The 63,562-nt window shown below is 45.4% G+C and overlaps 6 protein-coding genes across 7 annotated transcripts; 4 read left to right on the top strand and 2 right to left on the bottom strand.

The window, feature by feature from the left end:
* Nucleotides 1–17,955: 17,955 nt before the first annotated feature.
* On the top strand, nt 17,956–23,308 carry LOC123131559 (protein disulfide isomerase-like 1-4). Of its 2 annotated transcripts, none has more exons than XM_044551203.1 (12): nt 17,956–18,622; nt 18,703–18,832; nt 19,607–19,772; nt 19,886–20,004; nt 20,103–20,183; nt 20,352–20,438; nt 20,580–20,654; nt 21,169–21,237; nt 21,321–21,401; nt 21,483–21,617; nt 22,431–22,487; nt 22,748–22,942. In XM_044551203.1, exons 1-12 carry the CDS (start codon nt 18,048–18,050, stop codon nt 22,832–22,834), a joined length of 1,662 nt encoding a protein of 553 aa, XP_044407138.1. In that variant the 5' UTR covers nt 17,956–18,047; the 3' UTR covers nt 22,835–22,942. The 2 variants fall into 2 exon arrangements, with proteins under 2 accessions (XP_044407138.1, XP_044407137.1); XM_044551202.1 differs by having other exon boundaries at nt 17,958–18,622; nt 22,906–23,308.
* A 1,391-nt stretch (nt 23,309–24,699) lies between these two features.
* LOC123131558 (FAM10 family protein At4g22670) lies at nt 24,700–29,002 on the bottom strand. The gene is made up of 10 exons (XM_044551201.1): nt 28,724–29,002; nt 28,462–28,632; nt 27,617–27,704; nt 27,448–27,528; nt 27,221–27,285; nt 26,883–27,023; nt 26,673–26,789; nt 26,239–26,571; nt 26,078–26,135; nt 24,700–25,122 (listed from the first exon to the last, which is right to left on the bottom strand). Exons 1-10 carry the CDS (start codon nt 28,877–28,879, stop codon nt 25,025–25,027), a joined length of 1,308 nt encoding a protein of 435 aa, XP_044407136.1. The 5' UTR covers nt 28,880–29,002; the 3' UTR covers nt 24,700–25,024.
* Nucleotides 29,003–37,412: 8,410 nt separating this feature from the next.
* Nucleotides 37,413–41,690, top strand: LOC123131557 (uncharacterized). Its single transcript, XM_044551200.1, has 4 exons — nt 37,413–38,429; nt 38,539–39,963; nt 40,081–40,201; nt 41,159–41,690. Exons 1-4 carry the CDS (start codon nt 37,653–37,655, stop codon nt 41,368–41,370), a joined length of 2,535 nt encoding a protein of 844 aa, XP_044407135.1. The 5' UTR covers nt 37,413–37,652; the 3' UTR covers nt 41,371–41,690.
* A 752-nt stretch (nt 41,691–42,442) lies between these two features.
* Nucleotides 42,443–44,888, top strand: LOC123131556 (ferredoxin-thioredoxin reductase catalytic chain, chloroplastic). Its single transcript, XM_044551198.1, has 6 exons — nt 42,443–42,743; nt 42,836–42,981; nt 43,388–43,437; nt 43,525–43,596; nt 44,308–44,368; nt 44,458–44,888. The coding sequence occupies exons 1-6, from the start codon at nt 42,638–42,640 to the stop codon at nt 44,500–44,502; spliced, it is 480 nt and encodes a 159-aa protein (XP_044407133.1). The 5' UTR covers nt 42,443–42,637; the 3' UTR covers nt 44,503–44,888.
* A 156-nt stretch (nt 44,889–45,044) lies between these two features.
* On the top strand, nt 45,045–47,215 carry LOC123131555 (uncharacterized). Its single transcript, XM_044551197.1, has 2 exons — nt 45,045–45,667; nt 45,749–47,215. Exons 1-2 carry the CDS (start codon nt 45,653–45,655, stop codon nt 47,054–47,056), a joined length of 1,323 nt encoding a protein of 440 aa, XP_044407132.1. The 5' UTR covers nt 45,045–45,652; the 3' UTR covers nt 47,057–47,215.
* On the bottom strand, nt 47,201–52,372 carry LOC123131554 (protein disulfide isomerase-like 1-4). Its single transcript, XM_044551196.1, has 12 exons — nt 51,692–52,372; nt 51,481–51,610; nt 50,403–50,568; nt 50,171–50,289; nt 49,992–50,072; nt 49,740–49,826; nt 49,531–49,605; nt 49,085–49,153; nt 48,921–49,001; nt 48,704–48,838; nt 47,922–47,978; nt 47,201–47,565 (listed from the first exon to the last, which is right to left on the bottom strand). Exons 1-12 carry the CDS (start codon nt 52,366–52,368, stop codon nt 47,392–47,394), a joined length of 1,851 nt encoding a protein of 616 aa, XP_044407131.1. The 5' UTR covers nt 52,369–52,372; the 3' UTR covers nt 47,201–47,391.
* Nucleotides 52,373–63,562: the final 11,190 nt, after the last annotated feature.

Below are 63,562 nucleotides of genomic sequence, written 5' to 3'. Positions count from 1 at the left end.
GTTGGGCTGCACCACTCTGGCCTCCAATATTCATAGCACACAATGTTTGCCTTCCTTCAAATCACACGCACGCCGCAAAACAAAGAAAACAAGGATTTTGACAATATTCAAAATGTTGAAAAAAACTTTAAATCAATGTACGTCAGTTATAGATGGGTGATATGTATACACGTGATCTTCTAATAAGCATTTTAATTCTGTCCAAATCAAACGCCTCACCGGCCAATGCATGAGTCAGGAAAACTTCATAATACACATATGATGGAGGCGGTCAAAATCATGTGGAATGCGGTACGACGAGAGGGCTTGCTTGTTCACCAACCTAGCTGATTTGTTGGACGAGCGGCCCCCATAGATCCGCAACCGAGCACAACCTGATGGGGGCATGTACATGGACGCGCCCACGCCGACGTTGGCAAGCTTGATGGAGCCGGATTACATGGGGTCATTTCTGGCCTTGATCTCGCGCCCAGACGTCGGCGAGATTGACGGAGCCGGATTCGACGGGGTCGTTTCTTGCCTTGATGTCGCGGCCATATACAACGCCGCTCGAGGTGGTATGAAATCACGCCGCTGCCTGACAATCCCTAACCCTAAGTTCGAGCGAGCCTGATGGGTACGTGTGGGCAGAAGCCTGGACGGGCGATGCAATCGATTGGGCGTGAGTAAGGAGTGTGGACGACTTAGGCATTATGCATTGGACGAGACGCAAGCGACCTCCATCGGGCCGGTCCGGTCGGGAGAAACCGCGAGGACTGGTTCACGAGAGAGGAAAATAAGCAGGAAAAAACCATCGATGTGGCATGCCAGCTAGACTTCACAATTGGGACCTGGCTGTCAGAACACTCATGAAATTTTAAACAGGGTAAATCGTGGCAGAACTTTTGTTAAATGGGGTAAAATGGATGAAATTTCGCTAAATGGGGTAAGTAGTGTAAAAAATGTTAAAATAGGGGGTAAAAACAGGAATTCACTCCTACAATAATGCCGGTGCTGAATTAGTTGTGTGTTTTCATATCCGTAATTCATAGTAACACTTTGCACTATCTGGAGTTTATGATGGCGGTTGTTGGATGGCCACGGTCGTCTGATGTGACTATCGCTTCTTGCCTTGGCACACGTCCTGTAAAACTCCTGGTTTGCTATAAGAGATTGATATGTCAGGTAAACAAACTTACCACAAGTCATCACTTTATTTTAATGCTCAAGGAAAGAAAAATAATCTTTTTAGCCCTCATATGAAGTTCTACGGTGTAGAAATTCTAAAATTATTACCCTTCGTTCTAAAATAGATGACCCAATTTTTGTATTAAAGTTAGTACAAAGTAGAGTCATCTATTTTGGAACGGAGGGAGTACAACATAGGCTGGTAATCTATATCTATACCTATTAATAAAGGGATTAATGTTTCTGCCCATCCTTACTAAAATTATCCTTGAATTAACCATAAATTACCCACTATGCTACCCATAAATTAAACGATTCATATTTTTCCTTGACATGTCGTCTGCACTTTAGTTTATTTAATAAAACCCCTCAAGTGTCATAAGAACTGAAGCAGTGCAATGGCTAGAGCCACAGTCCTACATAAGGCAGACCCGGGTTTGATTTTGTTTTCTCCCCACACTAGTAGAAAAAGGGTCAAACGTGAAGCACATTAGTGCCGGTTTGAATTAGAGCCGGCACTAATGTGTACATTAGTGCCGGTTCGTGGCGGCGATCAATAGTACCGGTTCATGCCACGAACCGGTACTAAAGAGGCTGTGTCAGCCTGCGGTCAGGCTATGGCCCCACCATCACCATTTAGTGCCGGTTCATACCACGAACCGGTACTAATGTGGTTATGGTACGTAAGCTGTTTTTAGTCCCACCTCGCTCCCCTAACAAGGCTTTTACCACCTTAAATATGTTACTTCTCAAACTATCACAAGCACTTGGTCTTCATTGAACTCTATGTGTAGAATTTGTGGCCGCAATATGAGTCTTCACCAGTTCCTAAACTGGTGAGGACTCATATTGACAAATCAGATTGTACACAAAAAGATCATTGATGATCAATGTATTTTTGATGTATAAGAGATCATATTGACAATTTAGACTGTAAAGAAATATAAGATCATGCAAATTGCAGGCAGGAGTAGTTTTATTTCTTCAAGGAGAAGAAAGAAAGGCGATCTCGCCTTGTGCCGCCAGGGCCGCCTTCCTTCGCCGCCGTCCTCCGGCGGCTCCCCTCTGCTGACGACCTCGGTCGTCGGTGGTGAGGGGGGCCGCCGGATCCGCGCGTGTGGATTGATTTAGGCATTAGTTTCTTAGGATTTTGGGTTGTTCATCGTCATGGCTTCAGCTGTGGCGATGGCGGCGCCGACTAATAAATCTTCAGATCCTTTCCCAACGAAGCGATCTGCTTTTGGGGTGGATTTGAAAACCAGACTGTTCAAGCGAGGATGGTGCGGCAGCGGCGGCATCCTCGTGGTGGACCTGTGTCCTCGGGCTTCGCTGTTGCGACGACGTTTGCTCCAGCGCCGACGTGGAGCTTGGGAGGTAGTCCAGGAGCGGATGCAGATTGTGGTCTGCATCGACGACATCTGGAAGATGGTGGATCTGGGTTCGTGGTTCGTGGCAGGCAGGTATGGTTTCCTCCTCCAACTTCTTAGTTGGGGGGTGCCAGATCTGGAGTTCGATGGTGTGTCCGGGGTGTTGCCTCGGTCTGATTCGTTCAACGGCAATGGTTTCGCCTTTATTGGCGAGCCACCTTGGAGGTCCGCAAAGCTACATATCAGCGATGGAGCCGCGTCGAGCTCGGGTGTGGAGGTGACTCGTCATTTTCTCTTTCGACGGCTGCTATGGTGGTGCCAGAGGAAGGTGACGGTCATTGGTGTCAAGCTTAGAGGATTCTTCAGTCTTGTTTGTAATTTTACTTCTTGGCTGGTGTTCCTGTGTGCAAAGGCTAGCGTTTTGCTGTCTTTTCAGTTTTGTCAGCTCGGTATGTACGTGACTTGTACTATGATCCTTATGATATAAATGACACGTATTACCATGCAAAAAAAGAAATATAAGATCATGATCTAAATGCTCTTATACTTTTTGCGTTCAGTATGCACCATTCAAAGCGACGCCATCAACTTTCAACCATTTATGCCTTCATTTGCTATTTTTCATGCATTTAATGATTTGTTTTGAACTAAATGACACTAAATTTTATGCAGGCAGCGCACCACCTTTAGTACCGGTTGGAGCCACCAACCGGTACTACAGTTGCTTAGTAAGCTATTTTTTAGTCCCACCTCGCCAAGAGAATAAAACTACTCACAAATAAATAGAAGAAAATAAATATAACAGAAAAGAAAAAACTATACAAAAAACTACGCAGAAATAAATAGAAGAAAATAAAGCAGAAAAGAAAAAACCTATAAAAAAATTGGGACGCTGCCCTGTGGGCCTGCTAGGACACGGGCGTGCAATTACAGGCCTTAAGGCCCAGCAGACTCACAGGGTAGCGCGCAGAATTTAGGCTCACAAGCCTGCTATATAGAGGAGTTCGAAGAGGTAGCCGCGGCTGGGTTTATAAACCAGTGCGGCTTCCTTTCGCCCGGCGAGGTGGGACTAAACTTTAGGGTGGCAGCGCGAGGCCTTTAGTACCGGTTGGTGGTCTGATCTTCCCGCCTCCTGGCCTGGCCAAAGTTGGCCTTTAGTACCGATTGGTGGCTCCAACCGGTACTAAAAGCCTCTCCTATATATACAACACTTGCGAAAATTTAGTTAGATCTCCACTTCTTTCGTCTCAACAACCTCTCGCGCGCGCCCGTCGCTCGTCGTCGCCGCCGCCGCCCGTCGTCCGTCGTCGTCCCCGCCGCCGCCCGTCATCATCGCCGTCTCGCGCCGCCGCCCCGAACGCCGCGCGCCGCCGTCCGTCGTCGTTCCGCCGCGGTACGTCTCTCGCTCTCCCCGCCCCGTATGCCGGCGCCCCCGCTCGTACGTACGGGGCGGCGCCGTACGGGGACACACACACATATACACACACATATATACGTACATGTACATGCACACATACACATACACACACACATTTTTTTTACTTTTTTCTGTTTTTTAGAAAAAAGTTAATTAGATGATCGAATGTTAGATGAATTAGCTAGATAGAAAATTGTCGAACTAGAGATTTGAACTAGTTGAATAATTAATATAACTAGTTTATTTTTAGTAAGAAAATTGTCGAACTAGTTTATTTAGGTATATGAGATTTGAACTAGTTCAATAATTAATATAACTAGTCTATTTTTAGTAAGAAAATTTAGGTATCTGAGATTTGATGATCTAAGTAAAATATTATTTGTTAATGCGTTTTTCTGTTTATTTAATTTTTTGTATATTTTGAGTTTATATAAATGTTAGATTAATGTCGAATGTTAGATGAATTAGATAAAAAAGTTAAATATATAGTAATGTCAATTGTTAGAGATGAATATAAAGATCTCGCGCGGCAGGTCCGCCAGAAAAACTCAAAAGAGAAAGAAGTTTAGTCATTTTTTTCAAACGATATTTCATTCATATGATAGAATTTTAATATGGGTTTAGTTAGATATATTAATGTCAAATGTTAGATGAATATATATTTGGCTAGATATTAATTAATGTTAGATAGTAATAGGTGTTTAATGTTTCACCTATATGAACATAGGAAATGTCATCTGACGACGAAAAGGATTTCATTATGTGGGAACACTGTGAAGACCAGCGCGGCCTGTGCGACAGAAATTTCCTTGTTGATGGTAGGCGCTTCAGCATCAAGCTGGATGAGACATTCAAAGTTGATACAGTAAGTCACTTTGGCAATTATTATTTGAATGCAAAACTTATGCTTCATTTGCTTCAACTTATAATTTTAAATTTTCACTATTCTACTAGCGCATCCCCTGCCATGCAAGAATTTTTGTCTTGAATAAGATAGGTTTTAATGCTATAGATGATATGGTGGTAAAGAGAGTTTACTTGAAGACGGAGCATGGGTATACTTTCAACGTCAAATTATATAATGGAGACACATACACCCATTTTGAATGCAAAACTTGGCAAGCACTATGCAAGGCTTATGTATTTGAGCTTGATATGATTATCACCTTTGATATTCGTTCGGAAGATGATATTGAAGGTAATATAGACATCTGGGTCGATGTGCAAACGCCTCCAATTCTACCATTATGTGAGTTTTTCTCAACCATGCATGCATATGTTTATGTTTTTGATACAGTTTATTCAAAAATAGTTGACAACTAATTTGTATTGTCAGCTTATTTCGGTTCAAGCAAACATGTCCGGCGCTTGGTAGACAGGACCTACTACTGCCCCAGGGCTCAACTAAACTGCGAGGAGATAAATTATTATGTTTCATGGGATCTTAATAACGTCAAGACAAATTTTTTTCCTGAACTTAGAAATGTTAGTACTCAAAACGTGCGACCAATGGTGATCGTATTGAACTACGGTCACATCTATAATCGAAAGATGGTAAGATTTTAACTATTTGTCCTTAATTAGTGCATCTTTTGCATACATTATTTTTGAAGCTAAACTTTCATTGCTTAGTATATTAATTACTATACGATGTTCTTCAACAGGGACTTCCGATGACAGGTGTGCCTCAGTGGATCGAGACTAAAGGTCACATGTCAATGGTTAGCTTACGGCCAAGATATCCTACATTAGACATGAGTGTATTCAGGATTTCTGAAAGCGAAGAATGCTTGATAGTGAAAGATTGAAGCAAAATTGTTAACGATCGCAGAGAAGTACTAGGAGGCAGCAAGGAGAAGCGCAACCCAAGATTAGGAGACAGATTCATCTGCATGCTCCAGTATGATGAATCAGGAGAGCTATACATGTTCTATGCTATTCTACCTGAGAGGGAGCAGCAGGAGTAGCTAGCTACTAGTTCATGCTCTTAATTAATTAATTAGTACTTGTCTCATGTCCGTGTCCTGAACTTCGATGTTGGTGATGATTATGTTGAACTCGATGATATCTTTGCTTCTGTTACAAAGTGAATGTTTCCTCTTTAAGCTAGCCAGTGTTGGTGATGATTAGATAGCTAGCGGTAATGACTATGATGATTAAATAGTGTGGTATATATAATTAGACGACTACGATGATTTTTAGCTAGCTAGAGTTTATTTATTTATTAATATGCGATGATGATGATGACGACGACGACTACAACTCATTATAACGTAAAACAATCCTAAATTAAATTAATAACACAAATTTAATTGAAAAATAAAAAATAAAACAAAAACATTTAGTACCGGTTGGTGTTACCAACCGGTACTAAAGGGCTCCCGGCCCCCGGAGCTGGCTCGTGCCACGTGATTGCCCTTTAGCACCGGTTCGTGCTGAACCGGTACTAAAGGGGGGGGGGCCTTTAGTGACCACACTTTAGTGCCGGTTATGTAACCGGCACTAAAGGGCCTTACGAACCGGTGCTATTGCCCGGTTCTGCACTAGCGCCATTTCTAACCCTCTTTCTCTTCACATTAGATGTTGTTCGGCATAGGATCCAACCGCTCGCCCAAGCGCACTTAGCAGATGGGCTGCATGTAATTTCGGCCCAGCTACTCTATATTTATCCTTCCTTTCTCTGGGCAGACTCAAATGTTTTTTTAAATCATAATTTTTAAACCTTTGCTGCAAATCTAACGTGTTATATATGAAAATCCCTCAAAAAATGTGTAGATTTCAAATATGTTATTATCTCGCATGCTAATGATTTCTAAAATTGCTTTAGGAAGCAACCTTAATTCATATTCTCTCCATACGGGGTAGTATATAAATTGGTTTCCTGACACGAGCTTTATGTTAATCAGTGGCTTAAGCTGATTTTCCTATTCTTAAGAATTATGCCCATAAAGATTTTTTTTCCTAAGGAAATTGTTTGCTTATGTTGCCACATGTGTGTATGAGGGATGGGTTTTTTTCTCCCGTTACAACACACGACATCTTTTGCTAGTATATAATCGTTGGTGTTGTGTGTGAACAAGGGTACCAATAGCACGGAGAACCAAACCGTGATTGGATAGCTAGGACCGTCATGTTTGCTCACCTGCTGCCATTGTGGGTATATTAATATCAACACAGTACTAACAATCATTCCGCTTTGTGTCCATCCGTTTTGCCGAATATTTGCTGCTCGATACCAACGTGCCAATTGCCAAGTACTCTTGATACATCCGTTCGATGTAGTGAAGCACAATTATTTTTGTACTCTGCACCGGCCGATAGAATTAAGAGAGGATGGCAGCACGTCTCGTCCGCCACGCTTCTGTCCACGATGACGAGGCAACGGTACTCGAAATCGATGTGGATAGTGTGCGCGATCTGGGCAAGCCTCCAGGCCACCTGTTCCAAGAAGTCGGTCTCGTCTGGCTATGGAGGATGCCGGGACGTAGGGGCCGCTGCAACACGTACTACCTTGTAACAAACCAAACAGAGTCCTCCAGAAAAATCTAGCGTCAAAGCCACCTTTTTGAGGGGGGGGGGGGGGGGTGGGAGGAACTTCTGATGTATTAGTACAATGAAAATCAGTAATAATAAAAGTTACATCCAAATCCTTAGACAACCTAGCGATGACTACAAGTATTGAAGCGAGCTGAATACACGCCACCGTCATCGCCGCTCCATTGCTAGAGTCGGGCATAACTTATTATAGTAGACAGTCATGCTAATTTTGAAAGATAACACATCGTAGGTATATAGTCGTGTGCACTCCAATCAATGCACGGAAGGCTAAGCTGGCAAGAAGACAAAATCGTGTGCCGATTGCAGGCATGACATCATGCTTATCTCAACAGGTGAATAAGTTGTCGATCCCTCGATTGATATATTTACTTGGAAACATGTATGTGCGTTGCAATAGAGAAAAACGGCATGCCCCTAATCCAACAAAAAAGACATGTTGCACCACCACTTTTTCCTAACCGCAAGACATGTTTTATTTTAATGCTCAAGGAAAGAAAAACAATCTCTCTAGCCCTCATCTGATAATCTACCATGTAGATATTTTAACATTATTACCCTCCGTTCCAAAACAGATGACCCAACTTTGTACTAACTTTCTAGTCATCTATTTTGGAATGGAGGGAGTACAACATAGGCTGGTCATCTATATCTATACCTACTAATAAAGGGATTAATGTTTCTGCCTATCCTTCCTAAAATTACCCTTGAAGTAGCCATAAATTACCCACTATGCCACCCATAAATTAAACGATTCGTATTTTTCCTTCACATGTTGTGTGCGCTTTAGTTCATTTAATAAAACCCCTCAAGTGTCATAAGAACTGAAGCAGTGCAATGGCTAGAGCCATAGTCTTACATAAGGCAGACCCGGGTTTGATTTTGTTTTCTCCCCGTTTTTATCCCTGTTTCTCTTCACAATAGATGTTGTTCGGCATAGGATCCAACTGTTCGCCCAAGCGCACTTAGCAGATGCGCTGCATGTGAGTGATCTTCTCTTACCCAAATCACCAGCAAAATCAGAATCAACAAAACCAACAAGTCCATCTCCAGTTTTCCCAAACTGTAAGTAAGCATTAGAAGTACCTCGCAGGTATCTGAAAATCCACTGAAGTGCTCTCCAATGCTCTTTTCCAGAATTAGCCATGTATCTACTGACAACACTGAATACATATGATAAATCCGGACGATAACAAACCATGGCATACATAAGTGAACCAACTGCACTCGAATAGGGAACTCTAGACATGTACTCAATATCCGCATCTGACTTAGGACATAAAACTGATGATAATTTGAAGTGTGCAGCTAACGAAGTACTCACCGGCTTGTCATTATGTATATTAAAACGACGAAGAACTTTATCAATATATCCCTTCTGACTGAGATACACTTTTCCAGATGGTCTATCTCTGGATATTTCCATGCCAAGTATTTTCTTTGCTGCACCCAAATCCTTCATCTCAAATTCATTACTCAATTGCTTCTTTAGTTCATTAATCTCTGACATACTCTTTGCAGCAATTAGCATATCATCAACATAAAGGAGCAAATAAATAGTTGAACCTTTGACAATTTTCAAATAAACACAACTATCATAGTTAGACCTTTTGAAACCTTGAGAGAGCATAAAGGTGTCAAATCTCTTGTACCACTGTCTCGGGGATTGCTTCAATCCATAAAGAGATTTCTTTAACTTACAGACAAACTTTTCTTTTCCAGGAATAACAAAACCTTCAGGTTGTTCCATATAAATATCCACTTCTAATTCTCCATGTAAGAATGCAGTTTTAACATCCAATTGTTCAAGCTCAAGATCATGCATGGCAACAATACTGAGTAAAGTGCGAATAGAGCTATGCTTCACAACAGGAGAAAAGACTTCATTATAGTCAATACCTGGAATCTGACTGTAACTTTTACCAACTAACCTTGCTTTATATCTTGTCTCATCATTAGGAGAAACACCTTCTTTCCTCTTGAAAACCCACTTGCAACGAATAGGTTTCTTCTCTCTAGGTAATCTTACTAAATCCCAAGTGTCATTCTTTTCAAGTGATTCCATCTCATCATGCATAGAGGTCATCCACTTATTACTATCACTAGAAATAATAGCCTCGGAATATGAAAAAGGCTCAGCGTTATCTTCAATTTCTTCTGCAATAGATAAAGCAAAAGAAACAATATTGCACTCTTCAATTAACCTGTCAGGTTTGTTAGTACCCCGCCTAACTCTGTCACGTGCAAGATTCCAACTGGGTGGAACAATAGGCTGATTTGGAGTGGGAGTGACATTATCATCATTAACGACGGGTTCATCATGTGCATCAACAATTTCATTACCAGATGTATCACCTGAATCAATAACATGCTCCACCTGAACAGTAGGCTCCTGAACAATAGGCTGTTGTTCACTCTCAACGGGAACATTAGTAGATGAAACATCATGTAACATAGAAGATTCATTAAAGATAACATTTCTGCTAATAACAACCTTCTGGGTTTCAGGATTCCATAATTTAAAACCTTTAATACCAGACTTATAACCAAGAAAGATGCACTTAACAGCCCTAGGCTCCAATTTTCCATTATCAACATGAGCATAAGCAGTGCAACCAAAAACTCTCAACTGTGAATAATCAGCAGGTGAACCAGACCATACTTCAATTGGAGTTTTCTTATTAAGAGCAATAGACGGTGAACGGTTAATGAGATAACAAGAAGTGGAAGCGGCCTCAGCCCAAAAACGCCTATGCAAACCTGCATTGGACAACATGCAACGGGCTCTGGAAATAATGGTCCTGTTCATACGCTCAGCAACACCGTTTTGTTGAGGAGTATAAGGAATGGTGTAATGTCTGACAATGCCTTCAGACTTGCAATAATTCTTAAATTGCTTAGAACAGAATTCCATACCATTATCAGTGCGAAGTATCTTTACCTTCTTTTCAGTTTGTCTTTCAATCATAATCTTCCACTCCTTAAATGCTGAGAATGCTTCATATTTATGCTTCAAGAAATAAGGCCAAATTTTTCTCGAATAATCATCAATAATAGTCAGCATGTAACTAGCACCACCTAGTGACTTCTTGCGAGATGGTCCCCATAAATCAGAATGCACATAATCAAAAATACCTTCGGTTGTATGAGTCGAAGTGTTGAACTTCACCCTCTTGTGCTTGCCGAAGATACAATGCTCACAAAATTTTAATTTACCAGGTTCATATCCATCAAGAAGACCTCTCTTATTTAACTCTGCCAAACCAAGTTCACTCATATGTCCAAGACGCATATGCCAAAGGTTAGCAGCATCACAATCAGAATTCTTACAAATAACTGAAGTAGCGTTACCTGAAACGGTAGAACCTCGAAGGTAATAAAGACCATTGGTCGAACTTAAATCACCTTTCATCACAATAAGGGAACCTTTGGTGACTTTCAAAACACTATCTCCACCTGAATACTTGTATCCCTTTGCATCAAGGGCACTCATAGAAATAAGATTTCTCTTCATCTTCGAAATATACCGAACATCTGTCAAAGTTCTGATTATGCCATCAAACATCTTGATTCGAATAGAACCTATGCCTTCAATCTTGCATGGTGAATTATCAAAACCCAAAACGGAACCAGCAGAAGTAGTGGAATCAAAAGTATTAAACCAATCTCTATGTGGACACATATGAAAAGTGCATGCAGTGTCAAGTACCCACTCATCATTGGTCTCACCACATCCAGCAATAACGACAAGAGCATCATCGGAACTATCATCACGAGCAACGTTAGCAAAATTTTCACCTTGTTTGTTACCTTTCCTCTTTTCCTTGTTCTGCAACTTGAAACACTCAGAGATGTCATGCCCGTCTCTTTTGCAATACCTGCAATACTTCTTGTCTCTGGATTGCGACCGGCCCCTGTAGCCGTTCTTACTTTTGCCTCTGTTTCCATTATTGGAGTTCTTCTCCTTTGTCCTGCCACGAACAGATAATCCCTCTGCTTGGGATGAACTTGAACCATCATGGGGCACCATTAATTTCATCTTCTCCTTAGAGTTCAAAGCTTCATAAACTTCATTAAGCGTGAGAGTATCACGACTGTATAATATGGTGTCTCGAAAATTGGTATAAGAACTTGGCAGTGAACAAAGTAACATTAGAGCATTATCTTCCTCTTCATACTTAACCTTCATTGCAGCTAGATCAGATATGATCTCTTTAAATTCTGAAATATGATTCAAAACATTACCTCCCTCGGGTAACCTGTGCAGGAATAATTTTTGCTTCAGATGCATCTTGCTGGTGAGATCTTTAGTCATGCAAATCCCTTCCAGCTTTAACCATAGAGCGGCGGCAGTTTTTTCGCTCAAAACTTCCTGCAAAATATTATTATGCAAATGGAGTTGAATTTGTGACAAAGCCTTACAATCAATTCTTTTCTCCTCAGCAGTCCAGTCCTCAATTCGGTTTTTCCCAAAACTATCTAGTGCTACATCATAGTCAGCCTGTGCCAACAACGCCCGCATCTTGACTTGCCATAGGATAAACCTTGTGTCACGATCCAACAGCGGAAGATCGTACTTCATGGATGCCATGAGTAGATAAAATCTGTGCACAAAGTAGTACAAGCTGGTAGAAAAAATTCTTAACAGAATTTAATATGCGGATCAAACTGAGCAAGGAACAGTAGCACCTGGTAGATTCGTAGTGGACGAAGCAAGGATCAGCCAACTAGTACTAGTACTCCTGTACTCCTGTAGCCTTCACGTGAGGTAGAGGGTGCTTGGATTCAAGGGACTATTTTTAGTCTGACTAAAAATAGTCTTTTTTAGAGGCTAAAGTTCCAAGCACCCCTGACTAAAGAGAGGCTAGGACTAGTCTTGAGGCTAAAAAATTTTAGTCATAGGAAACCTACTAAAATATGTATTAGCCCTCTCTCTCCTCATTTAATTCCTCTCCTTTAACACATGCGAGTTCTGGATTGGAGGATTTGGAGGATAATAAATGCTCAATAACTTGATTTTAGTCTCTTTAGTATTTGGATCCAAGCATGGGTGAGACTAGCAAGTTTTAGTCCCACTACTTTTAGTCATGGGACTAAAACGTATCCAAGCACCCTCGTAGTACTACTTGGCTCAGTTGAGACGAAGCAGCGATGACAAAGCAGTGGATCACTGTTGCCTTGATTTTCCTCGGGAGCAGCGGCGACTTCGGGTAGATTTGACGCGAAGCAGGAGAAAACAAATCGATCTCTTCACATGGACGTGGAGAAGTAGTACAATCGATTAGGCTGATCGTAATGGCAGTATCATAGCTAGTGTCATGCATGCCAACTAGACAATTTTGATGATGCGTCATAGCATTAAATGAAGAAAGAGAGGGTGTAGTATCATATCATGATACCGTATCATATTAAATGCTATGATATTTTGTGTCATGCATGGCAATAAATAAAATACTACATGATACTAATATATGATACTATGCATTAGGAAGGTAGTATCATATGCATGATACTAGTATATGATACTCCCCATTACAACCAGCCTTAATATAGCGTGAGTAGTACTAGCAGCAACAACGCGTAATCTCCTCGGTACTTGTTGCGCCTCGGCTGTTGGCTCTTCACGCGTGGACGCGTACGCACGCGACGGCAGCATACGGCGATTGCTTCAGATAGCGGTGGAAAAAAGAACACCTGTCGAACTCGGCTTGGCTCAGTGGAAATTGATCCGAGGACGGTTCGACGGATCGCCAGAAGACGCGTGCTGCGGCGCGCATGACAGAACCCTAATTCTCTCGTCCCAAAAAACTCGTATCTGAACCTCAGCTCTATGTACCACTTGTTAGATAATAACGAAAATAAACGAGACAGAGAGACACAAATTTTACGTGAAAACCCTTACGAGAGAAAACCATGGACGCACGAAGGCGCGATCACTATGAGAAGGAGTATTACAAGCACGAGACGACAGACCGTATGAGGTGCGACTACATGGGGTATATATGAGGGGCAATACATGAGAGTCCTTGGAGGACAAGTAAACGAGTTGTACTTGTACGCGTCGGTACCAACGCAGGCCCACACCGTATGTACTACGTCTAGTCCAATACGGTACTAGAATTTGAATCACAATTTAACAATCTCGATACATATGGTCGACCACATGTACGTATTACTGCATGATTCGTTGTCTATCTGGTGTGGTTTTTTTTTTTCAATTCCCTGACAGCTACCAGTGTTGTCTTTTTTCAGACTGATGAAGAGGAATCAGACTCGGAACAGACCAAACAGGAGTTACTAGCAGCCTCCTCTTTGGATCATACTACCAGTGTTGGTACGTCTGCTCAGGTAATCGACGACAACAACGAGGAGGAAGAAGAATCGGACTCTGATAAGACCGAACAAAAGGTGTGTATTTACTTCACTCCAATGAGGTTTCTTTCTCTTTCCGGTTCCTGTAATCGGCCCTCTTCATTCAAACTCCCTTCTTTCTTTTGCAGTCCGACCACGAAGATGAGAACCGTCCCGGACCTCACGTAACAGAAAGCAGCGATTACATCGCCGGCACATCTCCTCCGGTGCCCGCGCAGCGACAGGCATGGAGGCGGTGGGAGTGCTTCGCTTGCCTGAACTCAGGCAGCAGCAGTTCCCGCTGCACCTGCCACAGCAGGTTCAAAGCAATGTGGCGGTTCAGGGCAGGGGATGGGTCGTCAGGAAGCATAGGATGATAATGAGGCTGCTCAGCCCTGAGTGATAACGTTGCTGTGCTGAATGATCAGTTAAACTGCAGTACTGTTAACGTTGCTGTTGTTCCTGCTGGGTTTTGTAATAATAATAGGATATGGTCAGCCAGGTTTTTTGCCCCGTAGTCTGTGTCTATGCACAGCGGGTTTTCCTGGCTTTTTGCTAGAATCCTGTTTCCCAATTTCCTACTTCACTTTGTTAATACTTGTTGTTTTCTATAATGCTGAGTGCTGAAAAGTGGCATTTGTCCAATCCTATTTCCCATTTTCCTTGTTAAGGCTTCTTCGTCTTTATTAAAACTGCATGTTATTCCTGCTATTTGGTTTGTAATAATAGGACAAGTATGGTTCACCAGGTTTTTTGCCCCGTTGTCTGTGTCTATCGTCATAATCCAGGTTTGCATCGACAGCGAGTTTTCTTGGCTTTTTGCTAGAATCCTATGTTCCATTTTTCTACTCCACTCTGTTAAGAATTGTTGTTTCCATTGTGCCAAGTACTGAAAAGTATCCTAACATGATAGATGAACTTGTTGTTTCCATTCTCTATGATGCCGAGTAATGAAAAGTCATGCCCAGTCCTATTTTCCACTATCCTTTTCATTACTTTGTTAAGACTTCTTTTTCTTCCATATTTTTATAAGAAAGGAGAAAACTGTAGGAGAGGCTCTCTCCGACAGTATAAATACAGTGCGCAAGGACACCTCTTCTCTCGGACTCGGTTGTTAAGGCAAGTGGGAAATGCCAACATTGAATTCATGGTTCCATTCCATACAGCCAAGGTTCGTCCTACTGAAGCTGTTGAGCTGCACAATCCAGGCTCTACCTGCTCAGGTAAGGTACTACCATAATTAGGATGGATTCCTAATGTTGGCAAAGCAAAGAAAAATGAAGCAGGTCCAGAAACCTCACACCAATGCGTCGCAGCAAGCAAAATAAATGATGCAAGTCAAGATCCAAAACATATCTGCAGGACATAAGAGCTCACTTACGTATCGGATGGTGATGCCGACGCCGCGGGCGACGAGAGCTTCGCACGCTCGCACCCCCCGGCGACGGGGAGGGAGGAGGGAGAGGAGGAGGGGGGCCGGGGCGGCGCTAGGGTTGCGCCCCCCCCCCCCCCCCCCCCCCCCCCCCCCCCCCAAATGCCCGCGGGAGCGTCGTGGGAGGGGGGAGGTCCTACCCTGATAGTAGAGCATGTCAACCATCCATGTTCGTCTATCTATCTATATATTATTAGTTACTACTCCAAAGCAACTTGTGTTGCTATATATTAGTACCGTCTGTATAATTGTTGGTTGGGCTATTTTACCACGACTAATGGATTAACGTTGTTTTTATGAGAAATTGCTCTAGTGATTCGGCCCGAGTAGATTTACTCCTTGTAAAAAAAGAACTTGTTCTATGGAATGAAAGATTCATCAACCTATAAAAACAAATGGTGCCCGCAATTAATTGGCTCTGCCGTTGGCATTGGCGTTGTCTACCGGACAACCATGTCATTGGTCCTCCACGGCAAAGTGCAAGTGCAATTAAAACTTGGTTCATTTTGGATATGCTTATTTCCAAACTTACTAACCGCTAGGCCAGGCAAACACACAGCCGCACGAGCAAAAATCAAATCAAACAGAACACCAAAACATGGTGATAAAGGTTCTTGCATGCAAGTCACAAGAAGATTTTATTACTGGACATCATTGTCTATTGTTTGGCATGATGCTAGACTGCAACTCTAGTGACAAATGACGCAATGACAATGGCGGTAAAAAAAAGTGCCGGCGCATCTAGCTTTCCTGACATTGTCCCAGTGACGCGCAAACGAAATAGCATTTGAAATCCAGGCACAGTATGTCTAGGATAGGTGTATTCCTCTCCATGCAATACTCTGTAGACAACATACATTCGTTAGTAAAAGAACTCCGAATTAAAAGGGTTCAAAGAAATTCGTGCGGTTGAGTTGACAATATTCATGACAGCTTTTTCTACATACTCCGGTCGGAAGGAAAAAGGAAACACACACACACATAGAGGAACAGGGAGCTTGATTATGTACCAGCGCAGGCGGAATTTCCTAGCAGCACAAGCACCATGAGGCAAAGCAGAATAGTTTTGTCCCCCATAAGATACAGCAGAAACTTCTGCTTTGTCTCGTTTCTAGTATTTGGGCTTCCTAGTTCTCTCAAATAAGATAAAAAAGATAAAAAACATTTATAGACTTATAAAGAACATTTATTCCTAGTTCTCTCAAATAAGATAAAAAAGATCCCTGACCGCACTATGTCGTAAGCTCTATTTAATAGAATTAAACACGTGTTCATATATAGCAGTCCCGGCGACCATATCTTAGTCATGTATCTAAAAACAGTTCCTATTTGCCAGAGAAAACTTACGAGATGCTATGGATTTTGTGCTAATATCTATATCTAGATGAAGATACGGATGTTGTCTCTTTCGCCATTAAATGGGGTGCCGCATCAAACTTTAGATTAAGGTGGCCTGACTAACATATAATACACGGCGTACTAGCGTGTTTTGTCCATTTAATGTGGTTCTACCTGTCTATGGGGGATGCTCTAAATTAATTCATTTTTCACATTGAATGGTGAATATATGTGACATGAAGAATCAATCCTATTGAATACCCTATCACTTCGTTTGAATGTTGATATTCAAGCCTAGATATTGATATTGGCATTGGATATCCCGAATTCCGTTGTTTGGATGGACAAGGAATCGGTCCAAGGAATTGGGCTGAAATATTTGATGGCCCGCTCCGAAAGCCTGTGCCTCTATCCCCAAATTCGGAGGGGGAGAGCTCGATTTTCGCTGATATTCGGGAAGCAGCCCGCGACTTGCCACTCCGACCACTCCAGATAAGGAAGAGGCGCACTCGAGCGGGCGGGAGAGGAGGCGAGCACAGCGGCGACGCGGAGCTCCCGGCGGGTCCAGCATGTCAGACCCCGTCCGCCGCCTCCTTCTTCCCTTTTCTCTCCGGCGGATCCCTTGCTCCCCCGCGTGTGGCCACGTCCCCGTTCCTCCTTCCCTTCGACCCCGCACACCCATCTTCATGCGCGCTCGCCGCCCCTTTGGCCGCCGCCTACCCCATCCGGTCCGATTTGTCTGGATCAACTCATCCGCTAAAACCAACCTCGACGCAAACTTAGAAGCATGGACTAGTCGATTCGCCGAATGTTCATCAAACGGTTTTAAAAAAAATCATGACCTGTTTTTTTAAGGGTGTAACCTTTTTTTTCAGTTCATCCATTGTCATCGGCGTTGGTTGGGCCTGCCTGGCCCATTAGCAGGAGGGGTCGTTGGGCCCTCACGCGCCCCACACCGTGGCCACTCACTCACTCACACACTCCTCAGCGAACCAACCTCTGGTTGAGATGGTTAGGTGGACAGTGGTATCTCCAACCCACCAGGATTCAAATCCTGGTGCTCGCATTTATCCTGGATTTATTTCAAGAATTCCGGCGATACGCTTTTAGTGGGAGTAGACGTTCCCGTCGACTACGAGGCGCCTACGATGACTTCGTAAAATCTTAAGATGATATGGCAGGTCAGTCTCTCGGAGGTGCTCATAGGGGTAGAGTGTGCGTGTGTGCGTTCATAAGGGTGAGTGTATGCACGTGTATATGAGCGCGTATGTGTGTACTCATGCTTAAAAAAAAACTCACACGCTCCTCATGTGGTGGACTCTCTCCTCAAAAATTGAGTCTTTGCAAGTCCAGCCGGCGGATCCAAGTTCCACTCCCCACTTCCCCCAACGCTCCCACGCTGCTCGCCGGCCGGCCGGCCATGGCGGCGATGCCGACGCCCCGATCCCTCCTGCTGCTCCTCCTCCTCGCCACCCCCTTCCTCCTGCTCCCCCTCGCCGCCGCCGCCGCCTCAGTCCCCACCTCCAACCCGGACATCGACCTCGAATACCTCATCAAGAACGCCGGCCTCGACGACGCCACCCCCAACGACCCCGAGGACGGCGCTCCGGACTTCCCCGACCTCGACGCCGACTACGAAGACGAGGACCTCTTCGGCGACGACGACGGGCCGGAGGAGGACTCCTCCCACCCCTCGGCGGCCGACGAGGCCCACGTGCTCCTCCTCACCGCCGCCAACTTCACCGCCGTCCTCGCGGCCCGCCGCCACGTGATGGTCGAGTTCTACGCGCCCTGGTGCGGCCACTGCCGCGCGCTGGCCCCCCACTACGCCGCCGCCGCCGCCGCCCTCGCCGAGCAGGGCGTCGACGTGGCGCTGGCCAAGGTGGACGCTACCGAGGAGCACGACCTGGCGCAGGCGCACGACGTGCAGGGCTACCCCACCCTCCTCTTCTTCATCGACGGCGTGCCCAGGGACTACTCCGGCGAGAGGACCAAGTGAGCAATTTCTGCAGATCCCCAATTCCCTCCCTGCTCCGGCTCCGCAGCTGCTGCTAAGAATTTTTGCTTTGCTGCAGGGACGCCATTGTCGCTTGGATCAGCAAGAAGCTGGGCCCTGCGGTGCAGAACCTCACCGCCGTCGACGACGCCGAGAAGGTCGTCACCGGCGACGACGTGGCCGTGCTCGCCTTCCTCGACCACCTCTCGGTACGCAATGCGCCTTCTCCAGTGGCAGCAAAGTCAACCAAACCCAAAATTTCTTCAATTCCAAACCATGTTACCCAGATTGACCCAAGAATACAGTTGTTGAATCACAGCCAAACAGCTCATGTGGCCATCCATGTTACCCCAAATTAGTTCACCACAAATACAATGCACCTGTTCTTCTCAGTTCCCTGAATATTCTGATGACTCACTGGATGAAATGTCAACCTGCATGTTCTGTTACCATGTGCTCAGAACAAATCTGAGTTCAACTCGTATGTTTAGCTATCGGTACGCACTCATGTGGCCATGTTTGTTACCCCAAATTTAGTTGACCACAAATACAATGCACCTGTATTTCTGAATGCCCTTGTTCTTTTGCTTGCTCACTACTATGTACTAGTAGTAGATAAAATGTCAACCTACATGTTCTGTTACCATGTGCTGAGAACGGCTCCCGGATGCGCTCATATGTTTAGCTATCGGACACTTGCATATAACATTGTGATAAAATCCTTAATTACTCTATCATTGAATGTTTTAGGGTGCTCATAGTGATGAGCTTGCTGCTGCTTCATGATCCAAAATTACATTTCGTCTGTTCCATGATTCCTTTGCTCACTACTAGATAAAATGTCAACCTGCATGATCTGTTACCATGTACTGAAAACAAATCCGAGATGCGCTTGTATTTTTGGCTATTCTAATTCTGCGCTGCATATATATATACACTATGGTGATAAATCATTAAATTACTCTTGTCATCAAATTATATAGGGTGCTCACAGTGATGAGCTTGCTGCTGCTTCAAGGCTGGAAGATACCATCAGCTTTTATCAGACCACCAGCCCCGATGTAGCCAAGCTTTTCCACATTGACCCGGAAGCAAAGCGCCCGTCAGTAGTCCTGCTCAAGAAAGAGGAGGAGAAGCTGACCGTATTTGGTATCTTCACCTCCGAGTTGCTTTGGCTTTCAGCGCCAGCCTTTCCTTTCCATTTCTTTACACGTTTTGGTTTGACCGTTAAATTGGATAATAATGTACCGTGTGCCATGCAGATGGCGAGTTCAGAGCGTCTGCGATTGCCGAGTTTGTGTCGGCCAACAAAATCCCATTGATCACCACCCTCACACAGGAGACCGCCCCTGCGATTTTCGATAATCCAATCAAGAAGCAAGTATGCCATGCTGTCTGCCATGGGGTTTTATTTTCATCATACTGTCGACCCATGTATTACTCCTTCGCTGACCTGCTGTCTTCTAATTTTGAAATTAGATTCTGCTATTTGCTGTTGCGAAGGAGTCCTCAAAATTTCTGCCCATCATTAAGGAAACAGCAAAATCATTCAAGGGGAAGGTATTTTTTTCCTGTTGATCGGACCAGTGTTTCATGAACTTTTTCCTCTGTCATGTTCCACGTTTTATACTCAAATCCAAGCCATCACTTATTTCCTTTCTAATAACTTGTGTGTTTGCTGAGGTGGAGTCTCACTAAGCACTGATGTGGCCTGTGTCTCAAATGCAGCTTTTATTTGTCTTTGTGGAGCGTGACAATGAGGAAGTTGGTGAACCTGTTGCCAATTACTTTGGAATTACTGGACAAGAGACCACGGTAATGGCTCTTAATTTTGTTGCCATGTTTATCTATCTGTTGATTTATTGTACAGAAGAACTATAGAATGCAATAATTTGACTTTGATTTTAATTTGTCTGCTCTTTCTGTTTTGTACATCCTGATTTGATTACTTTGCAGGTTCTTGCTTACACTGGGAATGAAGACGCTAAGAAGTTTTTCTTCAGTGGTGAAATATCACTGGACACCATGAAGGTAATTGCTTAAAATATTTTTTGCAAATTCAGTACTCCCTCCGTCTGGAAATACTTGTCCTAGAAATGGTTGTATCTAGACTTATTTTAGTTATAGATACATCCATTTTATCTGTTTCTAGGACAAGTATTTTCGGACGGAGGGAGTACCAGATTGGAAGTAAAATCATAAGAATGTGGTCAACAGTTGCAAGAGAATATAGTATGTTAGCAATATATAAGCTGACGAACGTGTTTTTGCTTTTCGTTATTTGATGATTTATGCTGTTCTTTTTTATACCGCGGTATATTTCTGCTTATATCGTGCTATATGTTGCTTCAGAAACTTTCATGTCCATGTATATTTTCTCATCTTTCGCCAAACTAGCACTTGTCTCATCATTGCCGATTCATCATTGCTGAATGCTGATGTTGAGGCTCTGCTAATGTTATTGGGTAGGATGGTATCAAGTACCATTGTTCAAGAAAGTACAGTGTTCCTTATAAAAATCTTTCTACTTCTTGTTAATACCCAGGAATTTGCTCAAGATTTCCTGGAGGACAAGCTCACACCATCCTACAAGTCTGACCCAGTACCTGAATCTGTGAGTGGAGAAGAATTATCTGATATCTCTTTTCCCTGTCATTATTTACACGACAATGAGGCATTCTTTGTGTTCCCGTGCAGAATGATGAGGATGTCAAAGTTGTTGTTGGCAAGAGTCTAGATCAAATAGTTCTGGATGAATCAAAAGATGTCCTTTTGGAGGTATGTTCAGTTCTTGCCAGGTAGTATTTGAGAAGATAAAAAATGTGTGTTGTCCATAACGCCGTGCCATTTTGGACGCAGGTATATGCACCATGGTGTGGGCATTGTCAGTCACTGGAGCCTATCTACAACAAGCTGGCCAAGTATCTCCGTGGCATCGACTCCCTTGTAATAGCCAAAATGGACGGCACAAACAATGAGCATCCTCGTGCCAAGGTCTGTGTCGCTATCTTTTGACTTCTTCAAACTGGATATTACTTGCTAGACTAGTCTGAGTGCCGGGCCATCAACAGTCATAGAACCTCTACATACATTTTATATGAAACAATACTAGTTATAAAACGTGTAGAAGTTATTTCAACACTTTCCTCACTTGAATGTGCAGTTGTACTTGTTTATGGTGCACAGAAAGTATAGGTCCATTATCTGTCTGCTGCCATCTTACTCCCTCCGTCCCAAAATAAGTGTCGCTGACTTAGCACAACTTTGGTGTCAGCGACACTTATTTTGCGACGGAGGGAGTATCAGTATATGATAAATATATTTATTCTGCACCTATTTATCCATACGCTACAGTGTCATGGTACAGTTTGTCTAACGGGCTAAAGAGGTCGTATGGCTATTGTCAGATTTGAATCACATGCTGTTAGGAGTTAGAGACAGGTTAATTTGGGAAATAGGTCGTATTTGGCAAGACAGATTTGGCTAGGAAGATAGAGACAAGAGCTCGAGTCTTATGGGACAAGTTGAGTTGAGCCTCAGAAACGAACACTGTCGCCAGGTTTGTTGAAGGATGGCGCCATGTCCCCCGGTTATCTCGCTATAGTTGGAGGCCCATAACATCTTGAAATAGTGCAACAGTATTTTTGATGCATATATAGTATTAAATGGCGCATGGGGAAGCTCGCGCTCTTCTATTTTTGGTGTGGCACTATGATTATGACTGTTACATTTTGAAGCTGCCTTTCATTTAGCTCTGTTTTCCTTTTAATTATCTTTCCTGACTTGACACTTTGCTTCCTGTTACAGCCTGATGGATTCCCCACAATACTCTTCTATCCAGCTGGGAAGAAAAGCTTTGAGCCTGTAAGTGCTTACATATGTGATGTTTCACTTCTTGCTTTGCAACACATCTCTCTTACTACGATTTTGCGATTTGTCTTTCAGTTGGTAGCAATCGCGTTAACCTCGCCCCTCTCCTTAATAGGGCTTCTCAGCACAGCTATCGTTATGCTTTGCTAGAGCTGTCTCTAGACTCCTTAAACTCAGCTAAAACATCCATGTGATTTAGCTGCTGATTTGTGCATGCTTATATCCCTGCAAATTTTGTGTATATGCCTTTGTAGGTGCTTTACGATTGGTCATGCCCTGTGATTTTGGGTAATGGTGGTAGATTCAGTGGACAGCTAGCTAAACTCATGGGTGGAGCTTGAATGGTGCTATGGGATTTTAGTCAACTGGTAACCTGATATACTAACTCAATTTGCTGGCTGAACTCTTGTAGATAACTTTTGAGGGGGACCGGACGGTGGTGGAGATGTACAAGTTCCTCAAGAAGCATGCCGCCATCCCATTCAAGCTGAAGCGCCCGGACTCGTCAGCGGCACAGACCGATGACTCAAGCTCGACGGCCGAGGGCGAGAAGAGCTCCGGTTCGAACCCGAAGGACGAGTTGTAGGGGGATTACTTACGCCATTGACAACAAGTACGCGGTGCTGCTGTCAAAAGCAGGAGGTGGAGAACAAATAGCTAGGTATCAACTCGGGCCGCTGGAAGTGTATGTTGTGAATACGAATATTAGAATAGAATCCATTAGAAGCAAGAAGTCCTTTGCTTACATCTTGTTCCGTATCTTCAAACTAGATATATTCATACTCAAAATCTGAGAGAACCAAGGGTAGCCCACAGGTAGCTGGCTACATACATACAGTAAGAAAGTACGCCCCCCTGTAAACGTCTTGTAAAAGTTTACAGAGGGAGACGTGGAGTTTCTACACCCAGGAGCACAAATGCTCCTGGTGTGAACAGTAAAATCAAAAAAAAATCTGAAATTTATTTGGGACATACTTCCACAAATGTTTGTGGTGCATGCAAAATTTCATCACAAAATCACATTGGTGGAAGGCATGGTAAAAAAAACAAAATCGATGCTCTGAAAATGTTACTTACAAAAACATTTTTGAGCTTTGATTTTGCATTTTTTGGCACGATTTCTGCCAATGTGATTTCACGATGATTTTTTGCGTGCACGACAAACATTTGTGGAAGTATGTCACAGAAAAATCAGATTTTTTTTGAATTTTCTAGATTTTACTATTCATGCCAGCATTTGTTCCTGGGTATAGAAAGGCACTTTGGCCAAAGCACGGCAAGATAGAGTGGAGTTAAGGATGCGGAAGAATATGCGCGACAATCAGCGCATACAAATATGCACTGAAAAACTATGGTTCACCATACACTAAAAAAAGTTTAGTTTGTTAAAGGAAATGTTCATCATATATTAAAAATAGTTCATCCTACAATAAAAAGTTCAATTTGTATAAACAAAATGATTCAAATGTTCAAACATGTTTCCATTTAAAAAAATTGTTCATAAGTTCAAAAATGTTCATGCTTTCAAAAAATGTTTGGGAGTTTCAAAAATATTCTTCCATTTCCAAAATTTGTTCGTGTTTTTGGGAAAGTGTTTTTCAGCAAATTTTCAGAATTTTAAAAAATCTTTTACTTTTTAAAATAATCCAGAATTTCAAAAAGGGCTCACGTTTTCAAAAACAGTGGGTCATAAAAATATGTGCAACACAAATATTGGTTCGCACTTTCAAAATTATTCACAATTTTTCAATAAATGTTAAAAAATGTTTCAGATCTGACGCTGGTGTTAAACATTCGCGTGTATCATTTGCCACCAACAGCCGATACTTCTATTGGCAGTAAGGACGGGCCGTAAAATATTTTTACGTCCTTGTCAAAGAAATAGGGCTCAACTATCAAAAAAATTGTTTGGTTTTCTTATAATGTTCAAAAAAATAACAAATTAAGCTCAAGTATTTCAAAAAATGCTCACATGTACTGAAATGCTTGAAACAATTTTTGTGTTTTTAAAAATTGTTATCAAATGCTAATCATCTCTAAATAACTGTGAAACACGTACTGGACTAGGGAAAAAGAAACAAACAAGTAACAGGCACAGAACCAATTCAACTAGCGACACTACTTCAGCAAACAGAACAAGTAACAAATGCAAAGCACAGCAAAAATCAGAATGCAAATAAGAATCAGGCAACACAAATCGCAGGCATAAATAAAAGGCATTCATCAGCTGTAAAGTCTTCTCTGCCAAATATATAAACAGGGAACTGTCGCATCATCTCGGTAAAACCCTCAAGCATCCGCAGACTGTCAGCCACCGCAGGTTCGCTACCACTACTTACTACCAACATGTAATAAAAAGCCAGGCATGACATATCCCACATCCAACAAGCGTCTCTGCGCACTAGTATCGCCAACCGACAACACACGCATGTTTCTCGATGCCAAAAAGACACTGCCAACACTTAACCAGAGTTTTTTGTCCTGCTGATGATCGCAAAACCATCGGTCACGAGGGCGGGCTCAGGGGGCGTTCACCGGTTCCCGTTCATCTTGGCCATCATCTTGGCTATGATGGGCCCCACCTTCGGGTTCGCCTGGTGCTTGGTCAAGTTGGCAGGGTTGCTCATCACTGCACCAAACAGAGGGTCAGGTCACTGCAAAGGAAGTATCGAACAAGAACAACATAGGCTAAAGCAGCTAAAGAAAACAACCCTAAAGCAGCAGGCATATAAGCAGAGATTACAGTTCTTGTGAGCATTATATCCAAGTTTAGATATTACAATTTGTATAAGCCTTATATCCAAGTTTAAGAATACGCAAGGTTCAAAGATTTAGTGTAGCTCATATAAAATGGTACCTCCCATCTAAATATTTGAGCCATGCAATACTACCCTGACGAGTAAGAAAGTACAGGACCAGAACAATGTAGCCTACAGCAGTTCTCACACACAACCCTAAAGCAGCAAATACATCGTGATACAAGCAAACGGTTATGTCCTAACAATTAGAACTTTCACTAGACATGGATGCATACAAGGAATGTTGATACCATGAGTACTAACCTGAACTATTAGAATATATCTACTAATCTAGTAGTATAAGAATAAAGATATCGTCAAACGCATCACATAAAGTGGCCTCTAGTGATAAAAAATTATCTGCCGCACCAGATTTCAGGATTGAGCATACATCACTAGCATGCTTGCATGTTCAGAATATTCAATCAAACTAATCCGCACCTTGCATAACTCACCAAATATGCCCACTGTACTCCAAAAACAGACTAAATACTCCCTCCGTTCGGAAATACTTGTCGACAAAATGAACAAAAAGGGATGTATCTAGATGTATATTAGTTCTAGATACATCCCTTTTTATCTATTTTGATGACAAGTATTTTCGGACGGAGGGAGTACTATGCAAAGAAATATGTTGCACTTATGACCACTGCTATTATTAAGAGAAATTTATATTCAATCAGCTGTTTTCCAGCACCAGGACTTGACCAGGAAGATCAACTACAACAGGCAACTGTACTATAAAGTAAATGGGGATTAGAGAACTATTTGAGTAGAAAACTGTACCATCTTGAAGGGCCGCCATAACCTCTGGGTCACCAAATGCTGCCATCAGGTCAGGGTCCTGTTTCAAAGAGAAGAAAGAAGAACATTGTGTAAAACAGGTTTCTCCAGTATCAAGAGTTATGGTTACAAGGAAGACAGGCAGACACTGGGCAAGCACTTACATTCAAGATGTCACCCATATCAACATTCCCAGGAGCACCTCCAGCTCCAGGCATACCACCTCCCATTCCTCTGCCACCGCCCATTCCAGGCATACCACCTCCCATTCCTGCGGGCATACCGCCCCCCATTCCTGCGGGCATACCTCCACCCATTCCTGCGGGCATACCTCCACCCATTCCTCCAGGGAAACCACCCCCCATTCCTCCGGGGAAGCCACCAGGCATTCCACCCATGCCTCCTGGGAATGGGAAGCCACCGGGCATTCCACCAGGCATGCCTCCTGAAGAGCGGCTTGATGATTGCTCCTTCCTCTTGGCCTTCTCATAAGCAGCCTGTCAAAAACACAAGCCATTGAGCTTCAGTATGAATCCTAAACAGTATCCCTGGAAAGCTCCTACCACAAGTGGAAAAACTAGTATGATGATGAACCCACCTGTGCCTCGGCACGGCGACGAAGCCTGTCACGCTCAGCTTTCTTCTCCGCCCTCTCTTTCCTCAGCCTGTCATACTTCCTGCGATGCTCCACTATCTTGTGTGCATTAGGCTCCACCTGCAAGGTCACCAGCATCAGTATCATTGATATGAGCATATGCGTTGTGTCCAAACATATAGATAGGACATAGTTGATGCAACAACATCCCACCTTCTTGAGCACAGCATTGATCTCATCATCATAGTCAATGTTTGACGCGGCATGCAGATCACGAGCAGCTTCCTCCCACTTGCCAAGCATAGCATTAGCCATTCCACGGGTCTTGTAGCCCTTTGCGGAGTCTGGGTTGATCTGAAAGAAATACATAACAGAAGGACGGGTAATATCAGATAAAAGAGCATCATGCCCTGTTTGCAATCAACATAAATGCTGTATACTTAACCCATCCCTTTACACTCCAGAAACCTCTGCATCTAGACCGCATGTATGGTGCATGAGACAGAACAGGGCAGTAAAATAAAGGGACAGAAAGGGAACAGAATCATCACCTCTAGAGCAGCATTCGCATCACGGATGGCAGCAGCAGGCTTCTTCATTTTGATAAACACAGATGCTGCACAAAACACAAGGATTCCACAACCCAGTCAGGTGCTGCTAGTTACATGGGCAGCAAGTAAATGAAGTTTTGCTGACAGTGGATTCAACCGACATAAGGAATGTTTCTGTAGAGCAACAAGAGGAGAGAATGCATGAGCGGCAGTCACATCATTTATACCTCTGGTACCGTACATGATTGCCGAGGTTGGATTCAGCAGTATAGCCTTGGTGAGGTGCTCAATGGCCTCTTCCAGTTTCCCTGACAAATTATAGTAGCACAGAGCAACAGATTAGAGAGTGTTCTACCTTCTGACATAGGCAAACAACAAGTCAAGAGTGTGTACTACCTTCTGACATTGCTTCCATTGCCTGGCCCTTTGCTTCCTGGGAGGCGTCACGGCTCTCCTCGGTCACCTCGACGGAAGAGTCTCCCATCTGTCAAACAAAAATCAGCGCATCGGTCAAGGGATGTGCTAAGAGCAGAGAGACAGCTGTATTGAAGAAGTGATCGCGCACTAGAAGAAGCTACTACATTATGCAGAACTGGACTAGAACAGGGCAGTGAAGCTCGACAAATTGTGAAGAAGAAGAAGAAGAAGAAAAAGGAGCTTCTTTGGTAATAGTAAAGCTAGACTAGAACAGGGCAGTGGAGTGTGATTAAAAAATTATAGTACAAGAAAGCATCACAATCCTGGGTTGTCAAAATAGAGCACTGTGGCAGAAGAAAGCAGCATGATCCCGGGTTGTCAGGTAGCAACGGTCTAGAGCAAGGCAGCGAATTTGACATGGAAAGTTGCCAGAGGATTAAAGAAGCGTACGAACATGGTTAAGAACAACTAGACTAGAACAGCGACAGGGCAGTGAAGATTGACGAACTATTTGAAGAGAAAAAGAGCATCCTTGGTTGTAAGGTAATGATGAAAGATCTAGCAACTTGAGTGTAACTAATTATGGAAGAAAACAGCATAATCCTGGGCTGTAAGATGACTACAATCTAGCCATCTAGTGCAAGGCAGCAGGATTTCGCCAGAGGAAGTTGTCACATTTCCTGAAGCCGGTCAGTCTACTGTGATCCCGCGGCGGGGCCAAGAACAGGAGCAGTAACTAGTGCTTGCTGTGATGCGAGTTGACCGCGAATCTGGACTAGCAGAGCAGAACGAAGCAGAGGATGGGGGTGAACAGAACAGGGGACCTTCTGGGGCGCGTCGTCGTGGTCGGGGTGGACGACGCCGTCGTCGTCGAGCTCGAGGTCGGACTCGACGATCTCCTCGTCGAGCTCGTCGGGCTCGGGGGTGGGGTCGCGCATGTCCTGGTCGTCCTCCTCGTCGTCGTCGTCGTCGTCGATGTCGTCCATGGACCTCGCCTGCCGGTCCAAATCCAACCCAGTAATCAGATCGGACAAACAAGGAAAGGGAACAGAGGATCGGGGCCGGGGAAGGGGCGGAAGATCGGACCTTGGGCGCGGGCTTGGCGGCGGCGGCGGGGAGGGTGGCGCCGAGGGAGGCGAGGTAGTCGCGGAAGAAGGCGAGGGCCGGGTCGGCGAGGAGCGCCGGGTCCTTGTTGCACGCCTCCACGAAGGAGCGCAGCTCGCCCAGCTTGGACGGATCCATGGCCTCTCTGGAGGTCTCGCTAGGGTTAGGGTTTCTCCTCCCTCCCTTCCTTCCTCCTTGGGGCTCCCTGGGTTGGGTGCAAGTGGGGAAGTGGGGAATGGGTCTTATCACACGGAGAGGAGAGGATATGGACCGACATCCATATCTTCTACTATTAAAGGAGGATCCAACGTCGTGATGGTTCGACCAACCGTACTTGAGTAATGGTGCAGCTTAAATGTTTGAAGGAAGACTTGGTTTGATGCCTCTACGCTAGCTGAATATATTTTTAATCCTGCTACCGAATAATTACATCATACTTGGAGAATAATTACATCCTACTTGGAGGTAGCAGGGACGTGTCATATGTTTTTGGGATCCAGGTAATGTTTAGCTTACCTGCTAGACCACATTACTTCCAAAATATTTACCTACCATGACACGAAAATCTATTGGATCTAGCACTGCATTGTAGACTCAACATATCTAGCTCAGACCCATCATCCTCTCATTCCGTGTTATGTATGCTTTTCTTTTTTTTTTTGAAAGAAAGGGGGAATTATCTCAGACTCAACATATCTAGCTCAGACCCATCTTTATAGAATGAAGCAGAATTATGTATGCTTTTCTTTTGAAGTTTTCATCAACCTCGCTTTCTTTATTCAGATCAAGATGGTTGTATATACATCCAAATTCAGACCACACAGTGCCTTACAAGGTGGGAATCAGCAGGGCAAGGGAAGAATCCTGGGAGGTAATTTTGATTATCCCATAATGGGGACCATGATAGATGTTGGCTAACTGTGTTTTGAAGAATATCAGTTTCCTCTTCTCTTGGTGTTTTTGGATTTGCCTCAGTGTCATCCAGATTGATTTCATACACCAAAATCTTAATTCAACTCCTTTCTGGACATAAGTTTATATGCACATGCTAGATAGTTTTGATGTATATATGCCTCTTCCTCTGAGTAGTATGCTCCAATTTTTTGTTTCTTCATGTATATTGCCACCTGAATAACACCCAGTTTCTCTAAAAAAAATGGTGTGCTCTACATACCTCTCTCTCTGCGGTGGGAAATCTATCATACAGGGCAATAAGATGAAATCGGTTTTTAATTTGAGATGTCCTTTAAAAAACCGATGGAGAAACCAGGCGAATTGGCGGTCAGCCCGCATCAATATGGCGAATCGACTGGAGTTGCCTTCTTGGTACAATGCATTGGCGTTGAAGCAGTGTCGCTGGTCTGATCGCGGCGGTCAGCACCGCCCTCCCATCCGGTCACATTGCGCGACATCAATACAGGTCTGCGGCTCTGGGCCGGCATGAATGTGGTGCGGGAGGCTGCGCGTCTGTTGGAGAGATAGAGCATGTATGTTTATTTGTCTTTTTCTTACTTAACAGGTGGATTTGCTCCAGTGATTCTGCGGCCATCGAGGAGGTGAGGTTTTTCCATCAAATGATTTTACAGTCTGTTTGGTGTGAGCACTGCTACTAGGTGCATAGCAAGGACTAGGACAAGCATCAGTCATGTAATTTGTTAATCGATCTGGTTTTGCAAGTCGTTGAGTCCTCGTAGCTATGTAGGATTCCTAATGGATACTACCATGAATCATGTTCTGTCGTTAAGGAGGACCTTTACTAAATGTATTTCAGTACTACTGAGCCTCTTCTATTTTTGTCCTTTTGGCATGGACAAGGATTCACCTTGAATACTATTATGTAGAGTACATCTCTGTATAGTTTTTTTTACAACAAAGTACATGTCTATAGTTAGCGTGGAGCGATAACTCATCTGTCATTTGCACTTGCTGTTTCATATGGTCTTATCAATAGTAAAGTTTCTGGGATTACAATTATAGTGGTTTACTTGGAATAAGTACAGTTTATGTCCTGATATTGTCACTAATACTGTATAATCTAGCTTTACATGCTTTTCTCATTCTGGAGTGTAATGTCATGGACATTTGATGCGATTTCAGACTTTTCAGTGTGCAAATATATATATATATATATATATATATATATATATATATATAGGGAAAATCCATCCTACCACCCGGTGGTAGTTACCCCATATGTCTCAGATACTACCATGTGGTACTATATATACTACTTTATCATTTTAAATATATTCATATACTATATCTAAGATATTTCAAAGCAAGTTACATGAAAAAATTACATATGAACCTATAGTTTTTGTTATATACTACCTAATCATTGTTATATACTACATACTACACGTACATACTCTCAATTTTCATAGATACTACATACAACATACAAAGCGCAAGTGGTGGTAACTACCACTGCTTGTAGGAAACATTTGTCCTATGTCAAAATGACCATGAAGGATATAGGTAGTACTCAGAAAATGCCGAGCAATATGAGCTTGTCATAGCAGCTATTTAGTTGGAAGAAAACATAGATTGAAGATGGATATATCAGATGTGCCTGCTTGATAGAATTCTTATTTAGTTATGTGGAGGCAGTGATGCTTCCTTTGATGTGGATATGCTTTTTTTATTTGCTTACTTGCTTCTTGCTTGTCTATCAGGCTACTTTGGTAGATTTTAGAGAGAAATTTGTTTTTTAACAAGACTATCAAGGAAGTATCATGGCAAAGATATATGTTGCATTACTACAGTTGAGATAATTTGATTTGATTATAATATGTCAAGCTTCTGAAACTTCACTATGTACGCTGGTTTGGTGGTTTGATATTTGTCACACTGTACTCCTCCCTCCGTTCGGAATTACTCGTCAAAAAATGAATGTGTCTAGATGTATTTTAGTTGTAGATATATCCATTTTTGTGACAAGTAATTCCGAACGGAGGGAGTAATAAGCAACATACCACACATACATTCTTGATTTTTTTTCCTACTCAAGATCTCTACGCCTAAATTTATTGTTTGTTTTGTGGCACTGTGTGGACACTTTTCTCTTGGTGACCAATATCCCTCAAGCTATATGAGATTTGATTAAGAACATAGGGATACTTTTTTTTAACTCGTGATGATAAGTATGTATATCTGGAATTCAAGTTTGAGACACATGTATTTGGTTTAGTAGTACTCTTTCCGTTCAAAAGAAATGTCGGGTTTTAGTTCAAATTTGAACCGGCACTTATTTTGAAACGGAGGGAGTACATTGTATAGGGAAAAAGGTATCATACTATTTCGTGGGTGAGCGCTTTAAGCAGGAGGGGTTGTGAGTGCTACAAGTGGGCTTATCATGGGTTAGTAGATAACAACGAGGAACTAGCAAGGTTGGATCAACGTTGGAGACGAATAACAATGGTGAGCGATGTTTAAATTTATGTTCCGTGGCAACGCACGGGCACTCAGCTAGTATGAATTAATAGACCGATAAGATATGTGCATGCAGATCCAAACAATGATTTATGTTACATCATGATGTGGAATTTATAGCAATATCCTCATAAGAATAAAAAGACATAACATCTGGACCGAGGCTCATCTAAATAATAATAAAAAGCACCTGATTCATAGGTTGTATAAGCGTTTTTTGCCAACATGGCATGAGTCAATTGAAATAAAATACTCATGTGGAGAATATCATCGACCTATGTTATATGTAAACACTCATGCAATGGACTGACGCATGCTTAAGAGCCGAAAAACAGTTCAATGCTTTTTTTTACAATGAGCGGACTTTTCAGACTTTATCGTGGTCTAGGCTCTATAACCGTCTTGGAAGCATAAAAAAACATCGCTTCAGTTGTGGCCTTCCAAAGATCCGCTTCGGTCTCATCACAAAGAGTTGGTTGCTCAGTGATAACCCACAAGTATAGGGGGTCGCAACAGTTTTCGACGGTAGAGTATTCAACCCAAATTTATTGATTCGACACAAGGGGAGCCAAAGAATATTCTCAAGTATTAGCAGCTGAGTTGTCAATTCTACCACACCTGGAAACTTAATATTTGCAGCAAAGTATTTAGCAGCAAAGTAATATGATAGTAGTGGTAACGGTAGCAAAAGTAATGTTTTCTGTATTTTGTAGTGATGATAGCAATAGCAACGGAAAAGTAAATAAGTGAAGAACAATATATGGAAAGCTCGTAGGCAATGGATCGGTGATGGAGAATTATACCGGATGCGGTTCATCATGTAACAATCATAACCTAAGGTGACACAGAACTAGCTCCAGTTCATCAATGTAAGGTAGGCATGTATTCCGAATATAGTCATACGTGCTTATGAAAAAGAACTTGCATGACATCTTTTGTCCTACCCTCCCGTGGCAGCGGAGTCCTAATGAAAACTAAGGGATATTAAGGCCTCCTTTTGATAGAGTACCGGAACAAAGCATTAGCACACAGTGAATACATGAACTCCTCAAACTATGGTCATCACCGGTAAGTATCCCGATTATTGTCACTTCGGGGTTAACGGATCATAACACATAATAGGTGACTATAGACTTGTAAGATAGGATCAAGAACTCTCATATATTGATGAAAACATAATAGGTTCGGATCTGAAATCATGGCACTCGGGTCCTAGTGACAAGCATTAAGCATAGCAAAGTCATAGCAACATCAATCTCAAAACATAGTGGATACTAGGGATCAAACCCTAATAAAACTAACTCGATTACATGATAGATCTCATCCAACCCATCACCGGCCAGCAAGCCAACGATGGAATTACTCACGCATGGCGGTGAGAATCATGAGATTGGTGATGGAGGATGGTTGATGATGACGATGGCGACGGATTCCTCTCTCCGGAGCCCCGAACGGACTCCAGATCAGCCCTCCCGAGAGGTTTTAGGGCTTAGCGGCGGCTCCGTATCGTAAAACGCGATGAAACTTTTTCTATGATTTTTTCTCCCCTAAGCCAAATATATAGAGTTGGAGTTAAGGTCGGAGGAGCTCCAGGGGGCTCACGAGGTAGGGGGCGCGCCCTAGGGGGGCAGGCGCGCCCCCCACCCTCGTGGACAGGTGGTGGGCCCCCTGTCCTTCATCTTTTGCAAGGATTTTTTATTTTTTCTGAAAAGTTGTTCCGTGAAGTTTCAGGTCATTCCGAGAATTTTGTTTCTGCACATAAATAACACCATGGTAATTCTGCTGAAAACAGCGTCAGTCCGGGTTAGTTCCATTCAAATCATGCAAGTTAGAGTCCAAAACAAGGGCAAAAGTGTTTGGAAAAGTAGATACGATGGAGACGTATCACTCAGCCCCCTAGACAACAGAACACAACGCTTATTTCACGGGCTCACTTAATGACAATACAAAGCCGCTCGATTCATTTGTCGTGTCGGGGGTTTTGTTGCCAGCGTGAAGTGAGTTGTTCCAAAGGGAAATGCTCGGGTGGACACGGGGTCAACCTCCGTCATGTGTGAATACTCATGCAACACAAACTGACACATGTTTGTGGGTTGGGAGAACGAGTTTAATGCTTACTGATACATCCATTTTGCATCATGTTTTCTTACTATTATTCTTTATGAAGTAATTCTAATGACTTTTCTCTCATAATATGTAAGGTTTACACAAAGAGGGAGAATGTCGGTAGATGGAATTATGGACCTGAAAAAGCTATGTCAGAGATACTTATTCCGCACATCTCCAAATAAGCTGGAATTTACGAAGAATTATTTAAAATATATAATAAATATTGGAGAAAACAACTACTGGGGGCTGCCCGGTGCCCACAAGACACCAGTGTGCGCCAGGCCCCCCAGGCGTTGGCGCGCCCTAGTGCGGTAGAGCTGCATATCAAAACATGGAGGAAACAAAGTGGAGACGGCGGCTCAGATCTACGGCTTAGCGCCGCCGGAACCCATGGCCGGATGCCGTGCGGTCTCGTAGCCCCCGCCAGCGCGCCCGACGCCGTGGTGGCTACCCAAGCCCGGGCTTCCATACATGCAGGGTCGCGGCGTGGACTGAGGGCTGGCCCTGCGAGACAACTCCCTCGGCCGACAGTCCAGACCATAAACAACAAGGGCCTGAGAGAGGAGGGCAGCGTTGGGCGGGAAATTAGGAATCAGCCTCGAGAAAGAAAGAGGGAAGGAGAAGGAGAGGTGAGCAATCCCTCTTTCCTTTCTTTCTTCTGAACGAAGCATCGAGGAAACGAAGGCGAGGAAGTTGCCTAGTCGATGCATTTTTCTATCACTTTTTTCTCCTTGTCACTATTCCAATCTGACGTGGCACACCCGGGAGGGCGCCCCTTCTTTCGTTGTTGATGGATGGAATGCTTACTTTATAATGATATTTGGAAGAAGAGAAAAACATAATGCCCTGATCATGGGCTCATGTAGTACAAAAAGATTACAATTCAATTCTTTTGTCGTATAAGAGGTTTCATAAAGTGGCATGAGTTGGTCGAAACGACAATACTCAGGTTGACATGGGGTCGAGCTCTGTTATATGTGAATACTTTATGCAAAATGGATTGACACATGTTCTTAGATCCAGAGAATGATTTTCATACTTACTATATGTCACTCAAACTTCTAACTCATGTTTCATCCTCACTCTTGGCTTTGTAGCGGTATCCTCAAGAGAATAAATAACACACGGCTTAGGTCGTGGGCTCAGTGACAAACTAATATCACACGATTTGTTGAGAAGGAAATGCTCGTGTGGGTACAGTGCCGACCTCCATTGTATGTAAATTTGCAAACATACCAACGCGCGTCCACGGATGGAGAGAACAATTTTAATGCTTACTTTATAGGACTAAACTTCTCATCCAGAGAGACAGGCTTTAGAGCGATATCCTTACAAGAAGGAAAAACACAATGCTCCAGGCGAGGGCTCATTTAATAAAGAAACTGCTTGGTTCTTTTTTTGCGGGATAAAAATCGCTTGATTCTTTGGTGGTACAAGCGGTTTCATCAACGTGGCATGAGTGAGTCGAAATAAAAATAATAGGGCTGTCATGGGGTTGACATCCGTTGGGATTTTAACATTAGACATATAAGATACGATGCTCGCAAATTCAGAGAACGGTTTTTAATGCTTACTTCATGATGCTCAAACTCCGCATGCTTCATTCGGATATATGCTCTATAGCAATAGCAATATACTCGTATGAATAAAAAAACATCACTCTGATCATGGGCTCTTTTAATAATAATAATAACAAAACACCCCTTGATTCATTTGTCATATAGTCGGTTTTGCCAACACGGTGCAAACCAATTGAAAGCAAATGCTAGGGTGTTTACAAGGTTGGCCTCCACTGTTTGTAAATACTTACGCAAATAGATTGACACGTATCCGCAAATCTTGAGAAAGGTATTAATGCTTACTTTATGACGCTCTTTATCCTAATATAAACTTTATAGCGATATATCCTTGAAAGAATGAAAAACATTGCTTCAGTTGTCAGCTCATTTGATAAAAATAGGAGTAGTTCGATTCATTTTTACTTTTGACGTGCCATCTCTCATTTAACCGGTCAGAATGTAGGGACTCTCATGATAAGGTGCGGAGCTCGACTTGTTGCTGCCATTATAGTCTACCTTTGTGAAAGATCTAACATTTGTGCGAATAAGAGCGGGTGAACTTAGCACTAACTCAAACCGTCTACTAGAATTAGGAAAAAAAGGATGTTTAGAAGACCGGACAAAACACCTCCATCGGATGGCTTTTGCCAATGTGATTATAGTCTATCTTTGCGAAAGATCTAGCACGTGCACGGAGAAGGGCGGGTGAACTGAGCACTCCCTCCAATTTGTAACTTGAAATAGAGAAGAAAAATGTTATTTGGAGGACCATAAAAAACACCTCAAGTGGGGAGCTTTTGCCAACGTGGCACGAGTCAATTAAAAGAGAATATTCATGTCAACACGTGGGCGGCATATATGTGATAATACTCATACAAATAGACCGACACATGTTTCATCTCGATCTGGGCTATACAACAACTTTTCCAGAAGAATGAAAACACATTGCCATATTCGTTTTTCTCGCACCCTCTTGTGGATGGGTTAGACGCCGCCCCCTCTCGATAGGGTGCGGGGCTCAGCTCGTCACCGCCTCGGTGGTCCAGATGCCACACGTGAGCGGAGAAGGGTGGGTGAACCAAGCACCGGCTTCAGCATTCACGAGAAGTATATAGAAAATAAAAAGGCGGTAAAACAACCGGACGGAAACACTTTTGCCGTTGCGGCTTTTGCCGCATGTGACACGGGCCGCCGGAGGGGAACCAAACCATGCTCTGAAAAAACACCTCCCGAGGCTACAGAGGCATCTTTTGAGCAGTTCGCAGGGTTTAGGGGGGTGCATTGTGTTATTTCACGAGACCCCAGGGGGGTACACGGACTTTACCCGGGCTGCGCGTTCTAGCACCTTCCGGCCGGCCGGCCCCACCGTCAGCGCCTTGCAGCGCACGCCGAGCGACACGTGGGCCCCGCCGTCTCACCAGCGCCGTCGGATGGCGATCGGACGGCTCCGCGCGCGTCATCTTCCACCTCTCGTCGGCCTCGAGGCGACCCTCTCTCTCTCCTCCCCTCGATGAGAGAGAAACCCTAATCCCCAAATCCCCAATCCACTCGCCCAAATCGATCCCCTTTCCCCTCCCCCCCCCTCCGATCCCGCCGCCCGCCGCCCGCCGCAGATCCGCCCGGCCGCCGCCCCGATCTGGTCCCGCCTCGCCGCCTCCGTCGGCCCCGGCCCGTCCCCCGATCTGCTCCCGCCGCCCGGCGCGATTCGGTCCGGTCCTGCCCCGGAGGAGGGAGGGAGGGAGGGGGCGGCGGAGGAGGAGATTCGATTCCGGAGGATGGTCTGATGGGCGGCGGCGGGGCGTCGATGTTGGATGAGGACGCAGCGGGCCGGATCTGACCGCGCACCGCACCGCAACCTCCCTCCGCCTCCACCGCCCATGCCGGCCGTCGGGGCGCGGCGCTCCACGCGCGTCTTCCTGCCCCGGGCGCACAAGCAGGCCCCGCGCCCGCCGGAGCCCGCCAGGGTCACGCGCTCCGCCAAGCGCCTCGCCGTCTCCTCCCACCGCCACTCCCACTCCCACTCCCACTGGCTCGGGTGGGACCGCGCCGCCGCCGACGTCAGCGACGACGACGGCGATGACGAGGGCCCCAAGCCGCGCACGCCGTCGCCCGAGCCGCCCATGTCGCCCAGGTCCTTCGGGGCCGTGTATAGGCGCAAGCGCCGCCAGAGGCCGCCGCCGCTGGCCGAGCCGGAGGACTTCGGCGACGGCGGCAGCGGCAGGAGGTTCGGGATAGTCTTCACCAGGAAGCACAAGCGGCCAAAGCTCGCCCCTTTCAGCCATGCCGGCGGCCGCGACATCCTGTGCTCCTCGTCCAGGGAGTTCGCTTCAAGGGCCGGGCTCCTTGATAACGCTCATTTACTTGATGGCGCTGCCGGCAGTCGCAGTGCCGTGCTCGTCGTCATCGTGGACCACGCGTATTCCCCCGGGAGCTTCTCGCGCTTCCTCCTGCCCGTGTTGCTGTGGCTGCGCCGGCGCCAGCGGAGCCATGTCCGGGGCCTGGCCTCATTTCTTCTGGCCTCGCCGGCTGTCGCCACCGCGTTTGCGTCGCATGGGGTGCACTTTATCAGGCTCCAGCGCCAGAGAGCCGTAAGCAGCTTCTGTTACAGTATACAGCTTCTGTTCATTCTTGTGCCTCCATCATCTGTTACTTCCCTGTGCAGCCTGTTTGATTGATGTCGGTATTTTCTTCATGTAGAGTGCATTGCTGTTACAGCGGACTATGGTGGTGCACTGCGGGTGGTGCGAGCTCCGTGGTGCTGGCCCATCCCGGCAGCCAGTGTTGTCGCTCAACTTCTCGGCGCTTCCTTCTTACTTCCAGGGCTTGCATTCCGTGATAGCTCTTCGTTTCATATATCTGCCAGCCGTGATTCGCCGGGCCATGGGTTTGGTTGGAGGAGCTGAAGAAGAATCGTATTCTCGAGATCATCTGGAGGTGGATTCTGGGTCTCCAAGCACCGGGGACGCTACACCTGCTGTTGGATCTTACGGAGCGGTTCTGGATTATGTGCCCCTTGAGCAAGCTCCAGGAGTAGTGCTGCATGGTCTGAGGCTGAAAAAGCACCAGAGGAAGCGAAGCTCGATGAGGCACCCCCTGAGCCGGCGCCGCCGTCTCACAGTGAGATTTTCTGACAAGGATTTTGGAGTGAAGGAGGCTACAGTGCGCTCTCAGACGGAACTGCAAAAGCCACCATTGACGGGTGGCCCTGAGGTTTCCGAGGAACCTGTCCAGCCCAAGCCAGCAATGGAAATTTCTCTTGATCTGCTTGAGAACATGGATGACAGCGATGTCTCGACGCCCATGGGACCAAGTGGGAAGCAAAAGAGATCCTTTTTCAAAAGCCCCGTTGATCGCACGAGTGAAAGGCTGGCTCTGTCCGAGGTTAGACAGAATATAGATACCTTCTGCTGCAAAGCAAACCTCTTGATTATTCAGGCTGATAGGTGCTGGAGGGAAGAGGGAGCTGAGGTTATGCTGGAACTATCAAACTCCAACGGGTGGTGCGTGGCTGTGAAGTTACATGGTGTCACTAGAGTCTCTCTTAAGCCATCGGAGCAGCGGTTCTATGTTGTCAACCGGCACACCCATGCCTACGTCTGGGCAGTCGAAGATGGATGGAAGCTTGAGTTCCCTGACAAATGGGACTGGCTTTTGTTCAAAGAACTGCATATCGAGGGACGGGAGCGCAATTCTCAGGGAAAGATTATCCCGATTCCAGGTGTGCTTGAGGTCTCCAATGGCATGGGAGGGACTGTAGCAGATCCTTTCTCACGCCCTGTGCCAGACTATATCAGAACGGCGGATGATGAGGTTGCGCGGGCCCTCTCGAGAGATTCAGCTTATGACATGGACTCGGAGGACGAAGAGTGGCTCATTCAGCTGAAGCATGGGGCCTCTGATAGAAGACGCACCCGTCTGAGCCAGATTTCCTACGAAGATTTCGAGAAATTAATAACCTTGTTCGAAAAGGACGCCTACAATAATCCTGAGGAAGCTAATGATGTGGATCAGCTTCTCTCCAGGCACCCTGCTTTAGGCAAGGGTGACAATGTCCTTGCCATATATGAATACTGGATTAATAAGAGAGATAAGAAAGGCACACCACTGCTTAGGATATTTCAGGTAAATTCGGAGTTTATCCCTTGCCTAATTCCCTGATGTGATCTTTATCATAGTTATCCTTTTAGTTTTTGTGCATTCGTTCATATCATCTAACCCAGCGAATTTGATTTCCCAAAGGGTGCACCTGCTGTAAGGCGAGGGCGGCTGTCGCAGAAATCTTCTGTAAAAAAGAAGAGATCTGTGAAGAGACCACAAAGAAGCCAACCTGGCCGAGGAAAGCCTGGATTCTTCTTGCAAGGTATTTAAAGCTCTGTAACATGCCCTGCTTTTGGATGGCGCACAAATAATTTTATGACTTTGCTGTACGCAAATCGTGATGCTATTAAATCTTCTGTGACTGGAACCACCATGTCTTGTCCTTTTGCGTTTGCCATTTGACATAGTAACATTTAACCTCACTATGACCGAAAAGGGTGAACATTGTCGAGCTCAGGGATATAGCATGTCTGTTGGCATTCCCTTAGTTGTATATCTATTCTACCTCGGCATTCAGCTGCTGAAGTTATGGAACAATCTAACCTGTAAGGTATTTAAAGCTCTGTAACAAGCCCTGCTGTTGGATGCCACAAAATCATATTATTTGGCTTTGCTGTATTCAACTTGTGATGCTAGAAATCTTTTGCTGGGAACCACCAATATGTAGTAACTTTATGTCTTGGCCTTTTCTGTTTGCCATTGGACATTGTAATAAGTAGAGCTCATTATGCCTGAACGGAGTAAACATCATCGTGCCCAATACGTAGTATGACAACCCCCTTAGTTTTATATCTACTCTACCTTAGCATTCAGTTGCTGAAGTTATTGGACAGTCTAACTTAATAAGGTATTTCAAGCTCTGAAACAAGCCCTGCTGTGGGACACCACAAAATCTTTCTTTGACTTTGCTGTATTCAGGCTGCGATGCTAGAAATTATTTGTGACAGGGAACCACCCATGACTTTATAAATATGTGACGTGTGTGTCTTGTCTTCTTGTGTTTGTCATTTATTTGACAAAATAGTAACAAGTAAACTTCATTATGCCTGAACATAGTAAGCGGATATCACCGTGCCCAAAATATAGTAAGCCTGTAATCATCCTCTTAGCTGCCTGTATATATCTATAATGCCCTGTAATTTAGCTGTTCAAGTGATGTAAAACAGTCTTATCTAGCCTGTACTCATTGTCCTTGTGTTGTGCATTTTGCTGTGTGCAGGTGGCGAAGGGGAGGCCTTGCAGAGGGTGGTGGAAGCCGACCGCGCTGCGAAACAGGCCGTAGAGAAGGCCGTTCAGCTGCGCAGCAGAGCCCAGGCCCTCATGGAGAGGGCCAACCTGGCGGCGTACAAGTCGGTGATGGCCGTGAGGATCGCGGAGGCCGCGAGCGTCTCTAACAAGTGCCGGGATTTCGTGTGGAGGAGCCTCGACTAGCCTTGTGGATTTTTTTGCTCCTTGATCCGCCGTGTGTGATATAATTGGGCTAGGCTGCGAGGCTGTATTTTTTTTGTACCCCCTCCTCTCCTCCGGTTGTAACTATGCGAAGAAGAAGAAGAAGCGGAGTTGATGGATCCCGAGCCGGACTCGGACTCGGAGACGAAGAAACTGTAATTCGTTGTGTAAATGATAGTTTGGTTAGCTAGATGATGATGATGGACCCACCATTCCTGACAATTCTGTATGTTACATGTACCGCCCATGTTTTGACAGAGGAAAAAGGAAAAAAAAAAAGACCCCGAGGTATTGCTTGAGCAGAGAGGAGGGGAAACAGTTGAATGATTTGAAATGAATGGATGGATCATCTGACGAGAGTGGCTTGCCATGTTTCCTGAAAACTCCCAGCATGAATGAATCATCTGATGAGCTGCTGTTGGGTGGGGGTTTGTCTTATCAACAGAGATGCATCTCTGTCTCTTGTCCCATGAATCTTGGAAGATTGGAGCATCCACTCTGCTGTGTGAATAGTAGTTATGTTGGAGAGTGTGGTCAGTTTGTAATAAAATGCCACCAGTATCTTATAATTTTATTATTTCACCTTGGCAAAGTAGTAACTAGTATATTGTGTTGCTTAGTTTCCATCCATGTGTATATTTGGATGCTTGTTTAGCTTGGTCTGGTGCGTATGCTTTGTCGAGTGAAGTCTGATTTAAACCTTGAGGCTTCATCGAGTGAAGTCTGATTTAAACCTTGAGGACATGTGAATGCATAATACTCCTGAGAACATGGGCGTGGATCTAAATAACTCCACAACTTGATTATCTTGGCAAAGTAGTAGGTAGTATATTGTGTTGCTTAGTTTCCAGCCATGTGTATACTTGGATGCATTGCGAGCGTGTGAATTTGCTTTGTCGAGTGAAGTCTGTTTTAAACCTTGAGGCTGTAGAGGGCTCGCCTCCGTGTGTATGCGGCATGGCTCTAAATAATTCCACAGCTTGATTATCTGGTTGCTGTCTTTTTTGTTTTGTGCATTCATCAGGAGATAAAAGACAAGTTTTGCAAGTGCAAAAAAAATGGTAACTTTGAGCCGGAAACATGTGGCGAGAGGAGGAGCGAGCGATGAGATGATCCTTCCAGAGTGGAGAGAAGGGTTGTGAGGCGGAGGTGTTCCCCTCCTCCTCTGCTCGCTGCCTCTCGCCTTATCCCCCTCTCCTCCTCCTCCTCCTTTTCCCCTTCCCCGCTCGACCCACCCACCGCGCCGGCGATGATGTCGATCACCTCCACCGCCGCCGCCGCCGCCGGCAGCCCGGTCTACACGCCGCTCGTCTCCAGGGGCGGGCGGCGCAGCAGGTGCGCCGTCCGAGCCCAAGGTACGCGTCCCTTGTCAACCAACCCTCCAATCCCAAATCCAAATCATCTGAATCTGAAAAATCGATTCTTGCTCCCTTGCTGGGCGTGGCAGCGGCCGGAGAGGGGACAGCCGCCGCCGACGGGGCGGCGTCGGAGCACAAGTCGCTGGAGATAATGCGCAAGTTCTCGGAGCAGTACGCCCGCCGCTCCAGCACCTTCTTCTGCTCCGACAAGTCCGTCACCGCCGTCGTCATCAAGGTCACCCTCCCTCCTGCTGCTCCTAGATGCCACTCTTGTTGCTGCACTCCTTCCGCCGGTATCTAACTATTCCACCAAACCAGTCAGAACTCAGAACCAGGCTCTCATCTTCTCTACTAGCTACCAGCCGCTGCAAATGCCGGCTGATTAAGGTCAAACAGCGCATTCATGCCGGCAGCGGTACACATCAAGGAGTTCATTTATATACCTGCTGGTGGTGCTTCTCTAATGATGTGATGTGCCTCCTTGATGATTGATTGATTGATTGGTTCAAATTAAGGTCAAACAGTGTTCGTGGCGCTAGTGTAAATCAAGCAAGGGTTACCTAACGGCCACACTGATGATGTGTCTGCGCCTCACCTTGATGATCAATTGATTGTTAACTGAAAGGAAAACCCTTTTGCAGGGGCTTGCTGACCACAAGGATCAACTCGGAGCACCTCTCTGCCCCTGCAGGTAGTACAGTATTAAATCGCCTCCAGCCTTCTTAGCAACGTATCGTCCGTTTTTTGTTTCTGACAGACAAGTGGGTTAATCATATAGGCATTACGACGACAAGGCCGCCGAGGCGGCACAAGGGTTCTGGAACTGCCCGTGCGTCCCCATGCGAGAAAGGTGAGGCTGCCGTTTCCAAGTTCTCGCCTTCTGTTATATCACTTACTACGGTAGCGTGTATAACAAGGATGGGATGGGATGCTCTTTTTTCCAATCGTGTTTAAATGCCAGAGATGTACCAGAGGGTTCAGTTCTAACCCTCTCTGGCTTCTTATCATTGTCCGACATAGGAGTATGTTCCTTTCTGCTGCGTACCCATCTCGCATCATTAACTGTGATTCGCCACCGGAGCACAAGGTAGCCAGATGCGTATCTCCGGTGATGTTACCGTATATTGTTGATAAATACCAGCATTACTTGTGCATAGCGGTAAACAACCGTGGCACGCAATCCGTGCTGGCTTTCAACTGGAAAGGGATTTTATTACAGCGAAAGCTCGGTTAGAATCATCTGTTCTTCACCCACTTGTGCATGGCAGTAAACAATTACCGTGGAATGTAAGGGATTTCAAGTGAAAGCTCGGTTAAATCATATGTTCTTGACCCACTTGTGCGTAGCAGTAAACAACTACCGTGGAATGTAAGGGATGTCAAGTGAAAGCTCGGTCAGAATAATTTGTTCCCCACCCACTCATGTTATTATAGTAAATAAACAGCCATGAAACATAGTTTAGTTTCTGCTGGTATGTTGTGACCTGCAAAGTATAAAAAGGGGAAATCTCGGCTATAGCAATCTGGTCTGTTTCTTCAACTTTGTGATCTGCTTGTGCAGGAAGGAGTGCCATTGCATGCTTTTCCTTACGCCCGACAACGATTTTGCCGGAGAGGACCAGGCATGCCCTCTTTTCTTTTCGTACTGTCGATGCCACAACTAGCTTCAGATACTGCCTAGCTCTAACACGTAGACGCATAACTGTTTCAGGCTATCAGCTTGGAGGAGATCAAGGAGGCGACGTCCAAGTACTAACCACACAGCACCTGTTTTGCTCAGAGAGGGGCTATAGTCAGTCGTAGTTGTCGGGACCTGTATATGTAGTATCTCTGTAACAACAGGAACTAAGAAATGCCTGTCTGGAATGATGTCTGTTGTCATCCATCTTGAGAGAAGTTAAGGCCTGATGGTTGCACTCCCGACTCGTCAATGTTACGATTTATTGTGTGTTTGGGCTGGCGTAAAGCGTACTCCATGACAAGTGAAGTGAAGGATGTTGTGTGAGACGTCGTCTCCGATGCTTCTTTTTCTTCCTGAATGAATGAATGATGTGTGGAAGGGAAGCAACAGCGACGCGCCATTGCCCATGTCCGTGGCACCCAACAACTTACATTTTCTCAATGTTATTATTATTATTATTATTCTTATTGTGTCTTGTGTTATGCATCTATGTGTTGCTTTTGCATTTGCAGCCACGCTGTTATATGTATGTGCATCCATGTGTCGTCGGTGATGACCGAGCGTTTGAGTGAAACCGAAAAGCTAAGCTAAGCTCATTTCCAGGTTAACTGATCAGCAGGTATTACCATTTGGTCTACAAGAATTGTGTTCTTTGTTATGCAATCTCTGTTTTGCTTTTGCAACCACCAGGTTCATTTCCAGCGAACCGATCAACAGCTATAATGCGCAATTCGCTCGAGGTGGCCTCACGTTGGATGGAACGAAACGAACCGAAAACCGAGTGCATTTGCCTTTGACCTGATGAGCAGAAGAAGAGCAAGGCCATTGTCACCTCTTTAATCAGTCTGAAAATATTAGCAGGGGAATCCTCACCGGGGATTGATTAGATTCGACGTGGGCGATGGAGCGGCGGCAGAAGAAACGGAGGAACCCTAGCCACTATCAGTGGGTGGGTGATGGTGAGTGAGGACTGGGGAGGAGGAGTGGTTGCAGTTAGGCTGGCTAGATAGGTAGTACAAGTCCATCACTCACTATCAATGCAAGGGGAAGGGGAAGGGGAAGGGAAGCTGCTTCATCTTTTTTTCTCCCTTTCCCACGGCTCCATCCATCATTATTCGTCACTGTCCGGGTTTTAATTGCCGCAGCAGTCCATAAACATTACAAATAATTGCTATCTTGTTGTTACAAATGTGATGCACATCCATCCTTGGGGTGCTTGTTTGCCATGGCTCCTCAGCAGGTAAAGCTTCTTCTCTCCATCCATCTTGATGCATGTCCATTCAACAATATGCATGTCTTGAAGATGATGGTTCTTGTGCAGGAGAGCAACAAGGACGACGGTGCCGCGACCACGCCGGCGATGGAGGAGGAAGAGGAGGAGCACCATCGCCATGGCGAGCGGCCGCTGCTGTCGGCGTGTGAGCAGGAGGATGGCAGCAAGCCATTGCCATTGCTGGTGAAGAGGAGGAGGAGGAGCAGCAGCCTGAGCAGATCGTCAAGGTCAGGCGAGCAGGGGCGGGAAGAGGAGGCGCCTGGCCCCCGGTCGCTGTCCTTCTCCAGGCTCTTCAGCAGCTTCAGGATGATGGCCGCCTCCTCCACCACCATGGACATTGACGAGCTAGCAGCCGCCGAAGACGGATGCGCAGCTCTCAACCCTCAGCAGCAGTGGAGGAAGCCGGTGTGCCGGACGCAGTCGCTGCCGATGACGAGCATCTCCAGGAGGCTCCCCAGCAGGAAGCGGGTGGCGGACTCGAGCTCCCTGCGCCGGTTCCGGCTGTCGTCGGCGGCGCCCGCGCCATTGCCGGAATCAGCGTCGCCGCCCTCTTCGCCGTCACCGTCGGCAGAAGAAGGAGGAGATGGAGAGGAGGTGGGGGAGGAGGAGGCGGTGTGCCGTATCTGCATGGTGGCGCTGCTGGAGGAGGAGGAGGAGGAGGAAGGAGGGGCCGGCGACGGCGTGCTGAAGCTGGAGTGCCGGTGCAAGGGCGAGCTGGCGCTGGCGCACCGCCGCTGCGCGCTCAAGTGGTTCGGCATCAAGGGCAACCCCAACTGCGACGTCTGCGGCCACGACGTCCTCAACCTCCCCGTCACCCTCCGCCGCGTCGCCGCCCCTCCCCCACCACCACCTCCTCCCCTCACCGCCGGCAATGGCAATGGCGGCACCAGCCAAGAGGAAGAACAAGAAGCAAGAGAGGGAAGAGGGTTGAGGGGCGTGTGGCGGCATGGCACGGTGATCCTGGTGACGGTGAGCATGCTGGCCTACTTCTGCTTCCTGGAGCAGCTGCTGGTGGGCGACCACGGCAACGCCGCCGCCGCCCTCGCCGTCTCCGTGCCCTTCGCCGTCGTGCTCGGCACCTTCTCCGCGCTCACCACCGCCGGGATGGCCTCCTCCCGCCGCTACGTGTGGGCATACTCGGCGCTGCAGTTCCTGCTCGTCGTCCTCTTCACCCACCTCTTCTACCGCTACGTCAACCTCCAGGCCGTCATCGCCATCATCCTCTCCGCCTTCGCCGGCTTCGGCGTCGCCATCTGCGCCAACGCCATGCTGCTCCAGGCCGCCCGCTGGAGGGCCGCCGTGGCCGCCCGCCACACCCCACCGCCGTCGTCAGACCTCGACATCCCTCAGCCATAGACAACATACATATACATATATATACTCTGCTGTTCTCTACTCTCTTACTGTACATATACCAGTTACCTGATGGCCACCCTTCTCCCAGATTTTGTGTATGATCGTATATATAGTTTGAAAAATACGAAGACAAGAAGATGTATGTAGTAAGAAAAAGGACATCTTGCTTTTATTTGTTGGATTCTACAGTAGTTAATACGTATTTGTGTTCTCAGCATACACTTCCAGCAGCCTAGGTTGGTTGATACCTAGCTTAGCTATTCCTTCTCCACCTCGGACTTCATCGGCACCATCGGCACCTCGAACTTGTCTTGTCAATGGCGTAAGTAATCCCCCTACAACTCGTCCTTCGGGTTCGAACTGGAGCTCTTCTCGCCCTCGGCCGTCGAGCTTGAGTCATCAGTCTGTGCCGCTGACGAGTCCGGGCGCTTCAGCTTGAATGGGATGGCGGCATGCTTCTTGAGGAACTTGTACATCTCCACCACCGTCCGGTCCCCCTCAAAAGTTATCTACAAGAGTTTATTTAGCCAAATGAAAGCAAAGAAATTGAATCAGTGGATGCCAATCTCAGCACCTGTGAGCCTAGCTAGTTCTCCTTATACATCTACAATGGCTACATGCAAATTTGCAGGCATATAACACATGGAATCCTTTCAGCAAGGAGCCGATGACAAATCGGCGGCTCTGAATCGGGCGTTAAACTTAAACACACATGCTTTAGGTCAGTTCAAGAAGTCTGGAGACGGTTCTAACGAAACGTAGATGATATCACTGCCAAAAGCATGTCAAGGAGATAGCTGAAAGACAAAACATACTAGCAGATGTGTCGCTAAATAAAAAGCAAAACGTCAATTAAGTAACTTACAGGCTCAAAGCTTTTCTTCCCAGCTGGATAGAAGAGTATCGTGGGGAATCCATCGGGCTGTAATGTAACAGGAAGCAAGTGTCAGTTCCATCAGTATTCTGGAAAGTCTGCATAGACATAGTAGTGAACGGAAGAGATCGAGTATCTGTATTTTCCATGTATAAATTTAAGGAAAGTTAATTAAAAGGAAAACAGGGCTAAATGAAAGGCAACTTTAAAGTTTCTGTATCGGGGAATCAGATCCTCCGCGTAACAGTCATAATCGTAATACTGTTGCACTATTTCAAGATGTTGAACTCAGCGAGATAACCAGGCGGTGATATGGCACTATCCCTCAACAACCTGGCGACAGTGTTCGTCTCTGAGGCTCAACTCGACTTGTTCCACAAGACTCAAGCTCTATCTCTATCATCCTAACCAAATCTGGCAATAGATGGTACGCACGGGCATGGGTTACCTCTTTAACCCATTAGACAAAATGTACCATGATACTGTAGCATATGGATAAATAGGCAACGAATAAATATATTTAGCACATATATAGATGGCAGCAGACAGATAATGGACCTCTACTTTCTGTGCACCATAAACAAGTGCAACTGCACATTTAAGTGAAGAAAGTGTTAAAATAACTTGTGCACGTTTTATAACTAGCATTGTTTCATATAAAATGCATGTACAGCTTCTATGACTGTTGATGGGCCGGCACTCAGACTAGTCTAGCAAGTAATATCCAGTTTGAACTTTGAAGAAAACAGTAGGGAAACTGTCGTGACACAGACCTTGGCACGAGGGTGCTCATTGTTAGTGCCGTCCATTTTGGCTATTACAAGGGAGTCGATGCCACGGAGATACTTGGCCAGCTTGTTGTAGATAGGTTCCAGTGACTGACAATGCCCACACCATGGTGCATATACCTGCGTCCAAAATGATGCGGCGTTATGGACAGCACATAATTTTTATCTTATAAAATACCTACCTCGCAAGAACTGAACTTACCTCCAAAAGGACATCTTTTGATTCATCCAGAACTATTTGATCTAGACTCTTGCCAACAACAACTTTGACGTCCTCATCATTCTGCATGGGAGCAGAAAGAATGTCTTATTGCTGTGTAGATAATGACAGAGAAAAGAGATGTCAGATAATTCTTCTCCACTCACGGATTCAGGTACTGGGTCAGACTTGTAGGATGGTGTGAGCTTGTCCTCCAGGAAATCTTGAGCAAATTCCTGGGTATTAACAAGAAGTAGAAAGATGTTTATTAGGAACATTGTACTTTCTTGAACAATGATACTTGATACCATCCTACCCAACAACATCAGCAATGATGAATCGGCAATGACTATAGTGGTTAATAAAGCATCTTCTACAGACAAGTGCTAATTTGGCGAAAGATGAGAAAATGTACATGGACATGGACATGCAAGTTTCTGAAGCAACATGTAGCACGGTATAAGCAGAAATAAACAGTGGTATAAAAAAGAACAGCATAAATCAAATAACAAAAAGCAAAAAACACGTTCATCAGCTTATATATTGCTAACATACTATATTCTTATGATTTTACTTCCAATCTGGAATTTGCAAAAGTATTTTAAGCAATTACCTTAATGGTGTCCAGTGATATTTCACCACTGAAGAAGAACTTCTTAGCATCTTCATTCCCAGTGTAAGCAAGAACCTGCAAAGCAATCAAATCAGCATGTACAGAACAGAAAGAGCAGACACATTAAAATCAAAGTCAAGTTGCTGCATGCTGTTTCTGTGCAATAAATCAAAACACAGACAAACATGGCAAAAAGTAAGAGGCATTACTGTGGTCTCATGTCCAGTGATTCCAAAGTAATTGGCGACAGGTTCGCCAACTTCCTCATTGTCACGCTCCACAAAGACAAATAAAAGCTGCATTTGAGACACAGGCCACGTCAGTGCTTAGTGAGACTCCACCTCGGCAAACACACGAGTTAGAAAGGAAATAAGTGATGGCTTGGATTTGAGTATAAAGCATGGAACACGACAGAGGAAAGAAGTTCATGTAACACTGGTCCGATCAGCAGAAAAAAATACCTTCCCCTTGAATGATTTTGCTGTTTCCTTGATGATGGGCAGAAATTTTGAGGACTCCTTCGCAACAGCAAAAAGCAAAATCTGATTTCGAAATTAGAAGACAGCAGATCAGCAAAGGAGTGATACATGGGCCGAGAACATGATGAAAATAAAACACCAAGGCACACAGCATGACATACTTGCTTCTTGATTGGATTATCGAAAATCGCAGGGGCGGTCTCCTGTGTGAGGGTGGTGATCAATGGGATTTTGTTGGCCGACACAAACTCGGCAATCGCAGACGCTCTGAACTCGCCATCTGCATGGCACACGGTACATTATTATCCAATTTAACGGTCAAACCAAAACGTGTAAAGAAATGGAAAGGAAAGGCTGGCGCTGAAAGCCAAAGCAACTCGGAGGTGAAGATACCAAATACGGTCAGCTTCTCCTCCTCTTTCTTGAGCAGGACTACTGACGGGCGCTTTGCTTCCAGGTCAATGTGGAAAAGCTTGGCTACATCGGGGCTGGTGGTCTGATAAAAGCTGATGGTATCTTCCAGCCTTGAAGCAGCAGCAAGCTCATCACTGTGAGCACCCTATATAATTTGATGACAAGAGTAATTTAATGATTCATCACCATAGTGTATATATATATGCAGCGCAGAATTAGAATAGCCAAAAATACAAGCGCATCTCGGATTTGTTTTCAGTACATGGTAACAGATCATGCAGGTTGACATTTTATCTAGTAGTGAGCAAAGGAATCATGGAACAGACGAAATGTAATTTTGGATCAATCTGGGGTAACATGGCCACATGGATGGTTGTTGCAATTCAAGCCTCGAAGCAGCAGCAAGCTCATCGCTATGAGCACCCTAAAACATTCAATGATAGAGTAATTAAGGATTTTATCACAATGTTATATGCAAGTGTCCGATAGCTAAACATATGAGCGCATCTGGGAGCCGTTCTCAGCACATGGTAATGGAACATGCAGGTTGACATTTTATCTACTACTGTAGTAGTGAGCAAGCAAAAGAACAAGGGCATTCAGAAATACAGGTGCATTGTATTTGTGGTCAACTAAATTTGGGGTAACAAACATGGCCACATGAGTGCTTTGGTTGGAATTCAGGCATTGTATTCTTTGGTCAATCTGGGTAACATGGGTTGCAATTGAAGCGATTTAGGTTGCTTGGCTTTGCATTGCGTACCGATAGCTAAACATACGAGCGGATCTCAGATTTGTTCTGAGCGCATGGAAACAGAACATGCAGGTTGACATTTCATCCAGTGAGTTAAGTTAACAGAATATTCAGGGGAAGTGAGAAAAACAGGTGCATTGCACTTGTGGTCAGCTAATTTGGGGTAACATGGCCACATGAGCTATTTGGTTGCGATTCAAGCACTGTATTCTTGGGTCAATCTGTGTAACATGGTTTGGAATTGAAGCAATTTGGGTTTGGTTGACTTTGCTGCCACTGGAGAAGGCGCATTGCGTAGCGTACCGAGAGGTGGTCGAGGAATGCGAGCACGGCCACGTCGTCGCCGGTGACGACCTTCTCGGCCTCGTCGACGGCGGTGAGGTTCTGCACCGCCGGGCCCAGCTTCTTGCTGATCCAAGCGACAATGGCGTCCCTGCAGCAAAGCCAAAATTCATTCTTAACAGCAGCGGAGCTGGAGCAGTGAGGGAATTGGGGATCTGGTGAAATTTCTCACTTGGTCCTCTCGCCGGAGTAGTCCCTGGGCACGCCGTCGATGAAGAAGAGGAGGGTGGGGTAGCCCTGCACGTCGTGCGCCTGCGCCAGGTCGTGCTCCTCGGTAGCGTCCACCTTGGCCAGCGCCACGTCGACGCCCTGCTCGGCGAGGGCGGCGGCGGCGGCGGCGTAGTGGGGGGCCAGCGCGCGGCAGTGGCCGCACCAGGGCGCGTAGAACTCGACCATCACGTGGCGGCGGGCCGCGAGGACGGCGGTGAAGTTGGCGGCGGTGAGGAGGAGCACGTGGGCCTCGTCCACCTCGGGGCCCTGGGAGGACTCATCTGACCCGTCGTCGTCGCCGAAGAGGTCCTCGTCTTCGTCGTAGTCGGCGTCGAGGCCGGGGAAGTCCGGAGCGCTGTCCTCGGGGTCGTCGGTGGGGGTGGACGGGGTGGAGTCGTCGAGGCCGGCGTTCTTGATGAGGTACTCCAGGTCGATGTCCGGGTTGGAGGTGGGGACTGCGGCGGAGGCGGCGAGGGGGAGGAGGAGGAAGGGGGTGGCGAGGAGGAGCAGCAGCAGGAAAGATCGGGGCGTCGGCATCGCCGCCATGGCCGGCCGGCGGGCGAGGAGCGTGGGAGAGCGTGTGGGAAGTGGGAGTGGGAATGGAAATGGATCCGCCGGCTGGACTTGCCAAGACTCCATTTTTCAGGAGAGAGTCCACCACATTACTTACATGAGGACCGGGTGAGTGAGCCCCAAACAACTCCTTCTGCTGGGCCAGGCCCAACCAATGCCAAGATGATTAAAGATGGGCGGCGGCGGTACCCGTGGGTGTCGTATCCCTCTTGGGGGCGTCGCGGCGGTCCATCTCTCTAGGCCGGCCAGGCCTCTGGGTGAAACCCCCTGACCGTTTCTCCGGTCTCGGCGGCGGCGATGCGTTGTTGCCGTTTCTCTCCCAGGAGCATCGTCGTGGAGCCCAGGTTGTCTGCGACGTGCCGTGCCGCCATCAACGGACACTTTCAAACCCTGCCTTGAAGCTTCTTCATTCCTGTTGCAAAATGGTTGCATTTACCTTCTTATCTTGCAAGCGGGTCCTCGCTGGCACACCCCAAATTCTCAATCTTTGCGGACAAGTTCGGGCTCCATGATCTAGAGCGGGAGGGCAGGGGGGGCCTCTCCAGGCGACAACTTGGTTGTGAGTGTTGCAAAACTAGGTCCGATGCTTTCCCTTGGAGGCACTTGTACCGTCTTTTGTCAGTAGTCTAGGTTACTTTGTGGTACAATGTGGATTCTCCAGTTCTATTTTTTTGTTTGACCTGCTTTGTAAGAGGATCTTCTCATCTCCTTGTATCCGTTGTTTTATATATAAAGTTGGGCGGAAGACCTTTTCAGCATTTTTTTACGTTCACCCTTGACTACTATAGGGATGTTATTCCAATGCTAAGTACAAATCATGCGCATAACGTCAACTTGTTATTAAATATAGCTTTCAAAACAAATTTGCTAGAAGTTCAATTTATACTCTATAACCACCTTCATTCTAGAAGTCTCAGTATTTGTGTTACAAAATAATACACTAGAATCACAACTATGATAACAAATAAATTGTCCGCTTAGATCTCTACCATGCTATTGAAATATCCATGAACACATACATAGTCAAAAATATATAATTTATGAAATTCTCTAAGAGAACTTCTGTTACACAATATTCATTAAATTTATCGTAACAAAAAATAGTAATACACATGGCATTTATAATTGTAAAAGAAGGAACAATATAATTAATATTTAGCAGCATTATTTTATGGGAACTATTTTAGCAAAATAATAGAACATTATTCTGGTCAAGATTGGATTATGGTAAAAATATCAATTTTAAACAAGTATAAAAGTTTAGCGTAGAAATATTCGAATAGATTCGTTTGTGCCTGTCATGCCACTGCCGTGCTCCACGCCATCGCAAATGCTAGAATACGCGCTGGCCGGCGCCTTAAGCGCCCATTACAGCCTTTTCCGTAAAAGGCGCACACCCCCCCTCCTTCGATTTGTGTAGAATGGACCGGCCCACCATTTAGGCACGAGTGGAAAGCTTCTAGAAGCTTTCGGCCAATTTTTTTTTGCTTGGGTTTTGTGGATGGTTTTTATTTGATTTTTTTCCTTTTCCTTTTTATTTACTAAAATACATGAACTATTTTCAAATTCGAAAACTTTCTTCAATTTTTTCTATTTTTTTTCTCAAATAAGAGAATTGTTTTCGAACATTGTTACTTAAATTCATGATTTTTCCTCAAATACGTAAAAAAAAATCACCCATTTTGAATTCGTGTTTTTTTTTTCAAAATTGATAAGTTTTTTTCAAACTTATTAACTTTTCCAGATTGTCAAACTTTCTTATTTCATGAAATTTATTCAAATTCACATTTTTTAAATCTGGTTTTATTTTCAAAATGACGAACCTTTTCTTTTTTTGTGAATCTTTTTATTGCATGATCTTTCTTTCAAATTCATTAAACCTTTTTTTTCACATTGTTTGAATTTTGTGAACTACTCTGACAAGTCAATGGTCAATGTGGGTCATGGTCAACTGTCAATAAGGGTCGGTCAACTAGGAACCGAACAAACCTTGTGAACCAGGAAAGTGAAAACCCAAGCAAAGAAGGACCCTTTTTTAGAGCGAGCGATTAGGCGAAATCACTAACGGAGGGGTAAACTCATTGCAAAGATCACTCTCACCTTTCTAGATTGTGACAAGTGGCATGCTACGTGTGCGTCACTTATAGATCCGTTTATTCAAATCTGATGATTTTTTAAATTCACATTTTTTTGTCGCCAAAAAATCTAAATGATGAACTTTTCTATTTTTGTGAATTTTTTTATTGCATGATATTATTAAATTTGTTAGTTTTTTCCATTTTCACATAATTTCTTATTTTGTGAACTTATTCTGAAAAGTAAAGAGTCAATAACGACTGGTCAACTAGGAACATGCCAAACCTGGTGAACCAGGAAAGTAAAAAAACCGAGCAAATAAGGACCAATTTTTTGAGCGAACGAGTGAAGAACCGAGCCAGCGCTCACAAGATATATTGGGCCAGGACCGGCCCATGAGTAGGAGGCGCGTGAGTGGCAGTTCTCCTAACCAACAGAATTTTTATTACATAACGTTTGGATTTTTATTACATAACATATCTAATTAAAAAAGAAACTGGCTGAACGCCGAGTAGTCGCCGTCGTCGTCGCCGTCGGGCTTCTCCTCCTTGACGCGGCCGTCCCTGGTGGACCCCTGACCAGCGTCGCCAACACGGGCTGGTGGCGGCGGCGCGTCGTCGTCGTCGCTGTCCTCGATGACGATGACGCCTCCTTCGTCGCGGCCCCGGCGGCGCTGCGCGAATCGCCGCAGGGCGGCGCACTGGCGCTCCCTCGCCATCTTCAGGGAGTCCGCGCGCGCCCATTCCAGGGCCGCGTCGTCGTCGAGCTCGACGTCGCCGCCGTGCTCCGTCTTCACCGCGGGGAGGAGGCCCAGCTCCGTCTTCACCGGCGCGAGCCCCGGCTCCGTCTTGGGCTTGACGAAGCATGGAGGAGGAGCTGACGAGGAGGCGCGCCGGTCGCCCACATTGATGACGATGCCAGCGCTGCGAGTGCGCCGGCCGAGCGACGTCTCCGCCGCAGGCTCGGCCTTGACGCCGAGCAACGCCGGAGAGCCGGGGGAGTACGAAGAAGAGCGTGATGAGGAGGAAGAAGAGGAGGCGGCGCCGAACCTCCTGGGCAACCATTGCCCATCGCGTAGGCGGTGAGCCGTGGCCGTGGCGGCCGCCCTCGCCGGGGGGTACGCCAACGGCGGGTTGTTGCCGCCCTCGAGGTGCGTCTGCACGCCCTCGAGTGTGCGGCCGGGGACGCCCCACCACAGGCGGCGCCCCTCGCTGTTCTTCATGCTGCCGAAGAGCGCCGCGCCGTTGATGGACGCCAGCCGCTGCTGCTGACGGCATTGGAAGTACGCCGCCCAAGCCGCGTGGTTGTCGGCGGTGTACTAGGGGAGGGAGAGCTAGGCGTCGGTGAGGGAAGCGTGCACGACCTCGACCTCATCGGTGAAGTACCCGGGTTTGGCCACGGCGTCGGGCAACGGGGGAATGGGCACTCCCCCGTTTCTGAGCTTCCAGCCCGTGTAGCGACCAGACCTCAAACAGTCTGATCTCTGTGCTCCAGTGTCATCCCTGGATTAGTAATGCTGACACCACACAGTACTCGAAGGATTTATAGCAGAGTAGCAATCACACACTTATTACATCGAGTGTCTCATAGAGAACTTAATACAATAAATATGGCTTAAGGCCATCTAATAATGATAACAGCGGAAGGCTTGGAAGATAAGTGAGTCCATCAACTCCAACGACATCACTGAGTATAGAACCACGACCTAAAACTCCTTAATCGTCGTCTGAAAAGTCTGCAACATTAAGGTTGCAGCCCAAAACGGGTCAGCACATGAAATATGCTGGCAATGTAACACATAGAGAGTAATGGAATGAAACAGCTATACTATATGCATATTTGGCTGGTGGAAAGCTCTATGGTTACAGTTTTGCGTAAAGCCAATTTTTCCTTACTTCAAAGAAATAAATTTATTTAACTATCATGGTAGTTGTTAAACATTGAGAATGGTTGACAGCATTCTCAATCCCAATTAAGCATCATCATTAAACAAAACAAAATAAAATTAATTTAGGGTAACATGTTGAGATTCACACGATAATCCAGGTACTAGATACTCAAGATGTCCATAACCGGGGACACGGCTAATCATGGTTAGTTTATTACACTCTGCAGAGGTTTGCACACTTTTCCCCACAAGACTCGACCGTCTTCGTTGGGTTTCTCGCACTACAGGATGTTTGAGAAGACGGATGACCGAGACATAGTCTTTCAGAAGCGCTAGCACCTTACGATCGGGTAGACCGTACCACCTACATCCCTTAAATCTGCTAGTCTACCACTGTAAGAGTTCGCACGACTTAGTTAACTATGCTAGAGCCCATAATAGCTTGTGGCTGCACACGGAAGTTTCTAGTATGAATAATCTCATGATCCCTTTGAGCCTGGGTGGCGGTCCAAAAGAAAACAGGCAAGTCCTGGAATACCCAGGTGCCTCAATCCACCCAGATGTGTGTTTAAATTGCCACCTTAGATAAACCATTAATTAACAAACTCACATCTATCATGGATATCACTCACCCAATCCACGTCTACTAGCATAGCATGGCATAATAAGCAAACGCAGAAGTAACTCCCAAAGGTTTAATAATAAACTGGTAATAGGTACTACCTCATCTACTTCCCATCCCACAATTTAATTAGATCCTAACCATGCAATGTGTGAGGATTTATCTAATGCAATAAAACTGGGTAGTAGGAAAGGTATGATCAAAGTGTTACTTGCCTTGCTGATGATCCGCGAAACCTAGAGATTCGAAGTAACAGGCGGCGCACTCTGGGTATTCTATCGCAGACAAACAAACAAGCATACAATAAGTACTCATCTAATGCACAGGTAAAACTCCAATAAGAGATCTAACCAGAAGGTTCAACTTAAGAACTTCGGTTGGCAAAAAGAATCAAATCGAACGAAGCACGAAAGTCAAACGGCGAAAGAAAACAACTTCGTTCTACTAATCTGGATCTAGGACAAATTTTACAGTAGCAAAAACTTGTTTAAGTTGATTAAACGGATAGAGGGTTTCGAGACGAAACTCCAGGCGCTTGAATCGCCGGATTCCGATAAACGAGCGAAAAGTTATACTAAAAAGAAAATCGAATCAGGAATCGCGATCAGAAAAATCACAGATTTAATCCGAGAAAAAGAAAAACGACGAACGTTCACTGGAACAAACGAACGTACGAACTCTCGCTATTTAAATAAACCGGAAAAACTGATCTATTTTAAAAAAACCAACGGAAAAACCGACGAAAAAAATAAAAAAAACCGGCGCGGATTTCGAGGCGGCGGGTCGGCTGCGGGCGACGGGAGCGGGCTAGGGTTTCGGGGCTGGGGCGCTGGCTCGGCTGGGCCTCTCCCCCGGCTTTTAAAGCCTGCCCGGGCCGGTGTCTAGGTCGGACACGGCCCGTAGGTCGGTGCACGTTTTTTTAAATAATTACGCGTAGAAGAAAAATAAAAAGAAATACTAAACGGACTCTAAAAATTCCGAAATAAATTTTCACGGGCTTCTAAAATCAAGCCACACAAGGTATTTGGGACCTAAGTGCAATTTTGAAAAACGCACATTTTTCCTAAATTCAAATAAAACACCGAAAAACTCCGAAATAAAATCTTATTTGATTTTATTATTTAATCCTCAATATTTCTTTGTTTTGGGGAAGTTATTTTATTCCCTCTCTCATATTTTTGTAATAGAAATAATTGATGATAAAATAAATAAAATCAAATGATCCTATTCTCAAAATTTGAGAAAACTCAAATATGGAAATAACGAAATCCCCAACTCTCTCCGTGGATCATTTAGTTGCGTATAATTTTTAGGATCAACCAAAAAGCAAAATAAGATATGATATGCAATTAGTGATCTAATGTATAACATTCCACATTAAAAATTTGGGATGTTACAAACCTACTCCTTTAAGATGAATCTCGCCATCGAGATTCAGGTTGGTTAGAAAATAGGTGAGGGTGGTCCTTGAGCAAATCTTCCTCTCGCTCCCAGGTGGTTTCATCCTCTGTGTGGTGGCTCCACTGAACTTTGCAAAATTTGATAACCTTGCTGCGAGTAACTCGACTGGCAAACTCGAGGATCTTAATTGGTTTCTCCTCGTACGTCAAATCGTTATCCAACTGAATAGTTTTCAAAGGCACTGTGTCTCTCAAAGTTATGCCAGCCATCTCCGCGTGGCACTTCTTTAACTGAGAAACGTGGAACACATCATGAACTCCTGACAATCCTTTGGGCAATTCCAACTTGTAGGCCACTTCTCCCATACGCTCCAAAACTCGATATGGTCCTACAAATCGTGGCGCTCACTTCCCTTTAACTCCAAAACGCTTTGTTCCCCGAAGTGGAGATACTCGAAGATAAGCTCTATCTCCGACTTCGTAAACTGTCTCCTTGCGTTTAGCATCTGCATAACTTTTCTGCCTGGACTGGGCTACCTTGAGCCTATCGCGAATCAACTTCACCTTCTGTTCAGACTCTTTAATCAAGTCAGGTCCAAACAACTGGCGGTCTCCAACTTCGTCCCATGACAACAGTGTCCTGCACCTCCTTCCGTACAAAGCTTCGAAAGGGGCCATCTTTAAACTGGTTTGGTAACTGTTGTTGTATGAGAACTCTGCATATGGCAAATTATCGTCCCAACTAGATCCATAATCTAGCGCACAAACTCTCAGCATATCCTCCAAAATCTGATTTACTCTCTCGGTCTGTCCATCTGTCTGTGGATGAAAAGCTGTACTGAACTCTAGCCTGGTACCCAAAGTTTCGTGCAACTGCTTCCAGAACTTTGAGGTAAACTGGGTTCCTCTATCTGATACGATACTCCTTGGAACTCCATGCAAACATACGTTGCCAACTTAGCACCAGTGTAAGTGGTCTTTACTGGGATGAAATGAGCTACTTTCGTCAATCGATCGACCACAACCCAAATTGAGTCATACCCTGAACGAGTCCTGGGTAATCCCGTGATAAAATCCATGCCTAGCTTATCCCACTTCCATTCGGGTATAGGAAATGGTTGTAACAATCCTGCTGGCTTCTGATGCTCTGCCTTTACTCTCTGACATACATCACAAACTGCTACATACTCCGCAATATCCTTCTTCATTCCGGTCCACCCGAAAATATCCTTCAAATCCAAATACATCTTGGTATTTCCTGGGTGAATTAAATATGGTGAATCGTGTGCCTCTTGCAAAATCAACTTCCTGATCTCCGGGTCATTGGGCACGTAAACACGGTCTTCAAACCATAGGTTATCGTGTTCACTCACGAAATCCTTTCGCTTTTCCTTTGCTCAGTTTCTCCTTAATAGCGGCAATCTCTTTGTCGGTCTTTTGAGCTTCTCTGATTCTATCCATCAAAGTTGACTGAATCTCCAATGCGGCTACATAGCCTCTCGGAACTATTTCCAAACATAGTTCACGAAGATTTTCTGCTAACTCCTTGGGTATTTCTCCCGTCATTAACGTATTGACATGGCTCTTACGGCTTAATGCGTCAGCTACTACATTAGCCTTACCGGGATGATAATGCAATTTCATATCATAATCCTTGATGAGCTCCAACCATCTCCTTTGCCTGAGATTCAACTCCTTCTGTGTGAAAATGTACTTCAAACTCTTATGATCCGTGTACACCTCACAATGGTTTCCAATGAGGAAATGCCTCCATGTTTTCAAAGCATGCACTACGGCTGCTAACTCCAAATCATGCGTGGCATAATTCAACTCATGAGGCTTTAGTTGTCTTGAGGCATATGAAATAACTCTCCCTTCCTGCATAAGCACTGCTCCAAGTCCTCGACGTGAAGCGTCGCAATACACCTCATAATCTTTGGTCTGGTCTGGTAAAATCAACACTGGTGAGGTAACCAAACGTTTCTTCAACTCTTGGAAACTAGCCTCACATTCCTCCGTCCATATGAACTTGGTATCTTTATTTAACAACTCAGTCACAGGCTTCGCAATCTTTGAGAAATTCTCAATAAATCTCCGGTAGTATCCCGCGAGTCCAAGAAAACTCCGGATCTCTCCAACTGTTATTAGGGCTTCCCACTTGGTCACGGTATCAACTTTAGTGGGATCAAATGCTATACCTTCTCCAGATATAACGTGTCCGAGGAATCCTACTTCCTTCAACCAAAACTCACATTTGCTGAACTTGGCATATAATTGATGTTCTATGAGCTTTCCAAGTACCAAAGGCAAATGTTCCTTATGTTCCTCTTCATTCTTTGAGTAAACCAGGATATCATCAATGAACACTACGACGAACTTATCCAAGAACTCCATAAACACTTTGTTCATCATGTTCATAAAATAGGTAGGTGCGTTAGTTAGAACAAATGACATAACGGTATACTCGTACAACCCATACCTGGTGGTAAAAGCTGTCTTAGGAATATCCTGTTCTCGAATCTTCAATTGGTGGTATCCTGATCGCAGACCGATCTTGGAAAATACCTTAGCTCCTTGCAATCGATCAAACAGATCATTAATCATTGGTAGTGGGTACTTGTTCTTGATTGTTACTTCATTCAATCCTCGATAATCAACAACCATCCTTAACGATTCATCCTTCTTCTCCACTAGAAGTACTGGCGACCCCCAAGGCGAAGAACTTCGGCGGATATATCCCTTATCTAGTAACTCCTTAATCTGCTTCTTACTTTCCACCAAATCCTTTGCTGGCATCTTATATGGTCTCTTTGATATTGGCCCTGTGCCTGGCAATAGCTCAAACAAAAACTCAATATCTCTATCCGGTGGCATGCCTGGCAACTCTTCTGGAAATACTTCAGGGAAATCCATTACCACTGGTACTTCCTCCTGCACAACTCCTGTTAGGCAATTTACTTGAGTCCTCTTTGGCACATGTCGGGATACATACTTGATCCTTCTCCCCTCTGGTGTTGTAAGCAAAATTGACTTACTAGCACATTCAATATTCCCTTCATACTTTGATAACCAATCCATGCCTAATATCACACCCAATCCTTGGGATTCCAATACTATTAGGTCTGAGGGAAAAACATAGTTACCAGTCCTTAATGGTAACCGATCACACCATAGACTAGCCACATACTCTACTCCAGGCGAGGTTACTAACATCGGTGACCTAAGGGCTTGGGTTGATAGGTTATACTTATCCACAAATCCCCTTGAGATGTATGAATGCGATGCACCAGTATCAAAAAGAACGAGTGCAGTAAATGACTTAACCAAAAACTTACCTATTACTGCATCAGGCTGAGCTTCAACCTCCTCCACGCTAACGTGGTTCACCTGTCCCCTGTTGAAAGGGTTCGGTTTCTTTCCAGAACTTCCATTGCCATTTTGGCCTTCAGGACATTCATTGGCATAATGTCCGGTCTTCTGGCACTTAAAGCAAGTGACTTGGCTCAGGTCCTTCTTGGCTGGGGTTGATGGGTTGGTGCGATTCTGGCCGTTGCTTCCTCCATTACCATTACCATTCCTGGTGCCATTGTGATTGTGCGAGCTACCTCCTCCATGAGTATGCTGAAAATGTCCTCCCGGTCTAGGGGTAAAACGTGGCTTCTGCTGAGCTCCAGAATTGTACTTCCCTTGTTCATACTTCCTCTTGCGATTCTCAATTTGCTGCTGCTTCCCTTCAATCATAAGAGCACGATCTACCAACTCCTGGTAGTTGTTGAAGGTGGCTACCATCAACTGCATGCTCAACTCATCATTCAGTCCTTCCAGAAACTTCTCCTGCTTAGCTGCATCCGTAGCGACGTCATCTGGGGCATAACGTGCCAACTTACTAAAGTCCTCCACATACTGGCCAACTGTCCGTCCTCCTTGGCGCAAGTTGCGAAACTCACACTTCTTCATGGCCATAGCTCCTGCTGAAACATGTGCAGTACGAAAAGCCTGCTGAAACTGGTCCCATGTGACAGTGTCGACGGGGAAAGTGGCTGTGAAATTCTCCCACCATGATGCTACGGGTCCTTCTAGCTGATGTGCGGCAAACTTCACCTTCTCCGCATCTGTGCATCCTGCTGTGGTCAACTCCCTAGCTGTCTTGCGGAGCCAATCATCTGCTACTATCGGCTCGGTGCTACTGGAAAACACCGGTGGATTCAGCCTAAGAAAACGGGCTAAGTGGTCAACAGGTGGTGGTGGTGGTGGTGGGTTGTTGTTGTTGTTGTTGTTCCTGTTGGGGAACGTAGCAGAAATTCAAAATTTTCCTACATATCACCAAGATCTATCTATGGAGAAACCAGCAACGAGGGGAAGGAGAGTGCATCTACATACCCTTGTAGATCGCTAAGCAGAAGCGTTCAAGTGAACGGGGTTGATGGAGTCGTACTCGTCGTGATCCAAATCACCGATGATCCTAGTGCCGAACGGACGACACCTCCGCGTTCAACACACGTATAGCCCGGTGACGTCTCCCATGCCTTGATCCAGCAAGGAGAAAGGGAGAGGTTGAGGAAGACTCCATCCAGCAGCAGCACAACGGCGTGGTGGTGGTGGAGGAGCGTGGCAATCCTGCAGGGCTTCGCCAAGCACCACGGGAGAGGAGAAGGACTTGAGAGAGGGGAAGGGCTGCACCAAAGGCAAAGGTCAGAAGTCCTCCATCTCCCCCACTATATATAGGGGGGCCAAGGGGTGGGGCGCCGTCCCTAGGAGACCCAATCTCCTAGGGGGGCGGCGGCCAAGGGAGGAATCCCTCCTTCCCAAGGCACCTAGGAGATGCCTTCCCCTTATGGGACTCTTCCTTAGGGTTTCCCCCACACTAGGCGCATGGGCCCTAGGGGAAAGTGGCGCCCCAGCCCACTTTGGGCTGGGTCCCTTCCCACTTCAGCCCATGGGACCCTCCAGGATAGGTGGCCCCACCTGGTGGACCCCCGGGACCCTTTCGGTGGTCCCGGTACAATACCGATGACCCCGAAACTTGTCCCGATGGCCGAAATAGGACTTCCTATATATAAATCTTTACCTTCGGACCATTCCGGAACTCCTCGTGATGTCCGGGATCTCATCCGGGACTCCGAACAACATTTAGTAACCACATACAGACTTCCTTTATAACCCTAGCGTCATCGAACCTTAAGTGTGTAGACCCTACGGGTTCGGGAACCATGCAGACATGACCGAGACGTTCTTCGGTCAATAACCAACAGCGGGATCTGGATACCCATGTTG

This window comes from Triticum aestivum, chromosome 6A (genome assembly GCF_018294505.1).
Source record: "Triticum aestivum cultivar Chinese Spring chromosome 6A, IWGSC CS RefSeq v2.1, whole genome shotgun sequence".
NCBI lineage: Eukaryota > Viridiplantae > Streptophyta > Magnoliopsida > Poales > Poaceae > Triticum > Triticum aestivum.
This window is presented reverse-complemented; position numbering and strand designations above follow the sequence as displayed.

Excerpts from the sequence above, each read along its gene's own strand:
- LOC123131554 (XM_044551196.1), bottom strand. The coding sequence starts at position 52,368 with ATGGAGTCTTGGCAAGTCCAGCCGGCGGATCCATTTCCATTCCCACTC. Across the intron at positions 50,290-50,402 it reads GGAGAAGCTGACCGTATTTG|ATGGCGAGTTCAGAGCGTCT; the intron begins GTATCTTCACCT and ends TGTGCCATGCAG. Across the intron at positions 48,839-48,920 it reads CAAAAGATGTCCTTTTGGAG|GTATATGCACCATGGTGTGG; the intron begins GTAAGTTCAGTT and ends TTTTGGACGCAG.
- LOC123131556 (XM_044551198.1), top strand. The coding sequence starts at position 42,638 with ATGATGTCGATCACCTCCACCGCCGCCGCCGCCGCCGGCAGCCCGGTC. Across the intron at positions 42,744-42,835 it reads GTGCGCCGTCCGAGCCCAAG|CGGCCGGAGAGGGGACAGCC; the intron begins GTACGCGTCCCT and ends TGGGCGTGGCAG. Across the intron at positions 44,369-44,457 it reads ATTTTGCCGGAGAGGACCAG|GCTATCAGCTTGGAGGAGAT; the intron begins GCATGCCCTCTT and ends TAACTGTTTCAG.
- LOC123131557 (XM_044551200.1), top strand. The coding sequence starts at position 37,653 with ATGAGGACGCAGCGGGCCGGATCTGACCGCGCACCGCACCGCAACCTC. Across the intron at positions 38,430-38,538 it reads GGCTCCAGCGCCAGAGAGCC|AGTGCATTGCTGTTACAGCG; the intron begins GTAAGCAGCTTC and ends TTCTTCATGTAG. Across the intron at positions 40,202-41,158 it reads GCCTGGATTCTTCTTGCAAG|GTGGCGAAGGGGAGGCCTTG; the intron begins GTATTTAAAGCT and ends TGCTGTGTGCAG.
- LOC123131559 (XM_044551202.1), top strand. The coding sequence starts at position 18,048 with ATGGCGGCGATGCCGACGCCCCGATCCCTCCTGCTGCTCCTCCTCCTC. Across the intron at positions 19,773-19,885 it reads GGAGAAGCTGACCGTATTTG|ATGGCGAGTTCAGAGCGTCT; the intron begins GTATCTTCACCT and ends TGTGCCATGCAG. Across the intron at positions 21,618-22,430 it reads ATGAGCATCCTCGTGCCAAG|CCTGATGGATTCCCCACAAT; the intron begins GTCTGTGTCGCT and ends TTCCTGTTACAG.
- LOC123131558 (XM_044551201.1), bottom strand. The coding sequence starts at position 28,879 with ATGGATCCGTCCAAGCTGGGCGAGCTGCGCTCCTTCGTGGAGGCGTGC. Across the intron at positions 26,136-26,238 it reads ATATGGGTGACATCTTGAAT|GACCCTGACCTGATGGCAGC; the intron begins GTAAGTGCTTGC and ends TCTTTGAAACAG. Across the intron at positions 25,123-26,077 it reads TATGGCGGCCCTTCAAGATG|TGATGAGCAACCCTGCCAAC; the intron begins GTACAGTTTTCT and ends TGTTTGGTGCAG.